Source organism: Acipenser ruthenus, chromosome 6 (assembly GCF_902713425.1).
Source record: "Acipenser ruthenus chromosome 6, fAciRut3.2 maternal haplotype, whole genome shotgun sequence".
NCBI classification, from domain to species: Eukaryota; Metazoa; Chordata; class Actinopteri; order Acipenseriformes; family Acipenseridae; genus Acipenser; species Acipenser ruthenus.
In genome coordinates, this window is record NC_081194.1 from 28,888,876 (window position 1) to 28,960,964 (window position 72,089).

General features: G+C 39.1%; 1 protein-coding gene across 1 annotated transcript; it reads left to right on the forward strand.

Annotated features, from left to right (window-relative positions):
- The first annotated feature begins 694 nt into the window (after nt 1–694).
- Nucleotides 695–58,231, forward strand: cenpf (centromere protein F). Its single transcript, XM_034017203.3, has 19 exons — nt 695–931; nt 1,562–1,771; nt 2,109–2,305; nt 3,284–3,399; nt 3,498–3,589; nt 5,856–6,138; nt 18,778–18,980; nt 19,131–19,256; nt 24,599–24,727; nt 28,295–28,417; nt 32,858–32,993; nt 33,829–37,550; nt 37,866–40,406; nt 45,279–45,431; nt 45,684–45,806; nt 46,437–46,587; nt 53,474–53,947; nt 54,224–54,402; nt 57,574–58,231. The coding sequence occupies exons 2-19, from the start codon at nt 1,610–1,612 to the stop codon at nt 57,814–57,816; spliced, it is 9,153 nt and encodes a 3,050-aa protein (XP_033873094.3). The 5' UTR covers nt 695–931; nt 1,562–1,609; the 3' UTR covers nt 57,817–58,231.
- Nucleotides 58,232–72,089: the final 13,858 nt, after the last annotated feature.

A 72,089-nucleotide genomic window follows, 5' to 3' on the forward strand; every position in this document is an offset into this window, starting at 1 on the left:
GGGAAGCATTTCTGTCCGTGCCTGGGTTAGAATTTTCTTGTGTTGTTGGACGGTCCCCTAACCTACTATTTTACAAGTTATTTGGAAATGATTAGTTCAGCTATTATTAAAAAAAAAACAAAAAAAAAAAAAACATATATTCACCACTATTCTACTGTATATGATTAGAACTATTTGAAATGTTGGCTATAGTAACAGATGACTAAGTTAAAACATTGTTGCATATATAGAAGACGTGTTACCATACTCAAATGTACAAGATTATTGTAAATTCATATGCAATAATAATCTCTCTTTTCTGAATATATGCCCTACATCTTCCCCACATACTCTATGTCTTTTAAAATTATTAACTTGCTGTCGCAGCCTAGTCTTTCGGTATTTTCTGTGGTACAAGAAGGGGAGCGAACGTGCCTGGTACGATTAATTACAAAACTCAAGACAGACCATATATTAATCCAGGGTTTTGAAAGCTGTTCAGTCACAAAGCACCTAAATAAAGCGCTGTTAGTTTGGGTTTTGTAACAAAACACGAAAATTCAGCGGCACATCTCTGCTGTTCTTAACCTCTTTACTGCACTGTGAATCAGCAGCAGACTGGCAGTTTTGGAACATCCGCTTTACAACAGGCCAATGAGAGACTTACTTCCTTTAAAATAGCCAAACAAATCACTTATGGGCGGTACCTTATTTGAATATGGTTCCAACAAGCAATCAGGAGTCAGCTCTCAGTTACAGTTGGAGTCAGAATTGTTTTGGTCCAATTAGAGGTTCTGGTTCATTCTTACTGGGGTGTAAACTGTCGGTTTGAGGCTGGCAGCAGTGACCAGCGGGGAAATTTGAATTTATTGTCGGCGAGAAGTTCAAATACATGGTGCTGAGGGAGTAATTTCCATTGTAAACATCTGTTAATAACTCGTATAACGCCTAGGTAAGCAAATATATGTTATTAATTGCCATGATATTAGGATTATTTACTGCTTGGTCAATGGTTGGTAATTGCTTGTTTTCTAATTTCATTGTCTAAATGTTTATGCGCCACTTCGTTCACGATTGAGATGCATGCCTTTGTTTCGCTTACGTTTATTTTTTTAATTAAAAAATGAAAGTTTTTGTACCTTTTTCAGAGTTTTTTGGTGGTGTTCTTAAATTGAGTACTTTATTTTCACGAAATTTGTAAGCAAACTCACCATACCGCGCTGGATTGAAGAACTCGTTATGTATGAATATCCCGCCGTTTTTAGCAGGGTATTACAATTGCAGTTCTCTTAGTTCTAAATTAAACAAACAATGTTATTTAGTTATTGTAGTTTAAAAGTTCAGTTTTTTTAAATTTTATTTATGACAACGTCAATTATGCAGATTTCCTGTCACTGTAGGCAAGCTATGCGTACATAATTCATTATAACAATACACTGTGATCATTTTAATATATAATTTATAAATAATAACTGCAAAGTGATACATGTACTCCCTACCAGTCTGGGTGTGCATTTTGCATTTCTGTCCGTTAGCCTATGGCGTGAACTTACTGTCTCCATTTCATGACTTGATTTTTCAGGCTATGCTGATCTCTTCGGAGTAAAGATTTCTCATAAGCTTTTTTGAAATGAGTTGGGTGGTAGACGAGTGGAAGGATGGGCTTCCCACCAGAGCCCTCCAAAAAATCCAGGAAATGGAGAGCCAACTAGACAAACTGAAAAAGGAAAGACAACAAAGACAGTTTCAGCTGGAATCCATGGAAGCCGCTTTCCAAAAGCAAAAACAAAAGGTAAGAAGGGGTGGCTACGGGCTACTATTGATTTAACCTTACTGAGATGTACTTGCATTTATGGTTCCAATACAAATTAAATAAAGTAATCCATTCATGTTAACCAAGTGTTAAACATTAGAAATAATGTTAATAGTTTTTCATTGTCCATGTTGTTTTAGCCGCAATATACACTCATATAGACTTAAAAACATGTTGCTGCATTTGAAATTCTGTAGGACTTGTAGTGGTTTATTTTCTGATTGGTTAAGATCATTATAAAGTTAATTTAACAGAATCTGTTAAATCCATATACAGCATCTTCTAACAGCTGAATTTGTCTTTAATCTGCTTTTAGGTGGAAAATGAGAAGAATGAGGTGACAGCAATAAAAAGAGAGAACCAGTGTCTAGTGGAATCCTGTAATAATCTTGAAAAGTCCAGACAAAAGATCACCCATGATCTGCAAGTGAAGGAGCAGCAGGTCAATAACTTGAAGGGGGAAATCTCTTCCAGCAAGAAACTAGTTGAAAAACTGGAGCATGAACTGAAAAGGTGAATCATTATGTAATATATATATTATCAATACTGTACAACCTGTTACAATCACTAAGGCTGTGTTAGTGCTTTCTGGCATCACAGAAATGCAATACGACTTTTTTTTAGCATGGGCCACAGTGTAAATATAGTTACTATCCATGTAATATATACTGGTATGTTTAACAGCTTCAGGGTTGCTACAGCATCATTGAATTGAAAACATCCCAGCTGTTTTTGACTTTGGAACTCTGGTAAACCTAAACTACATGGACAGTATGAGCTCTGATAGAAATTCAGTCAGACATCAAAATCCAAGCTGAACTGGATAAAACTCAATTTTTTAGTAAAATCTATTTATTTTCTCCAATTATATTAATGGCTAAACTAGGGCAATAGTTTTGCTTAACTGAACACTGCACTATTCTGCTACTGTAGGCATTAAACACATTTATTAATTAAATTAGCAAAGTGCTCCGAAGCTTTCTTCCACAGCAATATGTAAGAATTTAAAACATACTATTAGAAACCGGAGCAATTCATCAATAGTATCTATTAATACATCATCTTTCTAGATACCAAGATATGCCTTGCAGAATATTGTAAACATCAGGTTCACAGACCATAAAAACAAAAGAAAGCACTTGCAAATTGCATTGTGAATACAAACTGTCTTGAAGAAAAAATGGAAAAGGACAACAAAAAAACATTAGCTCGCTTCCAAACGGACTCCATCCCTTTTTGAGAAGTATGAACAGCAAGCAAATTGATAAAAGAACCAGACCGAGTCCATTTAAAATGGACATTTAAGTTGTTCCATTAAAGTATACCTTAATGTCCATCATATTGTATGTTCTATCTAAACCTCCTGAAGGCACCATGGTATGCAATATGAATTACTGTGTAACTCATGGTCAAGAACTTTAGTAATCAATAATATTTGTGGAACGAAAGCATAACAATCTACTTGAAATGTGAATCTGTTTTGTTTCTCAGGTGCAAGTTAGATCTTGAAAGAAATCCGGAAACAAGTGCATTGGTAGATTTGCAGCAATGTGGATCTCCACAAAAAAGCTTTGTTGCTCCTGTCACACCATGTCCAAGACTAAATGGTAAATGTAATTTATTTTCAGATACCTATTCCTTTCATTTGTTACTCCGAATATCCCCAGAATAATTATGACATAATGTTATGTTTTTTTTTTAAAAGATTCAAAACTAGAGGTCTTTCAAGAAAAATATAATAAAGAAGTTGAAGAAAGAAAAAGATTGGAAGCAGAACTGAAGATTCTGCAAGTTAAAGTAAGTGCAATAAGTGTTTTTCTTTGTTACGGTAATAAATACATTTCAAACAACACTGAGAAAGCTTGTGATTTCAGTTTAGCATTTCATATTGTTTGCTAAAAGTAATACAATTATACATTAAAAATGTGAAAAAAAAAAGTTTTCATAATTACAAATTCAAATTCCCACATAAACACCCCACTTCTAATTTTTATTTCACACATCTTTTGGACAGGTTCAGAACTCAAGTCAAACAAGTATCAATTAGGAAGAAATGTTTTAAGTGGCATAAATAACTGTTTTAATTAGCCTAACAGCATTTGATAATTTACCGATTTCAACACATTGTTTATTCCTTGCATATTTTTTAGGCTTGCTGACAAATGTTCTTCTAACTCTGCATGAAGATAAATAAGCAATAAAAACTTGTATTTGCAACTCTGCTTGGTATGAAAACAGTACAAATTATGTCCTTAACAGCCAAAACTTCTTGCAGTGTATGGGCTTTGCTGAATGTCATTCTAAAATGCTTGCATTGATTGTTCATTTATTCTTATTCATTTGAGTTTCCAGGCTTGCAGTACATACTAATTTTAAATTATATATATATATATATATATATATATATATATATATATATATATATATATATATATATATATATATATACAGTACAGTACTGTGCAGAAGTTTTAGGCAGGTGTGAAAAAATGCTGTAAAGTAAGAATGCTTTCAAAAATAGACATGTTAATAGTTTATATTTAAAAATTAACAAAATGCAAAGTGAGTGAACAGAAGAAAAATCTACATCAAATCAATATTTGGTGTGACCACCCTTTGCCTTCAAAACAGCATCAATTCTTCTAGGTACACTTGCACACAGTTTTTGAAGGAACTCAGCAGGTAGGTTGGCCCAAACATCTTGGAGAACTAACCACAGTTCTTCTGTGGATTTAGGCAGCCTCAGTTGCTTCTCTCTCTTCATGTAATCCCAGACAGACTCGATGATGTTGAGATCAGGGCTCTGTGGGGGCCATACCATCACTTCCAGGACTCCTTGTTCTTCTTTACGCTGAAGATAGTTCTTAATGACTTTCGCTGTATGTTTGGGGTCGTTGTCATGCTGCAGAATAAAATTGGGCCCAATCAGATGCCTCCCTGATGGTATTGCATGATGGATAAGTATCTGCCTGTACTTCTCAGCCTTGAGGAGACCATTAATTCAGACCAAATCCCCAACTCCATTTGCAGAAATGCAGCCCCAAACTTGCAAGGAACCTCCACCATGCTTCACTGTTGACTGCAGACATTCATTCGTGTACCGCTCTCCAGCCCTTCGGCGAACAAACTGCCTTCTGCTACAGCCAAATGTTTCAAATTTTGACTCATCAGTCCAGAGCACCTGCTGCCATTTTTCTGCACCTCAGTTCCTGTGTTATCGTGCATAGTTGAGCCGCTTGGCCTTGTTTCCACGTCGGAGGTATGGCTTTTTGGCCGCAAGTCTTCCATGAAGGCCACTTCTGACCAGACTTCTCCGGACAGTAGATGGGTGTACCAGGGTCCCACTGTTTTCTGCCAATTCTGAGCTGATGGCACTGCTGGACATTTTCCGATTGCGAAGGGAAGTAAGCATGATGTGTCTTTCATCTGCTGCAGTAAGTTTCCTTGGCCGACCACTGCGTCTACGGTCCTCAACGTTGCTAGTTTCTTTGTGCTTCTTCAAAAGAGCTTGGACAGCACATCTGGAAACCCCTGTCTGCCTTGAAATTTCTGCCTGGGAGAGACCTTGCTGATGCAGTATAAATACCTTGTGTCTTGTTGCTGTGCTCAGTCTTGCCATGGTGTATGACTTTTGACAGTAAACTGTCTTCAGCAACCTCACCTTGTTAGCTGAGTTTGGCTGTTCCTCACCCAGTTTTATTCCTCCTACACAGCTGTTTCTGTTTCAGTTAATGATTGTGTTTTAACCTACATATTGAATTGATGATCACAAACACCTGTTTGGTATAATTGTTTAATCATACACCTGACTATATGCCTACAAAATCCCTGACTTTGTGCAAGTGTACCTAGAAGAATTGATGCTGTTTTGAAGGCAAAGGGTGATCACACCAAATATGGATTTGATTTAGATTTTCTTCTGTTCACTCACTTTGCATTTAGTTAATTGATAAATATAAACTATTAACATGTCTATTTTTGAAAGCATTCTTACTTTACAGCATTTTTTCACACCTGCCTAAAACTTTTGCACAGTACTGTATTTTTTTTTTCTTTTTTACAGATAATAAACCAATCGTCAGTGAATCGCAAAGATATCGCAAGGCATCAGGCTGCGTCTTCTGTTTTTCCATGGCAACAGGAACAAACACCAAGTCGACAGTCACACAGCTCTCTGGAAACACCCTTGAAAAGCGGTTCCGGTACCTCAGGTTTTTTATGGGAACAAGAAGTAACCCCCTACAAATGTGATCTGAGATCTGCAAAGAAAGTGTCTGGCAATATCACTTTCAATGACAGTGCAAACTTTCAACAGGATGACAATCTAAAAGGAGTAATAAATCAAGGTATTTGCTATATTCAGATAATTCATTCTTAGGAAATTTGTAGAAAAACAGAAGAACAAATGTTATCTATCCCACACTGACAGCTAATTTATTACAAGAATACAACATACTTGTACCAAGGAAGTTGGATAACATGTAGATTAGGGATGCAATGGTTATGATTTTCCCAAACTGAACCAGCACAGGCATTTACATCAGCACTAAGCCTACAACATTTTCGTGAGCTTGTTGCACACTTTGCTGCATGTATAAGGTTCATATTAACATCCCTTAATTTTAATATGGTAACAAAAATCAAAAGTTATGACAAGACTTACCTTACCCTTAGTAGGGATAACTGTGGTTTCATACTTGGTCTCAGTGTCCAGGTGTCTAAAACTATTTATTGACGAAAGGTGCTGGAGCATGTACTAGTAGCAGGGGTGTGCAATTTTTGAAAAAAACTTGTTGTCCAAGAGACAACGTGTTTAGAAAAATCTATGTGTCCTCTCCCTGTCGCACAGAACACACACAAAAAAGTAGAACATAACTTTTTGGATTTTGGTTTTATTTAACAGTGAACACAATCAATCAATTAGTGGTTATCGGGGGCGGATCTAGCCTTGTAGCTTTGACAGGTTCACTAAATTCTTCAAGATACACAAAAGGTTCCCTGTGACCTCACCTCAACAAATATATAACATACTTTAAGTAAATTTAAGTAACATGCTAAGTACTACTAACAAGCAATACTTGTTAGTTATTCAAATGTAACAAATGCTTCTTCCTGTTTTTTTCTCACACTTTCTCTAGCTGAATCCAGCTCCTGATGTACAGGTGTTTTAGTTTGTTGCATCACACATACGAAATCATTGCCTACTATTACTGCTGCTTTGTGGAATTCTGATCTTTCTTGACATTTTCAGTTTTGTAACTGGTGAAGCCTAGATTTTTTTTAAAGGTTTTGTGTATAACCTGTCAAGTTTGTCTGCATTTTGTACTGTTTTTTTTTTACCAAAATACGCGCAATATATACAGTATGCTCTATCAAATTCTGCAAAGACAAAATGTTTTTTCTTTTGTTTTTCTATTGTATACTTATTTTTTTTAAACCGTGTACAACATTTTACAGCTATTTTTCCTCATCTAACATCTTGTCCCATGATGGCTAACTGGAACACTGCTGCAGCAGGGTGATCCTGGTTTCATACCCTGATGGCTTTTGGGAGGGCAACATTCTTGCACTACTCACTGAAAAATAAATAAATACATAAATGAATTAGTACATAAACACATTGCTATGAGACTGACAAATATGTTTTTAGTGATAAAAATGAAATGCTTATATATGAGATTATCTGTAAAATATTTTATTTTTAAATAAAATAGACTGTCAATCATTTTTAAATAGTTTAAAAAATCGGTGGATTGTCCATATCCAATAAATAACTAATATTGATTCTGTTGAAATTTAGTAAAATTAAAAATGTTTAAATCTAAAAAATATAGGATAAATAGCAAACTAGCAACACTAAAATCAAAAGAAAAAAAAATGCCAGGTTTGTCTTGAAATGCTTCTAAACAGTAAACTTAACGGTGTTTTTTTATTATTATTATTATTTTATATATAAACATCAACAAGTACACGCTTGACCATGGGCATTTAAATGCTCGATCCATTCGGAAAGCAGTGTCACTTATTTGCTAATTTGCAAAAAATTTAAATAAAACAGTATTACGTTTACAAGAGTAGTCTGTGCCTTGACAGAGGCTCTCAGACAGCCATTTGTGGGATTCTTTGTAACCAATAGAAGATCAGCTTCTTCCACAGCTGGCCAATCAGAAGTGATAGGGATGGTTCATAAAGACTTCGGAATTCAGGATTCAGAAACTTTGGCTCTCTAAATATACCCGTCATGTCTTTATAGCAAAAGAACAAACATAGGAAAAATAAATAAAAACTACTTGTCCGATGGGCAAAGTATAACGGCAAAACCTGTTGTCCCACGTAGGGGTGGGCAACACCAAAATTGTGCTCCACAATACCGATACTAATTTTAGTATCACGATACTCGATACTGCCACGATACCACCAGAAAAGAAACGATAAGCAGTTCCTGGTGTTTTAAATACTAATACTCACATTAATCGTTTGCACCATATTCCATTAAAACAAATAAAACGTTTTAATTTTTTTAAAAGAAATATTCGAAAGGTTTGCGCACTGCATAGAGGTTTATGCGTGAATGCGCAATATGTGCATGTTCGAAACTTTTTGCGTGGCACAATCCGTTCTGCCCTGTGCACAAATATAATATATTCAAAGCGCAATATGGGGGGAGTGATCGACAAATTGCGTGATCGTGCCATTTTCGAAAGTATGCGCCAAGAACAAAAAACAGTTTTGCAAGGCACAAAATAGAGTCCTGCATCGGGTAGGGTACACGCGGTTGACCCGCAAAAGCGGGACAGGGTTCGGGTCGGAATGTCAACATTTTTGTGGTTTGCGGCCCAAAAAATAATAATTTTCGGGTCTGAATTTGAATAACCAAAAACGTTTTCTGTCCTTTCAGCGTACTCGTCTGTAACCCTTTCCTAAAGAACGTATTAGAAGGTAAATGTACTGGTATTTCCTGCACTAAAGCAGGTGGCGATCCGGGAGGAGTCAGCTGTCTAGAGTGTTCTCGCTTGTTTGATATGTCACAAGATCTTTTTATCATGTATACTTGGTGATATTAAAAATGTTTGAACGATGTGAAACAAAAGATAGAGCAGGGTTTATATCATGTAGTTGGATACTAGTTCGAGAGGTAAATCAGAAGTGTGCAATTATTTTGGAATCATAGTGAATGAAAATAACGAACATGTGACTGGATTCGTTGCTTGTAAAGCGTGTAATTGTTTTGTAAACGACTGCCACAAAACTGGTACATCTCTGCGAAAGCACAGGTGTAGCTCCCTTTCAACTGGTTGCACAAAGGGAATAGACAGGTATTTTATAGTAAAGTAAGTAGAGATTGTAACATATTAACTATGTTAAAATATATGCAGACCACGAGAGAAAGCTACCACGCTGTATAGACTATTGTGTAAACTCAATCTGTGGAGAATGGTAGAGATATATGTGTGTGAATATGAGAGTCAGTTGACGCAGGCAGTAGGTAAAGGACAAACACTTGCGGATTTGTGTCGGGTTGCAGGTCTTATTAAAGCGGGTTGGGTCGCGGGTAAGAAGACGGTGTTGCAGCAGGTTGTGGGTTCGGGTCGGAAGCGGGTTGTAAAGATCGGACCCGCGCAGGACTCTAGCACAAAATAACGCTTTTAAAAAGCAAGCCTTAACTCCGCGCACACCACTCAAGCACTCAAGCACTGAACGCAGATGCTTTCCAAGGTATAACAATGGAAAACACCCAGCGGTTATTCAAGACTCCGTCCACATCTGCATTAGGCTACAGTACGGTATGTAACATAGACTGAGCCGGCAGATACAATACTAAACAAATACCTGTATAATTTAATCAACAACAACGACGATAATAGACCCATATACAGTAGAATAAATGTGTGTATTTCCTTATGCGTAAATCATTTTAAATAAGAGCAATTGCAGTAACGTAAATGTAATTGTAAGAGCAAAGTTGGATACGAGCAAATAGTAGGTGCAGTAAAGTCTTTAATTATGGATGGACAACACTTGTAGGTCACCACTGGCACAGTTTCCAGGAGATCACGGCTAATAGGCTACTGAGAAAGAAAAACGAAAAGAAAACGTAATAGAAAGCAAGAAAGTAAAAAAAAGATTCATTAAACAGGTAAAATGTACTCATATATTTGAGACACTCGTCAAAATGAAGAACGCAAATACAGATGCATCGATAGCTGGCCTCTCTTCCCAGCTTCCTGGTAGGTAAATCTGTTTGAATTCCGTATAATCTGTGATGGCCCTTTAACTATTTAGCTTATTAGCCATGCTAATGCCTATGATAATGATAAACGTTAGATTCAAATGTATGCATGTGGACATATTTTATATGCTTAAGATCAAAATTATTTGAATTGCTCTAAAGGCCTAATTTGAATGAAGATGGCAAAGTCTGCGAGAAGCGCATAAGGCTTTGCAATGCGTGGAATGGTTCCATAAAATGCACATAGCTAAATGCCTACCGTCAGCAACGTTAGTTTTGGCGAAGTACTGTGTGGGGCTAGTTTACGTTGCAGTGCCCACAGGGCTCAACCTGTGAAATAACCCTGTAGTTGCATTCACCAAAGGCTCCCTTTCCTTTTCAAACCCCGACCCTGTTAATTCTACAAGGTTATTTATTTCTCATTAATATCAGAGGCATACTTTTAAATGCTTGATCTGCATTCCATGCCATTGCCTGTGGGGGGGTGTGGGGGGGGACGACACTTTCAACAGGAGTATGAGTAAGGGATACACGTGCAGATTGGATCCACAGATTTCCATCATCGGGGCTACTAAATGGATGAGTGTTTTTGGCATTGTGGATTTGTTTTACAGTCCACACTTTTGTAAATATGTTTATGTATAATGTGGACAGCCAGGACAAGAGATTACAGTGTAAAGAGACGGGGCGTGTTTGTATGCAGCATAATTGAGCTACTGAAAAAAAAGACTCCTTGTTGACACTTATCCTAGCAAGCTGTTACAATATATGAATATTTAACTTTATTTAAGTAATGTTTTGAATGCATGCTGTAAGCTATTGTTTAATTTCTCCATTTAGTAGCTTCTTTCTGGATGTACATGCTGCTGTTCGGGGTGCCATTGCTACCGATGTGTGTTGAGGTTTGAATCTGCATTCATGTGCAGGTTACATTCATGTGGAGATTATGAGAAATAAGGATACACTGTACACCTATAATAGCTGCTTGGCGAGTAATGTTAATGGTTGCGGTATTGTATTCCAATTCTGTGCATTCTCGATTAGCTCTCTTTTGTGCATTTGTGATTCCGATTTCGCCCAACTGCTTTGTGCCGTGTTTGAAAATATCAATCTTTGTGTGAGGCACAAATTGTGTGCAGGGAATGCGTGTTGCTTCTAATATCAGGGCCATTGTGTATGCAACACACACAGTTATAACATAGCATGCTAAAAAAAGTCAACATTCCTTTTTTTTTTTTTTTTTTTTTTTTAAAAGAAATTTAGTCGCCAGTTATTTTTTGTATTTTTTCTCCCAATTTAGAATATCCAATGTTTAGACTCAGCTCATCGCTACCACCCCCATGCTGACTCGAAGCGTGTGCCATCATTTTTTTTAAAAGAAATTTAGTCGCCAGTTATTTTTTGTATTTTCTCCCAATTTAGAATATCCAATGTTTAGACTCAGCTCATCGCTACCACCCCCGTGCTGACTCGAAGCGTGTGCCATCAGCCGACTTCTTCTTTTCACACTGCAGACTCACCATGCAGCCACTTCAGTGCTACAGCGTCGGAGGACCATGCATTGACCAAAACGTAACAACAATTGAGAAAGTAAACTGCACAATTTAACTTTAGGTGAACTATCAAATCATTTCATTGCAAAATAATTGTCCGCACATTCAAGAAGACAGAAATAATACATTTACAAAAAGTTATCAAATAAGCTCCAGTTGTTTCATTAGTGGCAGTTTTTTGCAAGAAACACAGGCATATCCACATTTTCTTGTTTACGCTTGCTGCATCTGGGACTGCAGATGATTCCTGATATGCTAAACACACATTTTGAAGCACAACTCGAAGCTGCAATGCACAGGTATTTTCTGGCAAACTCGGAGAACAAGGGTAAAGTTCCTGGATTTTTCTTCCACCAAGCTAGAGGATCATCTTGAGCATCTATGTCTTCCATTCCGCCATAAAGCATGAGCTTACTTTTCAGTCTTTCCTCCTGAAGAGGGTGTAGCATGTATGCCAGCTGATGCAGTTGTCTCACCTTTTTTCTGCATCTTTATGGTGGATAGCAGCTCTTTCAAGTCGTCTTTTCTTGTTGACTGGCTCGTCTGTACTTTCATCAGGCTTGTCTGTCGCCATAGGTTGATTTGAGTCACTCGTGTGATTTGTAACCTGCTGCAAAAGCTCTTCCTTGGCCTCTTCTTGATTTGAAACAAGTGTCCTTAAAACGTGGGTCAAAATAAGTTGCACGATTGAGAATGCTTTGCAAGGTCCTGTCTTCATACCGCTGTTTTAAATCACTAGCTACTTTTTTCTTAATTTCAGTGGCCAGGTTTCTGTCATCCACAAGAACACTGCAGACAGCTTGCTGTTCTTCCAAGAAACACTGCACTATATCACAAGTTGAATGGATGAGTTTGTGTAGTGGAAGACCTGGGTTTGTTTGTTTCTTCGCCAACTGCCTTGTCATCTTGGAAGACCTTGTGAATGCTGAGACAGTTTTGTGCATTCTGGATAAAGTTGCTGACACTCGATCAATGTGTATTGCTTTGTTGATGGCCAGATCTAAATTATGTTCAAAGCATGGCATCCAAGAGTTAGAGGCAAAAGCCTTATGGTTGTTTGAGGCATTGCCAGTAGTTGTAGCTGACATTTTATTGATATCCAAATTCCAGTTTAAATATAATTAAAACTTTTTTTTTAAAATAAATATTTCCCTAAAACGTCACAGAATTTTAGATCAACATGTGTTTTTTTTTTTATATAGGCTATAAGCTGTACATTGTAAGCAAACAATATATTTGTAACGTGCCTGGGTTTTTTGGATGTACCGTAACTGGTTTTGTTATTGTACTAGTAGGATATTATTGTTTCTTTTTCTTCTTCTTGCAAAACAGTCCATGCGATTACAGTATTTGTTGCTACGTTACAGGTTTGCCGGTTTGTGCAGTGTTTGTCGTGCGGCTGCTAGGGATGTACCGTAAGTGTTTGTTATAAGACAATGTGTTCCTGTGCTGCAGGTAATTTATTAAAATATAAGTGCTCCGAGTTAAACTACAGAAAACCAGTTAGTGTTTTAACATATACATCTTTGTCCTTGCTGTTGCTCTGTTGTTGTTTCATAAAATGTGTCCGTTTGCCTCACAAAATGCTTTGTGTTATTCCCAGATCCCGCTAACGGTACATTTAATCTAAATAACATTATATTATTCACTAGTATTATTTATCCCAATAGAACCACTAGAAATATTGCTTTAGTTTTTATAGTTATTTAAATAAAGACAAACACTTAATAATTTTACAAACCTGCCGTTTTGCTTCTGCAAACAGGTTCGGGATGTAGATCAGACAAATGTTTAAACAAATTGGATGTATTGCCTCCTTTTGCCTGAATTTCTTTGACATCTTCTGCATTTTGGCTTTCCGTTGTCAATTGCCTGGCCCTCTTAATTGCACAAAAACCCAAAATAATCCCAAATCAAACTGGTTGCGTTACTTTTTTTCACAAGTACAGGAACATTTTGCTTGTTCGACTGCGCCATGATTGATGCTTCAATTTTTCAAACCGTGCGCAATGAATCATGGCAGTATCGTCTCCAGGTAGTACTGTCTGTCACGGTTGTACCGTGGCTCCCGGGGGTCCCAATATAAGAATCGCTACATGCACCGCTGGTACCGGTGTCCTGGGGAAATAAGTAGACCGGGGAAAAAGTGGATCGCCATCTAGAATTTAAAGGGGAGGTTCCATTGTTTCTAAGGTTTACGACGCCTACTAGTACTCAAGCCCAGGGAATAAGTTGACTGGATATATTAACTTAAAATAAATCATTTAAAATTAACTTTGTAAGTGTCATTTATATGCCTGTTTGTTTAACAACAATTGAACAGTTGCAACGTTATAGCAACTCGAGATGTTTTTGTTACATATTTGTAAGCAGTACTGTAAGGATAGGCATGCGAGCGATTATCAAAAAGTTAAAGCACGATTTTCAGTCATGGACAAAATTAAGCTCCGTCCTGCGGTTACTAACTTAGGCCACGATGCACAGCAATCACTGATGCACTTGTATTATTATTATTATTATTTATTATGCGCTTTGTTCTTTCATTTATTTTTACAGACAGTACTTCTTTTCCTATTCAGACAAAAAAAAAGTGAAACATGTTTACAAATTTAGCTATCATGTTTGTCTTTTTTTTTTTTAACTAGGATGTTAATGTTTTGTCTTTAATTGTGATAGTTAACGCTAGGCCTACTGACAAAATAATAATAGACCTTGCAGTACTACAATAATATTGTATGATTGTATGTCATTAGAATATATTACTAAAACATTTTAATTTTGATTAAAGATTGACAACATTTTGACGTGTAAAACCTTTTAATATACAGTAAATAAATCTTTGCAATCACACATCAACTATATCTGATTAACAACGGCATTTTTACAGGCAGAAAAAAGCTGACAAGCGTTTAACACTAGGCCTAGTATAAAGTGAGACGTAAGTTACAGTATAACTGAAAACTTTGCATCGCACTTATATTTTACAGACCAAAAATAAATAAAGTGATGAGTGAACACATTACTTTACAATCTGTAAAATAAAATGACCAGATAGAAAGTGTTGATTGATGTAGTTAACCTCCCCTTTAATCAAACTGCTGCCAAGCCTTCCTTTTTCCTTACTGCGCTTTTTCCCCGGTCTACTAATTCCCTATGACACCGGTACTATCACCCATACTTAGTCCCGGGCGTAAGGCGATACGAATTCCACACCCCTGTAGCAGGGTGTGGCAGGATGGCTTACAGTGGTGAGGTGTGGTGACGTCACGGACCAGGAAGTAACTGAACCAAAACAATGGACGGGCGGGTGAAACTGAACGCAACAGCGTTCAGCTGAATTTATTAACGAACAAAACAACAAAAACAGAAGGGCACGAGGGCCAAACGAATCAGACAGACAAACAAGTAAGTGTCGTGCTGGCTAACCCAGCACGTTTTAGCAATTGTTATTTTAAATTACAGGTTTTTAAATTATAAATAATAAGAAATACGCCACGCCGCAAACAAAAATACAAATAATAATAAATAGGTGCCGGACACTCTGCCACACAGGGATATACAAACACTACAAACTTTTTGTTCTAAAAATAAATAAATAAATGCACCCTAAGAAGTGAAAAGCTGAATATCTGCAGCTGCTTTTAAATTAGATGCTTCTGTGAGCAGGTCGGTATATTTTTTATTAAGGAAGCTGCATTTATTGTGCACATAAAATTACTGTTGCTGGACTCTGTCGGTATGTTGATTTGAATTCAGGTGTAAGGGCCTTATCCATAGAGTTGTTTGGGACAATCACCACAGTTGCACAGGGTGGGGATTAAATTTTGCATGCAGTTTGCCAATAAGATATGCACTACAAAGGATAAAGCTATGTGTTATAATGTCTAGGGCAGTGGTGGCCACAATACACAGTACTGAGATCCATTCCATTCCACCAGCAATAAAGTGAACACGAGTACAATAAACTAAAACCCTTTTAATCAATTGGGATTATCTGGCTTTAAGTCAGTGGTAACCAATATGTTAAGGTAGCAATGGAAAAAAAAAACAGAATGCAAACATCATCTTTTTTTTTTGCGAGGAAAAGAAAGTTCTCAAAGCTGCTGTGTATTTTGTGACATTTCTGACCAATAGAAATCACCCCATAAAAGTAACAATGAACATTTCAATTTATTAAAATTAAAGAAATATCTTAGTCAAGAATATAAATGTGTCCCGTTTTTGTTTTCTGCAAAAAACTAAACACGGCGGCTAAGGTTTAGTGTGAACTTTTGCATGCTTTGGACCATTTTTCCAGCTCAGGCTCAAAAGATGTTAAAGCACAACAAAGCTGAGCCTCGAATTTGATCAGAAAGCTTTCCGCACTTTCTCGACTGCAGGTCAGTCAGTGCTAAAAACGTAGTCTCCCGCAGGCATATGGAACCAAAAATAACGGCAAATTCCAGCTCCGCCCTTTAATGTTCATATTCGCTTGGCGACAGCTTCGCCTTCTGAAACTGGGATATTTTCATCCAAATCGCTTGACCGCGTTCTTTATTTCTTGGAGTTTTGCTTCAGATTATGCCATAGTCAACTTGCTTTAATACTACAATAGAATCAACCCGCGCCATCTACAGAATGTCATGTATACATTATTTTCTTTTTATTTATTTTTTTGGCTTGATTCGCTTCCCTCATAAGGGGTGCGTCTCCCCTGTTGAGAACCACTGGGTAAATTTGATGGATTAGCTACTACAACACTTCATATGTGCTGCTCATGTATAGTGTACTTTGAGTTGTGATCACACATTTTTGAAGATTCTGATCAATGTGAATTAAAGATTGCTAAATGACAAGCTTGGTTTCTTCTCACCCAAACTAAGCTGTATTAACTGTCAAAGTTGTTAAAATAGTGGAAAGCACTAGTGGAGGCTTTGAGTAAATTGTTGATGCTCATAACATCGATATATATTGTAACTCCTGAATGTGTCTAAGACTTGCACAGCAGTGTATTTATATATTTTCTTTTTATTTGTTCAGCCTCCAGACAGGTAACTTTTTCAGTTTGTTTTTGGCATTTGGTTTGAATTTCTTATCCAGCAGATGACTACCAACTATGCTTACACCCTGCGTTTTTTTAAAACAATGGTGCAACTTAAGCAGTAAACCCTTAAAGGCATAGGCAGCCCTTAGGTCTGCCACAGCGTTTATGCGGTTAAAAATCTTATGAATGTAATAAGTGCAGAAAAGTAATGCAAGTGCAAAAATCTACAGTACAGGTAGGCTACATTATTGCAAATTGTTTCCAGAGAAGAACTCTGTAATATATGCATCTGGAAGGTCTTTTTTGCAAGTATGGACAGCGAACTTTGTCAGCGTTTTCTAAAAAATCCATAGTATGGAGCAGTGTTAAAAGCGCAGCGCCCACATACGTAGCCATTCATAAAACAAAATTCCCCGGTCATCCAGACGGTTCTGTTTACACAGTAAACCACAGGCAGGTGGTAAACTCCTGAAACAATGTAGGGTTTTCAGTTTGTCAATCACATTTTTCACTGCCGTCCATAGTACAGCAAAGCAGGGCTGAAATTCTTTCCTTTTCTCTTTCCAGCCATGCTTGCTTGCTGTTGCAGTCAGTGCTGTTTTTCAAACTGTAAACCCGACACTTTGTACAGGAATTTAATAGCCAAGGTACAGTACAGGGGTAATATTCAGTAACGAGATGCAAACAGCTAATTGATCGATCTGTCAAGCTTTTACTACAGTAAAGTGCTGACTTTTGTATTGAAATCTATGTGAATGGCACGGTAACGAGGTTAAATCACAGGGAATGGCAAATGCTGTTTGTACAATATAAACGGCTACCTGAAATAACGGTGCTTTTTTGGAGAGATTAATTAACGCAGGATCAAAGTAGTTTTGGGTGGCTTTGGACCTGAAAACAGACTGTCATAGGTGGCCAAACCGTGACTCCCTAGCAGTTCAAGTGCGACTCCCGCTGAAATGCTGGGTGACGCACACTTTGCGGCTCGAATGAACTGAAGAAAGAAAAATAAACAAACTAAGAGAAACAGTAAAAATAAACACAAGTTTAATATTTGTGTTCTCTGTATTCATGCTTGTGTATAGTACACTTCCTAATTACAGTCCCAAGTACTGTATTTTTATGCATTCTGTTTTCACCTTTCTGGTCAGTTTGAGATTAAACTTCATTTTCCCTTCAACAGCTGACCCTGCTTTAGTACAAAACCCACTACATTACTGTTTATTATGGTAACGTTTTAAATTACTGTGCTTATTCCTTTGGCTGAAGAGATATTATCAGCCCGTCCTCTAACTAGGGAATCTGCTGCACGATTAAACTACTGGTGATAAACAATGTTGTGGCTGCTATATAAAATGTAAGAGATGAAAAAAATCTGTTCTTTGATGCAAAATTGCATTTAGGCACTCTACGATTTGACTGACGAAAGATAACAGGTTTATTGGAGTTAACAGAAAACTTTGTTCAGCTTATGGTTGCCTTTTCACTTACTTTTTTGTTTTAATTATTGAGCTTTTTGCTGCATTACAGCCCTTCATTAGTTATTTTCTTTGTTAAGTTTTCAGTTGCACGTCTGCAACACACAAACCTTAATGTGTATTTTTATTTGTTTTTCACTGTTCTAAATATCTTGATGCAACTGTTCATTTTAAGCAGTGTTTTTTTTTTTTTTTTTTTTTATACAATAATACTCGCCCAGGTCTGGTCACCATCACAACTGTTGCATGAAAGAGGTTACCATATTCTGCTGGTGTTAATATACAGCACCTCTCTACACTAAGCATTTGTATATCAGCTGACAAGGTTTCAGCTTATATCCCATCATGCCTTTCTTCTTAGGCATACATGAACCCCAATGTCTCTGACGAGCACCTCGGTTCATATTTTTACAATATCCCAACAGAAGGGCTCTGCTTTATTTTTTGTGCATATGTATAGCTATTATGTACTATATTTCGCTTTACAGTATGTGTCTTGAACCATTTTGGTATGCAGCTCGTAGGGTCAGGAAGTTTGGCCATCCCTGCTATATGTACTGACTTTATTAAAGTCCATATTTTCTGAAGGACTCGGTGGTTCCCAAACTGGGACGCGGCTGTAAAGTTATTGCAACACTTACTATTACAATACATTTACAATTGGTGACTTAAAAAAATCATATAATGTGTTTTGTCTTTAGATCTGAAAACAAAAGTATCTGAATTGGAGCTTCGCCTTCAGGCACAAGAAAAGGACATGAAAAATCACATGAATAAACTTTCTGAAATGCAACGACTGTATGAGAAAGCAAAGTTGGAACTTGAAGAGAAAGATAAGAACCTGAGTAAATGCAGAGATGAATTGACCAGGGTCACTGGGCAGTTTGACCAAACTACTACCAAGGTAAAGGATTTATATTGTTATTTTCTCATATACAAAAGTAGGCTGGAATCCAGTTGTAACACTACTATAATGTTGGTCTTTATCTGTCTGTAAACAACCCACATTCGTGCCTTAAATGTGAAATAATATGACATGGATGTGTCTTTCTAGTGTACACTGGTTGAACAGAAGCTGAAACAGGTAACCGAAGAGCTTAGCTGTCAAAGACATAATGCAGAAAATTCACGGCTTGCATTGGAACAGAAATGGAAGGACCAGGAAAATGGTTACCAGAAGGTTTGTACAAAATGTATTGGAAACCTTTTACAAAAACAGCATGTGAAACTGATATAAAAGTTATTTGATCATCACTAGTAAAGAAGCGACATTAACGAATACCAGAAAATATGGGCGGGCTAGTATATCGTGGTTAAGGTACATTACGGAATTGACACAGTCCTAATTAGTCTGCACCTGCGATTATCAGTGGGGCAGTTTCCATAGAAAAAGAAATGTCTCACCTTTCTCTATTTTGGTAGTACTTTAGGGTTGTGTGTGTTTCCATGTAGTTTTCTTTTAGCCTGAGAAATTCTCCTTCCAAATGCAAATAACCTAATTTAATATTAAAATACGACAGGGAAATACTTCAAATATTTCTGTCAGAGTTCCAATTTGCGCAATTATTGATATCGTACAACTTTCAACAAACGGAGTTTCCACGAACTTTAGGTTGTATTCAAGCACCGCAACCCAGCCTGCCTCATTTGGCAACCAACAAAACAAACCAAGATAGCGTTACACAAATAATAATAATAAAAATAAATAAATAAATAAATAAAAACATTCCATAAGAAAGCACTGTGTACTATCATTGTACTATTTGTTAAACATTTTTTTTGACTGCTTAAATATTTATTACAAACGGGTTCACATAACTGGTACGCAGGTATGCATGCGGACTAATAAAGAAAAATGCAGACTTCGATATTGCGTACTGTCAGTACATTTAACAGGAAAGCATTTTAAATAAAGGCAGGGAGGGTGCTCACGGTTGGAAGGTGAGCTATACCTGCATAATGAGTGGATTTTTCCAGGAGAGGGGGGGTCTGTGGGTTTTTGTTAATAAAAAAACACTTTTTGAACTCGTTTCACAAAGTAAAAACGTGGCAAAAATAAGAATACAGTAACGTACCTGTTTCTTAAACTAAAATGTTTTTATTTTGCAGGTATTCGACACATAACTTTGTTTTGACTGCTCCATCTTTACACTTCTCCCTTTTCTATTTTGACGCCAGCTGCTGTACTCCGTGTACGAACACCGGAAATCGACAGCTTGAGACTAGTTTGATAGATGAGTATTCAGTCGACTAATCATGCCTAAAGAGCACATGTTTTATTGGATATTTACTTTTAAAGTAAAAAATGCCGGACACATTTTATCAATTTGTATTATACGTTAACTGTTATGTAAAAACGGTACGCATTTATTTGTCAGTTAACCGTTTTAACCTATTACATCCCAAATATATAATATATGTATATGTGTATATATATATATGTGTGTGTGTGTGTGTATATATATATATATATATATATATATATATATATATATAATATATACACACATACATATATATATATATATATACACACATACACACACACAGTCAAAACCGCTTAATGTCACATTAAAGGGACTGAGCATAAATGGTGACAATAAGCGGAGTTGACGACATCAGAAGTTAACCAATACTTAGTAAAGTGAAATGCATTATGCTTCCGTAATTAAAGAAAACCCCAAACAGTTTTCGTTCAGTGTACCATGTGCAAAATTCTAGAAACTACCAAATGCGCTTTTTGGCATTAATACTGTATGCTGCAGGCTATACTTATTTTATTAGTTCCAATCCATATACCATATTAAACCAAAATCATGAAAATGCTGTTCATATATAAATGCACTTGCCTTATCGATATAAACGAAATTAACATTTTTAAATAGTAAAGCATGTGTAAAAGTTGGTTATTTTATCACTGCACTGTTCAATGCATTTAATACATTTGAAATAATAAAATAAAAAATAAGTTTAAGTACACCTACTTACAAACAGCATGCACAATCCAAAACAGTCCAACCTTGATATCACCGTAGTATTTAAATTAAACAAAAAAACTATTTTAACAGTACAGTAGTCTATATCCTTGAAGTTACAGGAACAAACTGGTTCTGGAGAAAGCTGAGAATTAAACAGCTATTTGTCCATTGTCCATAGAATCCTGTGTGTACATGTCCAGCAAATCCATGGGAAGAACTTTATTAAATTTTTTTTTTAAACAAACTCACGGCGTCATATTTCCCAAAGAGTAACAGTTACGCGATGTAGCCGCATCATGTGACCGCAACTCCACAAGGCTTTCAAGAATAAGGTTGACCGAATGTGCCAGAATAGTTTGTTATAGATGGCAGTTGAAAGTGATATTAAGTGGGGGCGAAATTAATGGTATGCCTGTTAAATTTGATTGACATTTAACCGGAGTGTGACAATAACAGAAGTGATATAATCAGGAGTGTGTTTCTAATGCCTTACATTATATTCGGGCCGGGGCATTTCAATTTGATGATAATAAGCAGAGTGTGACATTAGCAGAAGTGACATTAAGCGGATTCGAGTGTGTGTGTGTGTGTGTGCAAGTTTGCTGCTTGCAACATTTGCAAGGCCAATCTCCCAGTAGAGGATACAGTAAGCATGGCAGGTGCTCTTACTGTTTGAGACTGCGGATTCTGTGAGTTCTGCGCGTCCTTCTCTAAGCATACGCTACAGAAACAGGTGTCTCACAGCTCCGTGAAACGGTCCACGTCTATACCACCAGGACAGGGTTCTCCAGCATCATCCCTTAAGGGGATGGCTGCATCCTCCTCTGAGGTCGCTGTGCCAAGGGAGAGCAGGAAAGTTGAACAAGTGGCACGGTCTTCCTCTGCCTCTCCCTCCCCTCCTGTTTCTCCTGGATTTTCTTTTTGAGGTGCACTCATTGGGGTCACCTGGCTACAGCTCTGTCGGTCTTTGAGGACTTTAAGTAGCATCCATGAGGCAGGGAAACTCGGCTTGGCTGTTCCCTCCAGTAGATGTGGCCATCGCTTCTTTGGTGCAGGCATCCAAGTTAGCGCTCCTTAATAAAGATGCTACCTGCCCAAATAAACCGTGTCCGGTCTCAGAGGTGATCCTTAAGTGGACTTACTCAGCTGGCGCGTTCGTCGCATGGCTGGGTAATTATAGCAGCATTTTGGTTGCTTACCAAAGCTGTTTGCTTAGGTCTCTCTCCCAGAACTACAAACCCACAGCACAACAGATGAGCTGTGGCTTGTTAATAAGAACCTGCTCCGTATCTCTAAGCTGAACAGACAGGCGGTGGGCAGGAATCTTGCCACTCTGGTAGCCGCGAGATGACAGCTGTAGCTCTCCCAGGCACGAGTGGCTGACGGAAATAAAGCATCGCTGTTGGATGCCCCCATTACACCTGGGCATACTTTTGGACCCGTGGTAGATGAGATGCTACAATGCTCTCAATGTGCAAGACAGTCCACAAAGGAGCTGGTGTGCCTGCTTCCCAACCGGCCACCCCCAATACACAAACCAGCTCCAAACTGGTGACCAAGGCCCCAGCAGCTTCAGAGAACGGCATATCCGGCTGCTACAGCCAGAGGGGGTTTTCATAACCGGCCCACGGCTGCGCATTGGGGGAACTTTAACAAGTTCCGCTGTCAGGCGCACAGGCAAAAGCCTCAGTTTAAGCCTCAAGCCAAGCAACAGCTCTAGCAATTTGCTGCCACAGGGAGTCACCTGGAGTATTAGTGTCAAAGCACCACAGTCAACTGGGTGCGCCCTACTGTACAGACCGGCTATTCTGTGCAATTCAAACACAGTCCCCTTCCCTCTTGGGGAGTGACTACTACTCCAAAGCGGTCGGCTGACGGCACACGCTTCGGAGGACAGCGTATGCTTGTCTTTGTCGCTCCCGAGTCAGAGCGGGGGTGGGAGCTAAACAAAAATAATTGGACAATATTAAATTGGGGAGAAAACAACTACAAAAAAACTAATTGGCGACTACTAAATTAAAAAAAAAAATTGAGACAGGAAAAAGTAAACAAACCAGATTATGCATGTGCACGCCTATATAGTGATATCTATGGAATGCCATATGGGTCAAAAAAGAGTTGTGTTGCTTTAGAGCGAGTGAGAATCTCATGGGACAGAAAAAAGGCAAGCATGTCAAACAGTGCCAAACTTGCTGGAAATATTGTGTAGTGATTTTTATATAGATTGTATATGTTATATTTTTTTGTTGCGACTTTCTGTTATTTGTAATGTAATAAAAAAAGAACGAAAGCGGTGCGTTTTTTCCCCTTCATTTTACAAAGCCATTTACACGTTTTTGTTTTATTTAAGTGTTTAAATTTCAGTTTTCATTTGCTTGTTTATCTACAAAAAGTCACAAGGAAACCTCATGTTATTACTTTATGAAAATGTCTGGCCACTATTTACTGTGAAGAAACGGCAATGGCAAGGAATGGGAAAAAAAAGGGAAAAAATAAATTAAAATGCGGTTTCAGCTTTATGTACTGTTATTTCGGGAATAAACAAAACAACATTTAACTAACTTGATCCGCTATTTGGCATCGTTGATTTTGTAGTTAACTCACTGGGTAAATAAGGCCTAGGCAACGTTATCTTTTACTCCTGCAATATTTTTCTACTTTAACATTACATATTGTAACATCTTGCTGTAAAATACAGGCGCACACACACCTCTACTACTATGCTGTCTCTGCCTGTATTCTGAGCAATATAATGGCTTTTATTACTTTTTAAAACGATTGAATATCCGAACGAATATTTAAATTAAGCGAATATCCGAACATGAAAATCCTGTGTTCGTCCCAGCACATATTATACCTTAATTTTGGTGCGTACCAAGCCATTTCTTTTGTAACTCATGTGCAAACCTAATGTTAAAGGTTATGTGAACCTCTGATTTATAAACCTATTATACACATACATCTATAATCAGCAGTGCAATCAAAATTAGGGAACATCATCCAAGTCGCTGTCGAGCTCCACCTCCTCCAATAGTTCAAACAGTTGGGATGTCAAGGATCAGGGGTGCAAATTTGGAGCTAGATTCTAGTGCCAGGTTACCTCATATAGCACGAGCGACATTAAATTCTGGCACCAATAGACATGTTTAATATATTGTAGTTGTTATTACTATTTGTTTTATTCTTTGGCAACCATAGATGGTTGTTTTTCATTGGGTCTGGATTACTGATATGACCCACCCACACTCAACCACGTACACAGGATCGAATGTTCGTGTAATGTGAGATGTTGGGATGCTCCCCCAGGAACAGGTTTTTTTTGGCTTACAGAACACTCTGAGGGACATTATAAAGTACTTCAGAAACCATACAAGCTTTCTGCTCTCCCCCCCCCCCCCCCCCAACACTACTGTTTATCTTTTTATATGGCTTCATTATTAAATGTACCTTTTTTATGTAAAAAAAAATTACAATATAGTGCATGTAGTGATTTACTACAACAAAATGTTGCATAATTAATGCTTGTTTACAAACTCTTTAACAGGAACTTGCACATCAACAGAATTCTCTACAGGATCTGGATAAACAACTAAACCAGATGAAAATGAAAATGAGCCAGGAGTTGCAGCAAGCCAAGAATGAATTCAATGCTCTGCAATCGGAAATTGACAAAGTATGAGTGAAACTAAAGTTTTTACAATCTTTATACAAAAACTTAAATGCATAATCTTCTTGCTCATAAAATATATATTAAAGGAATACATCCTAAATATATATATATCTATATCTATATATATATATATATATATATATATATATATATGTATATGTATGTATGTGTATATACAGTGCCTTGCGAAAGTATTCGACCCCCTTGAACTTTGCGACCTTTTGCCACATTTCAGGCTTCAAACATAAAGATATGAAACTGTAATTTTTTGTGAAGAATCAACAACAAGTGGGACACAATCATGAAGTGGAACGAAATTTATTGGATATTTCAAACTTTTTTAACAAATAAAAAACTGAAAAATTGGGCGTGCAAAATTATTCAGCCCCCTTAAGTTAATACTTTGTAGCGCCACCTTTTGCTGCGATTACAGCTGTAAGTCGCTTGGGGTATGTCTCTATCAGTTTTGCACATCGAGAGACTGAAATTTTTGCCCATTCCTCCTTGCAAAACAGCTCGAGCTCAGTGAGGTTGGATGGAGAGCATTTGTGAACAGCAGTTTTCAGTTCTTTCCACAGATTCTCGATTGGATTCAGGTCTGGACTTTGACTTGGCCATTCTAACACCTGGATATGTTTATTTGTGAACCATTCCATTGTAGATTTTGCTTTATGTTTTGGATCATTGTCTTGTTGGAAGACAAATCTCCGTCCCAGTCTCAGGTCTTTTGCAGACTCCATCAGGTTTTCTTCCAGAATGGTCCTGTATTTGGCTCCATCCATCTTCCCATCAATTTTAACCATCTTCCCTGTCCCTGCTGAAGAAAAGCAGGCCCAAACCATGATGCTGCCACCACCATGTTTGACAGTGGGGATGGTGTGTTCAGGGTGATGAGCTGTGTTGCTTTTACGCCAAACATAACGTTTTGCATTGTTGCCAAAAAGTTCGATTTTGGTTTCATCTGACCAGAGCACCTTCTTCCACATGTTTGGTGTGTCTCCCAGGTGGCTTGTGGCAAACTGTAAACGACACTTTTTATGGATATCTTTAAGAAATGGCTTTCTTCTTGCCACTCTTCCATAAAGGCCAGATTTGTGCAGTATACGACTGATTGTTGTCCTATGGACAGAGTCTCCCACCTCAGCTGTAGATCTCTGCAGTTCATCCAGAGTGATCATGGGCCTCTTGGCTGCATCTCTTCTCCTTGTATGAGCTGAAAGTTTAGAGGGACGGCCAGGTCTTGGTAGATTTGCAGTGGTCTGATACTCCTTCCATTTCAATATTATCGCTTGCACAGTGCTCCTTGGGATGTTTAAAGCTTGGGAAATCTTTTTGTATCCAAATCCGGCTTTAAACTTCTCCACAACAGTATCTCGGACCTGCCTGGTGTGTTCCTTTTTCTTCATGATGCTCTCTGCGCTTTAAACGGACCTCTGAGACTATCACAGTGCAGGTGCATTTATACGGAGACTTGATTACACACAGGTGGATTCTATTTATCATCATTAGTCATTTAGGTCAACATTGGATCATTCAGAGATCCTCACTGAACTTCTGGAGAGAGTTTGCTGCACTGAAAGTAAAGGGGCTGAATAATTTTGCACGCCCAATTTTTCAGTTTTTTATTTGTTAAAAAAGTTTGAAATATCCAATAAATTTCGTTCCACTTCATGATTGTGTCCCACTTGTTGTTGATTCTTCACAAAAAATTACAGTTTCATATCTTTATGTTTGAAGCCTGAAATGTGGCAAAAGGTCGCAAAGTTCAAGGGGGTCGAATACTTTCGCAAGGCACTGTATATATATATATATATATATATATATATATACACACACACACACATGTAAGTGGTTTACAATACATGAGGTGGCAGCAGATTTACAAGGTAACTAAAATATATACTGATGCACAATGAAAACACAAGACTCTTAAGTTTTACATCAATAGCTCCTTGAGCACATACATAATGTTATTTACATTTTAAATAGTGAGATAGGTTTGTTGATTGTTTGAGTAGTATTGTTCCTTGGGATAACAAAATACTGAGCTCAAGTCATGTGATTCCAAAAAAATGCCAGGTGCTCAGTGTTTGTTATTTGAGTTGAGTTAAATTGCCAAAATGAGTTGATTAAGAATCTGTATAAATAGCCATTTGAGTTTTAAAGATCGCCTGGTTGCTCTCGGCATGATTGAAGGCAGTCTGTCTGAGAGAAGTTGTCCGGAGAATGAGATGTTCTGCTTCAACAATCAGCAGACTAGTCCAGAGAACCAGGAAACAGGCTCTGAGGGACAGACCACGTCCTGGAAGACAGAGGGTCACCACAGGCCCAGGACCGTTGCATCCGATTGATCCATCTGCGTTAATCGTTTTCAGACTGCAGTGGCTACAGCACAAGAAATTCCAGGAAGAAGTAACACGCCTATCAGCAGAATGACTGTAGCTCAGAGGCCGTTCAGGGTTAACATGTTGACAGCTGAGAGACGAAATCGCCATCTTCTGTGGGCCAGAGAACACCTGAGGTAGCAGCAGAGAGAGTGGTGGAGTGATTTATTTACCGATGAATGCCGTTTTGCCCTTGACAGACCTGACGGAAGACAACGTGTGTGGAGACATCGTGGTGAGCGTTATGCTGACTGTTGCATTGTTCAAGCCAACCGGTGGGGCGGTGGAAGTGTGCTGATGTGGAGAGAAATCTCCTTTAACACAACAACGCCTTTGGTGCAGATTCAGGGCAACGTTACTGCTCAGCGATACATTGACAAAGTCCTTGAGGCAACAGTTTTTCCGTTCTTGCAAGCCAGTCCGGAAGTGTTGAATTTCCAGCAGGACAATGTAAGACCACACAGTGCTAGGATTACAATTGCACAACTTCAAGAAAACAATGTCAAGGTCTTGCCATGGCCAGCTTTTTCTCCTGACCTGAGTCAAACAGAACCAAATCGCCAGGAGACAACCGCAACCAGCCAACCTTTGCCAGCTGGCTGCAGCTGTACAGGAGGAGTGGCGGAACATCCCACAGCAATCTATCCAGGGGCTGATCAGGTCTGTGCGTCAACGCTGCCAGTATTGTGTTAATGCTCAGGGAGGTCATACCCGATACTAACTGTAATGTTTTCATTCTGACAGTGTGTCACATTTCATACTGAAAACGTATGATTCTTTGATCTGTATTTTTGTTCACGTTTGCTTTGATTTTGTTTATCTATGTTTTAAAATATTTGATTAAATCCATTAGACCTGAGTGTTGCGTTTCTTTTGTGCATCAGTATATATGAAAAATATGTATATGCTGTCCTTTTTCATTTTAACATGTTTATTAATGCTAAGGTGATCCACGAACATTAAGAATAGGTAATGATATTTACATACATTAATTATAGGCAGTCTTGAGAGATTAGATTGCTCTTATGCAAACATGTACATTAAACTTGTATACCAACTACAAACTATTAGCAAACATTCAGTTCTAGAACTTTACTTCAAAATATTAATTGTGGAAAAATATAACAGGGGCCGCAAACTGCTGAATCCTTTGTAATACAGTATTTTTCTTCCTTTTTTATTACAGGTAACTGCACAGAGACACCGTTTAGAAAAAGACGTTGATGATATGAAACAGAAATTGTGCAGGTCAGAGCAGACGCTGCAAGCCAGCCAGACAAAGGAAAATGATTGGAGAAAAAGGTTTGAGGTAGGTTAAAGGTAAAAAGTTACAGGGATGGAAATAGACGGTATTGCATCTCAATTCGAGGTAGAACACATGATAAAACTGCGATGCACATTTATTTGTGGCTTGCTAATAGAGACGGAATTCCATCAAAATGGCCTCTCCCAAGTCCATGCCTATGATTTGTGTAGAAATGCCAAAAAAATCTTGGGGGGGGGGGGGTGGGGAGTGGAAAACTGTTTTCGCACAAACTTAATGACTTGTGACCTTTTAGTATATTTTTCTCCTATTGAACTGTAACTTGATTGAGACCATAGGCACCTAACCCATAGAGCACAGGGGAAGCAAACTATATATTTTGCCACTCTACTTTTTTTGCTCCGTGTAAACACATGATTATTCTAAGTTTTACCCACCATAGTCAGTATTGTGGAGTAGTGGTTAGGGCTCTGGACTCTTGACCGGAGGGTCGTGGGTTCAATCCCAGGTGGGGGACACTGCTGCTGTACCCTTAAGCAAGGTACTTTACCTAGATTGCTCCAGTAAAAACCCAACTGTATAAATGGGTAATTGTATAAAAAAATAATGTAATATCTTGTAACAATTGTAAGTCGCCCTGGATAAGGGCATCTGCTAAGAAATAAATAATAATAATAATAATAATAATAATAATAATAATAATAGTCCACTCTGCACTATTTACAACGGCTGATGTTAGCAGCGGTGTGACTGCAACAGAAGATGCTGGGCAGTTTGGATACTATAAAAAATGATTAATTAAATATAGGCTAGGTAATTGTTAGTTTAGTTTGTTTTATTCGCTATTAATTAAATTATATTCAGACGGTTATTTATGTATCTTTTTAAATAAGGACATTAGTAGGTTTGTGTTGCTGCGGGGCCATGAACGGGTTTAAGTTCAACAACAACTCTAAATAAAAAGTTACTGCTATTAAGCACCGGTAATCTGAAGCAGTGGTATTGCAAAATAACAATACCGTTTTTACTTTAGAATTATTATTATTTTTTTTCCATTAAAAACTTGTCGTTCTTTATTAATAAATTTTCAGCTTTCATATTGAAGGTTGTTGTGTACTACTCATTCAAGCAAACCAAGTAGGAATTTACTTAAGAAGTTTTTCAAGTCAAGTAAGCTTATTTGTGTATAAATAATGACAACAGTTTACTTTAAAGGCACGCATCTGAATCGTAAGGTAATTAAACTGTTTGCTTATACTGTCAGCCCTGGTTAAAGATATAAATAATGTACCCGATCCGAAGCAAGTGAAAAACTTGCCTGAATATTAAAGTAAAAAATATAAATATTTTAAAACTAATGTATTTTTTTACAGTTGGTTATTAGTTATCGACATAGTAAATTATGTCAAACTCAAAACTATATGAACGCTGTATTTATAATATCTGATTGAGTTAAGCAGAGATTGTATATGGTTTTTGCAGCTGAGGTTTTATAAAATTAATATGTGAATTGGGCATACATGTAAAAGGTTTGATCAGTAACATTTCAAAAGCTGTTTAACCAGCCTCATGTCAGATTTATTGGGGGGGGGGGGTAGGGGAGTTTGTCAAAATGATCATTGGCCACAGGCAGGACAGGTAAAGTGTTTCTCGTTTGATAGACGTCACGTACACACTCGCAAACGAACTACCCTTTCAAAAATGTACGTAGACAATCGGTGACGTTCTGGACCAGAATCTTGTTAGAATTAAAGTCTTGTTATATTATTTTACTATTCCATCATCCACCTAAAAACTGAAATATTTCTATACTCAGCTGTGCACAAACATTGCGGTTGTTCATTTTCTAGCCAGTCCTGAAGTAATTTAATTTAATTAATTAAAGAAATTGTTAATTGCTACACAATATATTTTGAGTTACAGAATTGCTATACAAATGAAGAAAGTTTATTTCCTTCCCTGAGTTGTAAATATTGAATTTGGGCCAAAGGAACAAAAGATGGAATAGTGCTTTACTTAACCCATGCAACAAACTGAAGTTCTGTGTTTCACAGAGCAGATACCTTAGAACAGTGGTACTCAATTCCATTCTCTGGCGGGCCAGATAAGGCAATGTCCAAACCTTGGGGGGCCACAGGCAGCTCAAGATGTGCGTAGTGGTGGGGGGTTGTTTAAATGGTCGTGAAAATCTGACTATCCAATCGCACTTTACATACAGTAACAAAACGTTGCAACACTGCACTTGCACCAACCAACTAATACATCTCAGAAATAACTACTTAATATGATACCATGTTTGATCGCCATTAATAATAAAAATATTAAGCAAATATCATTTCCTGACAAGTATTCAAACGACATCTTGCAAACAAATAATTATACAAATCTCACTGTAATATTATTAAAACAGCATGTTATTAATTTTAATTTTACTAAAACTAGAACATGTTCTCACAATTACTGCGCAGCAAGCATTCAAGTTAAGTAACAAAAGCACTTATGTTGTATAAGCATCTTACTAAGCGCCTGATTAAAAGTGTAGCACAGTGTCTAAATATGCATGTTCTAACTCCAATGTGCTTAAATGTAAATGAAAAGTTTCTAAATTAAATACATGGCATGACAGTAAACAGAGGGAAAATAAACTTCAGTGCATATCCACCGTGCCATCTTTGAGAGGCGTGCCGCAGGTGCATTTCTTACTGTTGCCAAACAGGTTTTTTTAAGCCTAAATAAAAGATCTTTGACAGGCTAGGTTTCTTCGGCCAATTTCCTGTGACTGAGCACTTACTGGTGGCCGCATTGCTAATTTTCCTAACAATACTTAGTTTATCATATGCAAAATATAGACATATGCACTTAAGTTTTTTCATCTATTTCTATAATAAAACCAAACTGTTTCTCATTTTAAAACATACAGCAGCCCCGCTCAACTTCCCAAGACTTTCTACAATAAACTGGAGACAAACATCTGGTGTTTTGGAAGATTTAAAATATATATATATAGTATTGCTCTGACAACAGGTCAAACATAACAGGTAATCAATCATATAACTTGATACAATACCTAAGCTAAAGTACATTACTAACATATTTAAGTTAAATTAATACAAAAATGACTTTCACTTTCCTGTTCCAATCACATGCTGCACAATTCCCAGCTAAATCTTACAAAATTAAAGCAATTTCCAGTACTATTTATCCTAAAATAATATGTAAAACTACTATTCCAGAATACTTTGCTCCACTGAATTAACTATAAAGCAGAGGATGTCAAACTTAAAATTATACACTTTTCACGTGTGTATTTCAGGCAGAAACAGTACATAAGTAGACATCGCTTTTTTCTTTTTTATCCCTGCCATTGTAGTTTCTTCGCAATAAACAAAGTGGCAAATGACACATTTTCATGAAGTAATAGCATTACTGGGGTTTACTTTTTTTTTTAAGCTCTGCATGCAAGTGAAAACTGTCAAATTTAACTTAAATAAGCACTTCAAAAATATATGTGGAAAAGGGGGCGTTGTACAAAGAAAAAAAAAAACACAATTTTGGTTTTCGTTTATTACTGTCCTCATAACAGAAAATAGGATCACAGCAAAACAAAACGTTGATCACTATACGTAGCATTTAGCTTGCTAGTTTGGCAAGTGTCTGGAAAGTGTGAAGCACTTTCGAGTGATATGCATTACCTGCAGCTGTATCCCTCGATTCTGACTCGCTTGCCAAATCTGAAGCATCACTTTAGACACAGATGTAGAGTTTTTGCTTCAAATTAATGTGCAGCAATGTTTGTAAGAATATTCAGATAGTTACACCGCACTGAAGAAAATGTTACTACCGCTGTTTTCATATGGCATGAAGCCTTCTCTCATTACTCAACCAATGAGGCACTAAAAGCAAATGGGCGGAGATTTGTGACGCATGCCAAAATGATAGCTTATGAGAATTAAAGTTTGGCCAATCAGCTGACTTGTTCCTGTATTAGGCTGCCAAAAAAACGCTTGTTAGGGGAATCAAATACTGTACCCTGTAGATTAGGGCGACTATAATCTTGCGTATCAGCAATTTCAGCTTTTGTAATGAAGGACAGCTGACACTTGACGGGCCAAAAGAAAGGCTCTCGTGGGCCGCCTATTGAACGCTGCCCTAGAACCACCTTGCCCTTTGGGAGCTTACAGGGTACTGCAGATCAGTCTCCATGACCATTCAGTCACCAGTGCTCATTCCATATAGGACCCCAACAGTTACTATATATAAAAAATAAATAATCCTGACCTTGTATGAAATGGATCCGTGAATAAAGGCTCTGTATCCAGTCTACTGAGCCACCAAGTTCTGCATGCAATTGGACCACTCCACTATAAATATGTTGTATTATGTTTGGGTTAAAATGTCACATGGGTATACACCGAACTGAGATCTCTATCCGAGAGTTAATTGTGCCAGTGTCAATAATGTGTTTCTATTTTATTTTTCTACTAGGAAATGCAGAAAGAGAAAAACTGCTTAACCAGCCAGTTTGATCACAGTATAATGAGACTGAATCAACTGGAAGAAGATTTAAAAACTGCCAAACAAAATCTTCTGCAAAGTCATAGCTTGTCAGAAGACCTAAAAAGTAGGTTTTATTTCAAAGTGGCATGACATTTATTTATATTTATATATATATCATTTCTGTTATATATATATATATATATATATATATATATAATCATTTCTGTTATATATTACTAAAATAAATTGGTCACATGAAAACTGTACTTCACAAGTGGTTTTAGTAAATTAACAATGTACAGTACTTAGCATATGGAAAGGGGTACATTTTGCTTGTTTTGCTCATGATGCACTAATACACAGAAAGTCTGACCTATATTTTTTGTCAGTTTTATTTTTACTGTTCAGTGCAAGACAGGTGTATGCCACATTAATTTAATTTGTTGCTCAGAATTTATTGATGTGGGTAATACTTGTACAACCATGCAAGAACAGACAGGTCTAGAACAAATATATATTAAGCCAGGCCTGCAAAGCAGATAAGAAAGTAAATGCTTCCTGATGCAAAATAACCCCCTTTTAATTTAGCACAATTTTGTAAATCTGCAAGTGTCTAAAAAAATGAATTTGGGTTATATTTAAAGAGCCCTTCTAGGAAATAAAATTATTACACATAACAAAAAAATGAACTGCAGAGCAAGACAAGCAACGTATGCATATAAAAATAGGAAGGTGTAGTAGTAAACCAGCAATAATATATCATCCATAACTATAAAACACTTAAGTATTTTTTAAAGCAATAGTATGTATTTTTATGTTTCTCTTCTTACTCTGCTGACTCACTTAACTTCTTCAATTTCCATGACCTTGTAAACTGAATTTACTGGATTAATTGTAGGAATTATAGGTACTTCACTACATTTTTTTTTTAAATTTAATTATGGATTTGTGTTTTGCAGATAAAAACTTTGCTCAAGCTGAAGAATTAAATTGTTTAAGAATAAAGCTGGAAAGACAGGACCAAGCTTTAGCATTAGATTTGGAAAACATGAGGAAAACAGTGTCTGAATTGGAAAAGATAAGAGATTTAGCTCAAACTCAACTCAAGAAACAAGAACGTGATCTGGAACAAATGAAAACTAGTCAGACGTTTATGGAGAAAGAACGACAGGATTTACAGAATGCCATTCTTGTAAAACAGAAAGAATGTGAAGACCTGAAGAGAGAGAATGATTTACTCTCTCAGTGGAAAAATGAAAATGAAAATCTAATAAATAATGTAGAGAATGAAAAATGTAATATGTTAAATACAATCAGTGAGATGGCAAAAAGTATTGAGGCTCTTCAGAATAACAGTGAAAAGCTGAAGAATCTGGAAAGTGAAAAAGAAAATATGTCAAAACTGATTGACACATTCAAGGATGAACTGCATGAAAAATCTTCAGCATTAGAACAAAAGAACAAAGCCTACGAGGAATTGCAAAGGAGAGAAGAACAGGTTGACCAGAAGCATAGAAAAGAATTAGAAAATGCTTCACTACAGATCTCTCCACTCCTTGCTCAGGTAGCAGACTTGGAAATTAAGTTAGAACTTGTGAACAGCAAGGCTTTGAATCTGGAGCAGTCCCACAATGAACTGTTGGCGGACTATGAAAGTGTGAGTAATCTAGCAAAGTCTAAAGATTCCTTGATTGAACTCAAGGATGCAGAAATGTTGGACCTTCAGAACACCCTTTCTCAAATCGTACTTCTTCATGAGCATAAGCTTACCAAGCTTAATGAAGAAAGGTGTGATTTGATTAAAGAACATGAAAAATGTCTTTTTGAAAAGACAGATGAAACCGAAAAGGCAAAGTTGGACTTGGAAAAGAATCAACTAGATGCATCATTCTTAAAAGATCAAGTTACTTCATTGGAGTCTTCCTTAAAAATGCAGAAACATCTAAATCATGAATTGCAGAACAGATTTGATGAGCTTCAAAAAGTTAAAGGTGAGCTGGAGTTGAAGTTATCTGAGGCTGAAAACAGTCGAGAAGAACTGCTTGAAGAAATTCAACAGCAGGCCAGTCAGGTCAAATCTGCAGTTTTAGTTCAACAGAAATATGATGTCTTATTGTTAACTGTAGAGGAAAAAGAGAACGTCTTGCAGAATTTGACAAATGAGCTTGAGAGCAAAGTGGCAGATTTGTTGTTGTTCAAAGCTGATAAAGAAGAGCTAAAGGCATCAGTAGAAGAAGAGAGGAATCAGTCAAGCAAATTAAGAAATGAAAAGGAAGAGCTGATGGCAAAACTGTTAACTCTAGAAAAAGCGATTGAAAATAATAAAAAGCTCCAGGACATGTGTGATATTTTGTGTCAAGAGAAAACAGAATTGTTGAGAGAGATTTCCAGTCTCTCTGAGTTAGTGAAGGTAAAAGAAAAAGCTGTTGATGAAATGGTAAAACACAACACTGATTTAGAAGCTGCAGCACAATGGTGTGCTCAACTTAAAAGTTCACTAGCAGACCTTCAAGAAAAATATGCTGCTGTGATAGAGAATAATGTAAACTTAGAAAAACAGCTGAATGAAAAATCAAGGAACATCCTATGTAAGGAGCAAGAAATGGAGGCACTTGAAGGGAAGTGTGCAGGATATATTTCCAAAATAAAGGACTGTGAAGAAAAGAAAAGTCTTTTAATGCAAGAGTTGGAGCAGTTACAGGCTTGCCTGGAAAACAAGGACACTGAAGCAGCAGATCAAAAGGAGAAACTAAATCAAACAGAAAATGACATGGTACAATTAAAAAAGGATCTTGTATTCACAAGCGAAGAGCAAAGTAAATTGCAAGACTCATACAGAATAATATGCCTAGAAAAGGAATGCTTGCAGAAACAGGTTACTGATCAACAAAATGAAATACAGTCTCTGAGAGGTGGCATATGTGGTGCTGTTGAGAAATGCATAGAGGAAGCCAATCTTAAGACACAAATACTTGAAAATAAGTTGCATGCTGCAGAAGCTGAACATCTTAAAAATGTTAACACGTTAAAAGAAAAGGAAAATAATCTAAGCAAGATTAACATGCAGTTGGAAATGCTTCAAATGGATCTTGAGGACAAGGAGGATTGTCTGAACAATTATAGTACACAAATAAAACAACTGCATGATTGTATGAGTATTCTGGAGAAGAAACTTGAGGAAAGTGAATATCAAAATGCTTCTCTGCAGAAAGAATTACATTCAGCAAAAAAAGAGAAGGATGCTGAAGTCTCACAAACTAAAGAGCTTCTACAATCTTTGGAGGATGCTCATAAACATAATCAAAGCATGAAAGAAAAATATACTGCTGCTCTTGAAGAAATTGAATTGTGCAGGTCTTCCTTGCAAGGGGAGTTTGAGAAGTACATAGAGCTTGAGAAAAAGTATGGTGAATTACAAGCTGAGAAGTCAAATTTGGAGGCTGAAGTTAGTAAATCAAAAACTCAGAACTTAACTGTTATTGGAGAGAACAATATTTTGATGAATAATCTCGAGAATCTAGAAAGTGAGAGAACACAATGCCAGAATGAAAGAGTTGCCATTCACCAAAAATGGTTAAATCTGAAAGAAGAAAACCAGTCCTTGAAATCACAACTTGCTGACCAAGAAAATGGTCTTCTACACACATTGCAGTGCACTGCCGAACAACATACTCCATGCTGCAAGGAACAGAAATTGCTAAATAAAGAACTTGAAAATCACCATCTGGAACAAAACAAAAAGTTTGCTTTGCTTCAGAATGAACATGGAATATTACAAGAACAGTACAGTAATGTACTGTTGAAAGTAACTGAGCAGCAGTGCCTTATTGAAAAACTCCAAGTGGTGGAGGCTACACTTTTGATGAAACTAGAAAGAGAACAAAATGTTTCTGAACAAAAGTGTTTGGAAGATTCGTTTGTCAGTATCAGTTTACAGAATGATGAAGTTCAGGTTATAGTAAAACACGCTAACACAGAGAATGACAAAGCCATTGCAGAAAATGTAGGTTCTGATCTCTTAAACAACAGTGCTTTGGTTGATGAATTAACTACAGAAGTGGCTCTTGCACAACATAAACTGAATGAGATGGAGTCAAAATTATCTACAACAAATGTTGAAAAGGAAGTTCTTCAAGGCGAATTAAGTGTTCTTGAGACATCTCTTCAAAGTGTTCAGTTTCATCTTGTTGACCAAATGACACAGTTGCAATTAAAAACAGTGGTTCCAGAACCACAGCCGAATGAAGAGCTTAATAACCAGGACTTTGACTCTATATGTAAAGACCAAAGTGAATTATTTACTGTAAAGGATGAACTACAGAGAAAAACAGCAGAATTCAAGATGCTCTCTCAGACCTATGATGATTCAATACAAAATCTGAAAGTACAAGTAGAAAACCAGAGATATGCAGCCAACAGAAGAATTGAGGAACTGAATGAATTATTGTCCAGAGCAAGAAATGAACTAGAACAGCTACAGCAGAAACACTTAAGAGAAATTAAGGAGTGGGAACAAAAACTGACTAATAAGAATTTGGAAATGGAGACCAAGCTGGCTGAAGAAAAACTGCATACCGAGTTCCTGTCGTCCGAATTGGACACCACAAGGCTGCAAATGCAGTGCTTAGACTTGAGCTCCCGTTCATTGCTGTGTGCTGATAATGAAGAAAATGTTTTACAGGTAAGTAACCCTGCCCCTTTTATACTGTACAACTGGATTTCTTTAAATATTGGTCTCTTGCTTCAGCAAAGTAGGCTGACGTGTTTTGTTGTTTGTTTAAATTAATCAGTTTACTTTTTTTAAGATTGGTGATAATCGTGGTCTATTAAACTAGCCAATTTTTATTTTCCTTTTTTAAACTGTGGGTTGGTTTCACTGACCTAATATTGGAGTTCAAAGTGGTACCTTTGCAGTCCATGATTTGGGGTATGTTAAATCAGCCAATAACGTAGTAAATATTATATAAGCAATGTATTTTTTTATTTTTTAAAACAGGCCTTCCATGGTAAAGAGTGTGAGCCTGTTCATGCTGATAGTTCAATTGAAAGCTCCAAGAAAAATGAACCCATGCCTACAGAGTTACAAAAGCAAAACCTAAGTGCACATTATGAGGATTTTGAAGAGCAGAATGATAATGCGGCTAATGAGACCATTGAAGGGCTACTGTGTGGTGTGGAAATTCTGAAATTAGATGCAGATACATCTGTAGTTCAAGAGGGTCTGCTAGAGAGTCAAACAGTCTCTGAAAATCTTCATATTGATATGCTCCAACAGTCTAATGAATACATGCAGCTTGCCAAAGACTCAGAAGAAAACAAGAAAAGAGCCAGCAATTTGTGTAATGAAATTGAAAGTCTGTATTTACAGATAGATGTTTACAAAACAGAAATTGCTTCTAAGACTAATGTTTGTATTGAGATGCAAAGTAAGGTGCAAGAGATTGAAGAGGAAAAATTGTGTTTAAAAGAAAAATTACAAATAGCTAATCTTAAGAACCAAAAGCTGGATGACCGTGTAAGAGAGCTGGAAGAAGAGGTGAACAATTTGACTTCAAAATTACAGACGGAAAAGATTCAGTTTTCAGATGTGTCAGACATGTTAGAAAGTCTAGAAATGTCAAAAGGTGGTTGGGATGAAAGGTTTCTTGAACTTGAAAATGAACTTAAAAGAATCAGATCTGAGAAGGCGAATTTGGAAAAACACATCCTGTCTATGGAAGTAGATATTGAGGACATACAGGATAAGAAACAAAAACTGGAGAAGGAACTTGATTTAAGCCAGAAAGCAAGCACTAATCTAGAAAAACAACTGAATGTGGCTACCAATGAAAGTAACCAACTGAACCAAGAGTTATTCATGTGCACTGAAGAAAAGGAGGACATTGATCAAACATTACAAAGGTTGAAGGAAAGATTCAAAGAACTTGAAAAGGATCACGTTTACTCTAAAGAGCTTATAAAGGTTCTTGAAGCAGAAGTGAAAAATCTAACTAGTCGTGTTCAAACTGCAACATCTGAACTGGAAAAAGTGCAGAAGGAGAAAGAAAATCACCTGCGACAACTAAAGGACCTGGAACAGAACATTGTAGTGGTAACTGAGGAAAAAGGAGAGTTACTGAGACAGTTAACTGAAGTTCTTGAGGAAAAAATGACTTTGTCTAAAGAGTTTGAAGCTCTAGAGAGCAAGTTAAGAGCAATAGAAGGGGGTAATTCAAGACTGTCCCAATCCCTAGAGTCCTCCCTTATTGAGAAAGGTGAAATAGCATCAAGGCTAAATTCTACCCAAGAAGAAGTCACACAGATGCGTAGTGGCATTGAGAAACTGGGAATAAGAATTGAAGCCGATGAGAAAAAGAGACGTCACATGGCTGAACAACTAAAAGTAAGTCAGAGAAAAGTTGAAAATCTTCAGGACAAAATTAGTAAACTCCAACAGGAGTTGGAGATGTCTGAAGGCAATTTTGAAGATGCAGTCCTTCGGGCAGAGGCAGCTGAGGCAGAGAGGGAAGTTCTACAAACTGAAAAGAAGGATTTGTCAGACAGAATAGAGAAACTGTGCCTGGAAGCTAATACATTTAGATCTGAAAAAGTGGAACTTGAAAAGCAATTGCTTAATTTAAAAGAACAATTGATAAAAACTGAGAGTTTTAAAGCCACATCTGATACTGAACTGATTCAGGCAAGCCAGAGAAAAATTGATTCTCTTCAGGATAAAATTGAAAAGCTTGAAAGGGAGTTAGAGATGTCAGAAGGAAGTATAGAAGATGCTATCCTCCAAGCAGAGGTTGCTAAGGCAGAGAGGGAAGTCTCAGAAACTGAAAAGGAGGAGTTGTCAAACAAAATTGAGATAATGGCTCTGGAAGTCAAAATTCTTACTTCTGCAAAAGAAGAATTTGAAAAGGAATTCAACAAGAAAAAAGAAGAGTTAACACAAATGGAGATCTCCTATAAAACTATGTCTGAGACATTGAAAAGGCATGTACAGGAAAATAAAGAACTGATGCTAAATCATGAAAATAGTGTTAAAGCTCAGGAAATGCAAGTGAATGAATATATCAAAGAACTGCAGTTTTACAAAAATGAGGTAGAATCCTTACAATCAAATGAGGGGGATTTGGTTGCTCAGTTGTCTTGCATTGAAAATAAAAATAAACAGGCATCCCAGCAACTTGCAGAAGCGGAAAAGATTCATACAGAACTACGGGCAACAAACGTAAGCCTTAGAGCAGAACTTGAGGCACTGCAGCTTAAAGCAAATGAGGAAACCCACAACCTGCAGCAGATAGTTGTTGAAATGCATGCACTGAAGCAGATAGTTGAAGAAAAGTTGCCCAGCTTAGAAGCTGAAAAGGAGAGCTTGGAAAAAGAAAAAAGAGATATGCAAACCAATGCATCTGAATCTGAGCAGAGAATGCAAGTTATGGGAGCCAAGACTGAGGTGATGCAGATCACAATTGATGCTTTGGAACATTCTGTTCAACAGTTAGAAAATGAGTTGATGTCCTCAAGATTACAAAGTTCTGGACTCTCTGAGCAGGTATGTTAATACAGTTGCTGTGTTTATTTTAAAAAGTAGCAGTGTCTAAACAAGGTAAAATAAAACACCTAAACCATACATAACATTTTCAGAGCAAAAACACCGTATTTACATTGAAAATTCAACTTTTTTTTATTTCTTTCAAACAGAGCACATATGCATAAACATGAAAAACTGTAATAAAATAAACTTTACACAACAAACTTCGGTGTAAACAGGTGTAGAAAGCTGTATGCACATACAAAATTATAAAACTAGTTTATAAAAATAGCATAAAACAAAAATATAACTTATGCAACGTAAGCGCTTTGAGTGAAACAGCGTTCAAAGGCCATTTATGTTTTATAATTTTATGTTCAGAGTTCTTTTACAGATCTAAGTACAATCTACACAGAAAACATGCTTTTCAACTGTACCAGTGCATTTGCCACAGACTTGCCTTTTCACAAAGGGCACAGACATAAAAAGTTGTTTTTATTGCTTAGCAACCTGGCATTGTCTTTTATTCCATGTGCCAGTGGGCGCAGCACTGGCTGAAGGTTGAGGAGCATTTGCCAGCCGGCTTTTGTGTCTCTTACCAAAATGTTTCTGCCGTAGCTCCAGGACTAGCTGCAAAATGATGTCCTTCCGAGTGATTGTGTTGCCAGTGCACTCCTTGTACAAAACTAAAGCGTTGATGGCTGCCAGGTCCAAAACATTATAAAAAAAACAGACACAGGCCACCTGCGGGTACCACCTTTGACAGAATACAGCCGTGCCATTTGATCCAGTATATCCACACCGTACTTCGTTGCAATGTAAAATGCAGCCGTCTCTGGCTTTCGTTTAGCATCAGTCCCGATGGTCACTGATCTGCGCAGAGAGCTTAGAATACGCACATTTTTTAAATTTTTTTGCACCGTCACACTCAGGGTGACAAAGTCGTTCTGCCTGAAAAATGTAGTGTAAATAATAATAATATATGATGTGTAGAATGACTTTCATCAGTGTTTCAAGCACTCAACAGGCTTATAATACGTTATTTCACAATGACTTTGATTTTATTACAATATGCCGACAATATTTCAATATGCCGCATAAACTGCAAGTAGCGGTTGAAGAAGCAAGTGCAAATACCAATACTAACAACCAGTGACAACAAATACATACTACAAAGAGAAACACATATATGCAGGGACTGAGCTAAATGCTCACCAACACAGATGCCCAGTATTCACAGCCACAAAACTACACAAAAAAAATATATAACATTACCTGCTTAACCCTTTGCAGTCCATTTATTCTGCGGCTGTCAGGCTGGTCATGTCCAGTTAATTGTGAACAGAATAAAATTTCAGACCATGTGCTATTACACTGCTTTAGTAACAAAGCAGTGTAAGTCCAAAGGGTACCCTATACAAAGACAACAGTACCAACATTTTGCTTGATTATATTACCTTTACAATAATTAGACAGGTACAAAACGTTTTTACAAATCAATTACACACTACTAACAAACAAAAAAAAATGAACTAAATACTATTTTTCATCAATGTTATAACTATTTATATCAGGCGAGGTTTGCAAACAAAAAAGCATTTACACTGACAGAAATTATCTGTATGTGTCCATGGTATGGTATCTTTCAAAACAGTCACCTGGGTGTAACCCTGGCTGTCTTGAGCAGGTTTTGCAGAACCATACCATCTCTCTCCTCCCCCCTTTTGTCTTTCTGTCACTGCACACTGCCACAGTCTTTGGTGCTCTTTGATTCATTTTTGGCAATGAAATGTGGCTTTCCATTCAGTATTTCTTCTCTGTCTGTTGATGATGGAACACCACCTTTTCTTGAGCCAGGGTTGCGAACATTTCCCACCAGTTGTACCAGTAAGACTTTCCTGAAGGTTTTATGGCGAGCAGGTAGCTGTCCTGATTCCACCTTCATCAAATTGAACAGGACAGCACTGTTAACAATTGCTACTTCCAGCAACCAAAAGAACATCTTCCTCCACCACTTCAGAGACTTTCTTGTGAAAGCATAGCTGGCACAGTAGTGATCCGTCCGGTCCACTGCACCCATCTTGCTGGTGTAATCGCAGATAACCAAAGGCTGATGGTGCGCTGTACCTTCTCACAGTCACTGCAATGGAAGGTGTTCAACATGAGTACTAGCCTTTTGTCCTTCCATCCTAGCACCATGACCTTGTTGTCCTTGCTGAATTGTTTCAGTTTGAGGCCTTGCTTCACTGGTACTGGCAATCCTCTTCTATTGGCCATTACTGTTCCAGTAAGGTGGATTTTTATTTTTAGCAGTTCCATGGCCAGGTCGTAACCTGTGTAAAATCTGTCTGTAAACAAATGAAAGCCATGTCCATTTGTTGTCTGCAGCAATGTTTCAAACAGGTGAAGAACAGTTCTTGATGAAAACGGCATGTCAGGTCTCAGCAGAGAGTCTGTTGTTGGGCTGCCAAAGTAAGGAACAATAGCAGAGACATAACCAGTTTCACAGTCTGCTAAAACAAACATATGCATCCCCCACTTGGTAGGCTTCTGCGGATTGTAGCACTTGAAGATAATCCTTCCTTTGAAGCCAACGGTGCTCTCATCAATGCAAATGTCTCTACCTGGGATAAATAGCTCACGGCATTTTGTGTCTATGTAGCTGACCACATTCTGACCTTTTGTCCTCTGCTAACAAAAGCAGCCTGGGTGGGGGGAGGGCAAAGGTGCAGCATCCAAAAGATCTGCAAGAAACGTGATCTTTTGAATACATCTTTGAAAAACGGCATTCTGTCGGCCCATTCCTCTGGAAATATTCTTTTATGTCCGTTTTTACATTGCCCCATATTTAGCAGAACACCAAAAAATGCCTTAATCTCTGGTAATGTAACAGGTTTCTAGGAGTTCCAAATAGAATTATGACACAGCGGTCCTGTTAGATTTACACTAGCATGTGTGACGAGCTGGCTTTAGTGGTTATGTCAGACCAGAAAGGAGTACACAGACAGACGGTAGTTGGTGGTGAATCTGAGACGCTGTTGTGCTCAGTGAGTTTATTGTAAAATAAAAGGTTTAAACAGAAAACAGGACACGGCACTTGCGGCCAAAATAAACAGACAAACAAAACGAACAGACAATAACAAACAGGGACGAACACTAAACAAACACGTACTGTGCTGGTCCTCCAGCACAACGTAGCAATTGATTATTTTGATTCTTTTTACCTCCTCTCTCTCCCGTTCCTTCGCCCTGAACACACAACCCCGAGTGAGTGAAACATGCATCTATATATACTGTTGTGCCGGGATTCAATTACTAATTAATTATTCACTTGAATCCCAGCACGTGAACTAATTCTGTGCAACCCCGTGCTCACATATTATTAAATACTTTAAATGCACGTAAAGTGAAGTGCAATCCCCGTGCCTAAATACAATTACACATTTTAAACACTCGTGCTAATTACCCACATTATATCCTGTGTACCAACTACAATACACCAACATTAACACACGCAACATACAACATAAAACACAAGAATTACTTGTGTCCTCTTTAGTGGCTTCCTTGGCCCTGCTTCTGACTGCGAAGGTTGGATATGTCAGTCTGGTAGTTTGTTGTCATCTGACGTAAACACGCATCAGAATGGTCAGTGGTCAGACGGCTTCTACCTGGACTTGGTATAGTTTTCAATTGTGAAAACACCTGTTCACAGCAGTAAGTAGAACCAAAGGCTGACAGCAAGGCAAAAGCTACTTTTTTCATGCAGGTGTACTTCGAAGGAAGGGAAGACCAACATTCTGTGATCTTGAGTTGCCAGCCACTTTCCTTTTCAAGCACACCTCACAGTGATTTGAACTTTGATACCTAGATGCCTGATCTTTGGAAGTCAATCTGTTCCAATTCAAATCCCTCAATGTTCATCCACTGAAAATACAGAAGTTGTATGTCGCTTTCCTTTGTGTTGTCATTTCATCTATTCGACTTTGAACAGTCCTGACTGACAATGGCGTTTCTTCAATACGAGCAATGACGTCTTTCTTGTTCGCAAAGTCGTGAAACAGTTTCTCATCGCAGTTTACGAAGGCTTCCTTTATGTAGTCTCCATCCCTGAAACACTTGCCTTTCCGAGCTATAGCTAGAGGTGCAACGTAACGTCCCCGTGTAAGAGCATTTTTAGTTACAAACTTAGAAAAGCTGTCTGTCTGTTTTTCAAAAGAATCAACAGCTTTTCTAATGCACTCATGTTTGTCTGCATCGTCTACTCCAGAAAATTTGGCTTCATGCTTGGATGTGAAATGGCGCTGGACACTGGAAGTACAAGATACCATGCTTTCACTGCACAGGCTACAAACAACACAATCCCCTTTCTGCACAAATCCACGTTGGCTGAGACTTTCAAATATCTAATTTTATTTTTTTACTTTCCATAATTAAGAATAGCTAGGCCTCCTAACACCGTACTTTACCGTTCGTGTATGACCAATGATATTTCATATCAAATGTCTTACGTCCATTACCATGACTATGGGGCATGTCACCACATAACTGGCTTAGGTTGAGGTGGGTGGAACATATATATATATATATATATATATATATATATATATATATATATATATATATATTTTAATGAGATGACTCCACACACACACACACACACACACAAAAAGTTGAGTCTGTTAGCATTTCTGAAAAGGGCTGGCGTGCCAAGCGTGCCAGGGGTTGCCGACCCCAGACCTAAACTAAATAGGTATACCAAACCAAAACTTCTAATTCTCCTGGTCTATTTCATTTTATATACATTTTGCTTATTCAGTAAGTAGTACTTTTATGTTTTTCAAAAATGTTATTAAAAAATAATGATGTTCTGTATTTCTTTACTTGATTTAGGTGAATGGGCTAAGTGAAAGCAACAGGAAGCTACAAACTGAAATGAATACTGTCATTAAGAAGTCGGAGAAGATGCAGGAGAAGTTTGAGTTGGAAATACATATGCTGACTGCACATCTGCAGACATCTCAACAAAACGTGGACAGCTACAAGGTAGTTTTAATGAAATGTTATGATTCATTTGCCAAGTTTTATACAATATCTAAAATAAGACATTATAGATTATATATTAAGTGCAGTAAATCTCACAAATAAAATGAATGGTGATAGATAAGGTACACTATGTTAGTTTTTTTAGCCACATTAAAGGAAAACATTAACTGATTCCACCCACTTATATTTAATGTAGGGTCAATTACAGCAATTCTTTAAATTTGTTGGTGGTGGGGGGTGGTTCTGTTCTAGTTATCTCTAGAGACATCCACATCTGAGAAAGAGGAGCTGAAGAGCAACATGGTGTTACAGGAACAAAAAATGAAGGATGTGGAAGGAGAGTATAAACAGAGACTTCAAGAGATGGAAGCCAAGGTATGTTTCAATTATAGAAATGGGTGTTGGATTAAAGGGGAGTTTATGGCAGATGCTCGACGGAAGGCAGTTTTATCAACAAATCAAGTCACTTTGGGTATTTTACTGTTGCTTACTGATCATGTCCTAAATATCTGTATCAAAAAAGTCAAACTGAAGTTTACAGCAATTGAATACAGTTGTAATGTTGGTATTTTCAGACACATGTAAAAACTAAACTTAGCAAGCGTAATATAGTGTGCAAAGTTATACAAGTCCAAAGCAATAAGAAATATTGATCTTGCAGGTATTTGGTCAAATTGAAACCTGGAAAAATAGAATGACATTTAAAACCTAAAAACTGAGATATGTTGATGGCAACTTCAAGATGATCTTAAGTGGGCTACAGTGTGTGCTATTGCAAGCGTATCACTAGTTTGAAAGGGTTGGATGAGTGTGGGAGGGTGGTCCCTGTGGTGCAGGTTTGGTGTATGCTTGTAGGACAATATTGGGAAGTTTGTATTGCCACATTTCTGTTCAGTGGTACTTCATTCTCCAGCTTAGCACTTCCTGAGCACCACATTTCATGAAAATAGAAATAACATATGCAGAAACATTGATTTGTGTTTGAAATACTTTACATTTCTGTAGGTTGATGTTCAGGAGTCCAACATTGCCTGGTTAAAAAAAGAGAAGGATTCTGCGCTAAGCAAAATGCAGCTGTGGATGAAATCCTGTAAACAGCTCGAGATGGATAAAGAAGCATTGCAGAAAGAAATTGAACAGAAAGATTGTCTTAAAGGTGGGGTGCAATGACTTTTAATTTTTTTCAGAATTCACTTGTATAGTACTTTTGGTAGGTCAACAAAAGTATTTGTGTAGTTTTAATGTATGGGGTTTAACACTAAGTGTATAAAAAAAACAACTTTGAATTTGACACCTCTATGAAAAGTCCAGCTCACTCAAAGCTGCGGCTAATTTATTCGTGACGTCACACCAGGACAAACTCGCCATCCCGCCCACTGCTTTCCTGCATTACCGCTCACCAAAACTCAACGCACCCAGGGGAGAGATACCATGGTAAATAGGTGTGTAACATATGGTTGCTCCAACACAGCTGTGCCATTGGTATCTCTCCATGAGTTTCCTGAAGAGCCGGTACGATGCCGGCAATGGGTGAAGTTCGTGAGGAGGACCAGGGATTGGGATGCTAAGCCCAACAGCAGCTGCATCTGCAGCACCCACTTTACCAAAGCTTTATTAATTTAATGTTCAAGATGGGTGCTGTTAAAAAAAGTTAAATTAAATAGGGATGCAGCACCATCCATTTATCGGGATGGTACATGCAGGACAGCAGCATCTTCTAGTAAAAAAGTAAAATCACTGGGACTCTAGTGGCTGCCAGGAAAAGAGAGGTGCAGAAGGTAAGGGCATGATCCTTACTGTTTGTTGAAAATATGTCTGAAGTGACGTGATTATATAGCCAACAACCTCCCATGTACTTTATTAATAACTAATGTGATAAAATGATCACGTTATGTCACATTCTCGTATACATTCTGAAATCTCTCGATTTCGTCGGTACACTGCTGCGTAAGATCTTCTTAAACTTCAACTTTATTTATTTATTATTATTGTTTGGTTGATCCCCGGAGCCAGCATCGCAGCCGTTGTGTGTGCTGATGCGCCAGGGAGGCAAAATAAGCTGATCCCTGGAGCCAGCATTACACTTCAGCCATTAACACCAGTCAGAAGGATATCTACATCATCATATGGAAGGAAACGTAAATGGATGGAGACGCATATGGATCACATTAGTTTACTGTAAAGCTACGTCTTAGTTGGTGCTTATCTTGGCGAGAGCCGAGTTCAAATCAGCATGAAGTTTTAACATCTACTCTCGTGTAATGGAAATCATGAAGATCTGGATACGTCCAGTGACTGCTGTGAATAGTGCAGCTGGCAACAAGGGAAAGACCTTGTGACAGCCTGGAGAGACAGCTGACAGGAGGAAAGAGACCCCATTGGGGCTGGTAAGGGTTAGCTACCCTTGTCGGCAGTATCCAGCTCTGTGTTTACAGGATGCTGGAGACACCCGCCCAAGGCTTCTAAGAAATTAAAGAGAAAAATACCCCTAGAGTCTGCGAGAGCGGGGGCGGAAGATGACTCAACGTTGGACAACACGGTTAACGACTTAGGAACGGAAACGGATATGAGTATGGAGAGTACTTCACAAAAGACTAGTTCAAGATCTGCAGTTAACAAAGACATGGAACTCCAGGTTTGTGTCTGCGGCTGGAGCAAGGCGACAACGGTCAGGGGTTTGAAGATTCATCAAGGGAGAATGAAATGCTTGAGGGAGAAGGGACAAGGGCCTCGCATTGATCAGTACTTCTTACGAAGTCAGTCAAGTCAGTCGAATGAAATCCAGCGACAGGAAGCAAACCACAGTTCGCAGGATATCAGCACCCCTGTCATAGATGTGAGGAGGACTTGCATGGACACAGTTAGTGATGAACATAATGATCCTTGTGAACCCGGTCAGACAAACCAGCATAAGAGAGAAAAGAACCTCAACGGGCACAAGCCTGGAGTTAAATGGCCAAGAGCTTGTGAGAAAACTGCATGGGACACAGTAAACACAGATCTCTGCGTTGCATTGGAAAGATTAAGTGGAACAGTTGAAAAGAAGCTGGATAAATTTGGGGACATCATCTACGCATATGGAAGTGAGAGGTTTGGAGTTGAAAAAAGGAAGGAAAAAGTACAAACTATTCCTGGAAAGTCTAGACGGCAGCAGGAGATTTGAACGCTTAGTTAGAGAAAGGAGACAGCTGAGGAACCAATGGAGAAGAGCAGAACAAAGTCAGAAGGAGGGACTCAATCTCTTACAAAGGGTCATAAAAGATAAGCTTGCAACATTGCGCAGAGCTGAGCGCCTACGGAAACGCTACAAAAAGAAGGAGCGTGCGAGAGCTAACTTTTATAAAGACCCATTCAAATTTGTAAAGAAGTTATTCACCAGTGAGAAGAATGGCACACTAAAAGCATCTAAGGTTGAGCTGGAGAGATATTTGGAGGAAACACATACAGATTCAAAAAGGCAGGAGCCTATGTCAATTCCGTCAGACATCCCACCTATCAATCCACCAGAATACCAAATGGAGGACTGTGCACCTAAGTGGAAAGAAATAGAGCAAGCTGTGAAAAAAGCAAGGGCTTCATCATCTCCAGGGCCTAATGGAGTTCCGTACAGAGTGTACAAGAGTGCTTCAGGAGTTCTACGAATTCTGTGGAAATTGATGAAAGTGGCATGGGAAAAACAGGTTGTACCAAGAGCATGGCGCCGAGCAGGTGGAGTCTTTATACCTAAAGAAAAAGATTCTACAAGCATCAGTCAGTTTCGTCCCATTTCCCTATTAAACGTAGAAGGCAAGATTTTCTTCAGCATTATTGCTCAGAGATTGTCAGCTTACCTATTAAAGAACTGCTTCATTGACACTTCAATACAAAAAGCGGGCATTCCAGGTTTCCCAGGTTGCTTAGAACACATCAATGTGATCTGGCAACAAATTCAATCAGCTAAAAAGGAGAGGAAGGAGCTCCATGTGACATTCCTGGATTTGGCTAATGCATATGGTTCAGTGCCACATGAACTACTTTGGGCAGCATTTGATTTTTTCAGTGTACCGATGACAATAACAAATTTAGTGAAAGCCTATTTTGGAGATTTGCAATTCAGTTTTTCAACTTCAGAATTCAGCACTACATGGCAATGCCTAGAGGTTGGAATAATGGCAGGATGCACCATTTCTCCGCTGGCTTTTACCATGGCAATGGAAGTAATCATTAGGGCATCAAAATGGGTAGTAGGAGGAGAGCGCTTGGCTTCTGGAATGCGACTACCACCAATTCGAGCATACATGGATGACATGACAACCATGACTACAACAGTAGCCTGCACTAATCGATTATTGGGCAAATTAACCAATAACATTGAATGGGCACGAATGCAATTCAAGCCCACTAAATCAAGGAGCATCTCTATAATTAAAGGCAAAGTAGTAGATAAAACATTCTTCATTAATGGTGAGGCAATACCAACAGTGTCTGAGAAGCCAGTGAAGAGTCTTGGGAGATGGTACGACGGGGATCTAAAGGACACAGTTCGTGTGGGAGAAGTTAGACAACAAGCAGTGGAAGGGTTGAAGAGCATAGACAGCTGCGCTCTACCAGGTAGACTAAGGCTCTGGTGCTTTCAGTTTGGTCTGCTGCCGAGGTTGCTGTGGCCACTGACTGTGTACGAGGTTTCTTTGACAACAGTAGAGAAGCTGGAAGCTTTAATCAGTTCATACATCAGGAAATGGTTGGGAGTTCCACGCTGCCTCAGCAGAGTGGGACTTTATGGTAAAGGAATACTGCAGCTACCAGTCTCTGCTCTAACCGAGGAGTTTAAGTGCGCCAAGGTCAGATTGGAAATGACATTAGTAGAGTCACGCGATAAATGCGTAAGGGAGGCAGCACCTGTGTTGAAAACTGGAAGAAAGTGGGCGGCAAAGAAAGCTGTGGAAGATGCAAAGGCTGCCCTTCGAATTGGTGATATCATGGGGCAAGTTCAGCATGGAAGAGGGGGTCTTGGTTTCAGTTCAACTCCTCCTACATGGCACAAGGCGGCCCCAGCTCAAAGAAGGAAGCTGGTAGTCAACGAGGTGCAAAAGCAGGAGGAGAGGATGAGGTGTATAAAGGCCATTTCCCAGGCCAAACAGGGAGAATGGATGAGATGGGAGAGTGTGGAACAACGCAAGATTGGCTGGCAAGACCTATGGTCAATGGAACAGAGCAGGATCAGTTTCCTCATCAGGTCAACATATGATGTTCTCCCATCACCACAGAACCTAAACCTCTGGGTAGGAGAGGATCCCTCATGTCCTTTGTGTTCATCACCTGCAACATTAAGGCACATTTTGACAGGATGTAAGGTGGCTCTTAGCCAAGGACGGTTTACTTGGCGTCATGACCAGGTGCTGCGATGTTTGGCCTTAGCATTGGAAGACAAGCCACCTGTTCCATCAAAACATTACACACAAAAGACAACATTCCTCCGCCCAGGAGAGCAACCACCAAGAAAAGGTGTTAAAACCAATCCTCGCCCAGGACAACTGGAAGCTGCTAGAGACTGGAAAATGCTGGCAGATGTTGGTCAACGGCTTATTTTTCCACCTGAGATTGCCACCACTAACCTTCGACCAGATATTGTCTTGTGGTCTGGATCAGCACGCCTTGTTCACCTGGTAGAGTTAACAGTGCCATGGGAGGATGCTGTAGATGAGGCGTATGAGAGGAAGAAACTGCGGTATGCTCAACTAGCCACTGAAGCGGAACAGCGAGGATGGAGAGTTCGGGTTTACCCAGTGGAAGTGGGTTGTCGAGGATTTGTGGCACACTCTACAACCCGGTTTCTCAGAGACGTCGGATTCAGTGGCCAAGAGTTGCGTCGCACAGTGAAGAACTTATCTGAAGCAGCAGAGAGGAGCAGCAACTGGCTGTGGTTGAGACGGAAAGATTCTGGCTGGGGACAGGTAAGTAAGCTGGGCTGAGTTGAGTGGGGGACGGAGGGGGGTGATGCTGGGACGCCAGAATCACCGTCGAGCCCTCTTGAGGTGTCGTGGGCTAGTCGACGAAACACTGAGGATGGAAGGTGCCCACTTGAAAACCCCAGAGATGTACCCTACTTAGCTCAATCCAGACGGTTGTCATGCTGATGCGCTGGGGAGGCCGCACTTTGGTTGATCCCCGGAGCCAGCATCGCAGCCGTTGTGTGTGCTGATGCGCCAGGGAGGCAAAATAAGCTGATCCCTGGAGCCAGCATTACACTTCAGCCATTAACACCAGTCAGAAGGATATCTACATCATCATATGGAAGGAAACGTAAATGGATGGAGACGCATATGGATCACATTAGTTTACTGTAAAGCTACGTCTTAGTTGGTGCTTATCTTGGCGAGAGCCGAGTTCAAATCAGCATGAAGTTTTAACATCTACTCTCGTGTAATGGAAATCATTCCCCATCCGACCTGTGAAAATGTCTTAGGCTACTTTTATGATGTTGACGTAGGCTATATCAGATTCTAATAGGCCACAAGTTAAGAATAAAGTATTATTTACTGTATACGTAAGAATTATTGTATTGATTTGTTCGGAGAAAGTTGTGCAGTAAGTCCAAAAAAGGAGACCTCTGGTTCTTGTGTTTTCATAAGTTGACAGGTATTACTGTACTTGTTTTGCATGTTAAATTGCGGCTGATCTGTTGCCATGGAGATCCAACGCACTCTGTCTATTACTCCACTTTCTTTACCTGATGCGGAAATGCAAGCGTGGCTTCTTTTAATAAGCCTACAGTGAAGAAACGAGAGACTGGCTATTTTGTAGGGAGTTCCTGAGCTGGGATAATGCACCTTTTTGTTTGTTCTTTGTCTGGAAACAAAGACGGTAGAGTCTGTATTCTTTTTTGTTTATTTGTTTCTGTCTAAAGAGTGTCAGCCGACAGACATACAAATTAAACTTGGGTGTACTAACCATTCAGAAGCGTTCATTTCTTTGCGTGGGGCACACACGTCTTCCACCTCCACATCCATCTCTCTGGCCGGGTCATCTCTGGGCATGGTTAGTGGCTCAAAAATGTATGTTCTCATCAGACCTGTGTATATATTCTCCTGCTCTCCTGTATCTGATGTTGGACGCATGCACGCTCCTCCGAGTAGAGGTCTCAAAGGTTTCTGAAAATGGTCTAACCACAAATGTGCCTTTTTTTCCACTTTATAAGTAACGAAAGTGAATTAAACTTTCAGAACATGTATAGAAAGTTTAACTGCACTCAACAATGACTTTTTTATGTCATTGCACCCCACCTTTTAATAAACTAAAGAAAAATGAAAGTTGTGGTATGTATTTCTACTTTGTTTGGACCTATTGTAATAGAAAAGACATCCATTTGAACTAGCTTATACAACAATAATAATAGTTTTCTCCTTTGTGCAAACTTGCAGAGCCATTTGTGTGATGGAGAATGTTGAGTAAATCAAAATGTTGAAACTACATACCGTAAAACTTGAAATAATCTCCAATACGCTCCAGGTCTGCTGGCAAATATTGTAAATAAACGCTGGGTCTCTATTAAACGCTGTGTCTCAAATAATCGTATGTCTCCAATACGCACCGGGTCTGCTGGCAAATATTGTAAATAAAGCCGGGTCTGTCATTGCCATTGAAGCTGAGGAAGACGAGGAGGAGCTTGAGCGTAATGAACTCGCAGATTGACAAAGGGTATCTTAAGTCTTCAATAACTGGGAGAGTTAACAATCACTGCTTCACAATTAAAGCATATTTAGAAGACACCTGCACTATATGAGAATTGGTGCTGTCAACATAGTAACTAGTTCGATGATGATTCCTATCCCTTTTAATCAGATATTACTATAGAAAGGGATTTTTTAAATTTTTTTATATCCTCTTGCAGCCAAGTATGGCAAAATTACATGTGTCCCATTCCAAATGATTCAGCAGCAGTTGTAGATAGATGTGCCTAAAGTTAATTGAGAAACAATCTTAATATTTAACCAATTCAGTAAATAAGTAATAGTTGCTGTGAAAACTGTCCATTTTTTAACTATCCAATTATTTTGTCACAGGTTCTGACTCTAATGTAGAACTACAATCAAAGTTAGAAGAGCTAACAGAGGCCCTGGAGGAAAAGACTAAAGAAGCTGATGACAGCATGGAAAAGTATTGTAGCATGATGATTAACCTTCACAAACTGGAAGAAACCAATGAGATGCTAAAGAACAGAGTTGCTTTGCTATGCAGTCAGGTTTTGCCACCCAAACAAGAAGAACCAGCAAGTGCAGCTCAGCCCAAAAATGATCCTAAACTAGTGGATAATGTAAAGCCATTGGAGAAAATATCCTCGCCAAGGGTACAATCTCGGTTATCCACTAAGAGGCAGAGGGCATCAGAGAATGGGGAAAATGAGAACCAGTTTAAATCGGATGGCATAAAGGGTGATAAAAAGAGAATCAAAGGATCTGTCACTCCCACTGTTGCCCATCGCTCAACTACTGATGTAGAATTCCAGCCTGAGGGACTTCCAGATGTGGTAAAGAAAGGTGAATGTTAAATTCAAGTTGATCATGTTGAGGAATATAACAATTAGGTTTTATAGGTTTAGTGGCATAAGGTAGTAAATGTATTAGTATTATTATTATTATTATTATTATTATTATTATTATTATTATTATTAATAATACACTTTTAGGTTTGTTTTAGAGGAAATCTGTCTGTCATTGTTAAAAAACTGCACTGTGTAGCCTACCTTGGAACTCACAATGAAGTTACTTTAACATAAAGATTTTTCCTTCATGTGGATTTTCTTGCTTTTTTAGGGTTTGCTGATATCCCAACAGGAGAAATGAGTCCTTTTATAATTCGTAGAACTGTACTGCGGTCCAGCCCACGTCTTGCTGCAAGGAGATCACCTGCTATCCAGTCTGCACTCAAAGGATGCTTAGAAAGCCCAGCTCAAAACTCTAAATCTTCAGCAGGGGGCAGCAAACAGCAAAAGGTATGGGTGAATATGTTTGTCTAAAACTGATAAAGCCTCCAGTTTTAAAAATACAAAGTGTTTTATAGTGGGGAAATTAGCTGTAAAAGGTTACTGTGCATCATTTTGACCAATTTCGAGGCTATAGACTATGGAGTATGTTTTCAGTGGAAACTTTTTCTGTTTTTGCTCAGGGTTTGTTGATTTGTTGTTTTTTTGGGTCATTTAAACCAAATAATACAAAAGTGAATCTGTTTTTGTTTTGGGGACATTTCTATGGTCACACATCCAGAATGGGACAAAAATTACCAAGGCTTGTTAATTAGCCATCATTTTTATAATGTATGAGTCTTGATAAAGTCATCACATTCTGAGTTTGGAACTCTGGAGCCATCTGCTGATTTCTGGCATGTAATGACCCTTATGTATTTATTTGTTGTTTTAATACAAAAATTCAGACACATTCCAGAAAATTATAATGATTTTGAGCCAAACAACTCGCAATATTGACAAGAAAATAATTACTGTACTGTAGTTACTTGTTGTGCAGTGGCAACAATTACACATTTACGTTTATCCTTATTTTACTTGGTGCTTTTCAATCAAAGAACACAATAAATTCACCCTTTTTATTTTTTTTTGCTTGTCTGGCAATTGCCAGTTTATAAAAAAAAGAGTAATAATGGTCCGGTTGGTTTACATGTTATAAAATAGACATGCATTAACAAAATGCCGTGAAAACATAACATAAAGAAAAAAATTTAAATGAAGCAATAAGCTCAATAATTAAGCTAAAAAGGAAGTGTAATGGTTACCGTTTTTTTTTTTCTGAACTCCAATAAACCTACATTATCTTTCCCCAGTCAAATCGTAGAGTGCCTAAATAAGCACGGTAATTCACCATGTAGAACATAAAAAAGGGCAACCAGATATAGTCAACTAAAGACAACACATTATTCAAATTCTTTGTTGTATTATACAGTACTGTGCAAAAGTTTTAGGCAGGTGTGAAAAAATGCTGTAAAGTAAGAATGCTTTCAAAAATAGATATGTTAACAGATTATATTTATCAATTAACTAAATGCAAAGTGAGTGAACAGAAGAAAAATCTACATCAAATCCATATTTGGTGTGACCACCCTTTGCCTTCAAAACAGCATCAATTCTTCTAGGTACACTTGCACAAAGTCAGGGATTTTGTAGGCATATAGTCAGGTGTATGATTAAACAATTATACCAAACAGGTGCTAATGATCATCAATTCAATATGTAGGTTGAAACACAATCATTAACTGAAACAAACAGCTGTGTAGGAGGAATAAAACTGGGTGAGGAACAGCCAAACTCAGCTAACAAGGTGAGGTTGCTGAAGACAGTTTACTGTCAATAGTCATACACCATGGCAAGACTGAGCACAGCAACAAGACACAAGGTATTTATACTGCATCAGCAAGGTCTCTCCCAGGCAGAAATTTCAAGGCAGACAGGGGTTTCCAGATGTGCTGTCCAAGCTCTTTTGAAGAAGCACAAAGAAACGGGCAACGTTGAGGACCGTAGACGCAGTGGTCGGCCAAGGAAACTTACTGCAGCAGATGAAAGACACATCATGCTTACTTCCCTTTGCAATCGGAAGATGTCCAGCAGTGCCATCAGCTCAGAATTGGCAGAAAACAGTGGGACCCTGGTACACTCATCTACTGTCTGGAGAAGTCTGGTCAGAAGTGGCCTTCTGGAAGACTTTTGGCCAAAAAGCCATACCTCCGACGTGGAAACAAGGCCAAGCGACTCAATTATGCACGAAAACACAGGAACTGAGGTGCAGAAAAATGGCAGCAGGTGCTCTGGACTGATGAGTCAAAATTTGAAATATTTGGCTGTAGCAGAAGGCAGTTTGTTCGCCGAAGGGCAGGAGAGCGGTACACGAATGAGTGTCTGCAGGCAACAGTGAAGCATGGTGGAGGTTCCTTGCAAGTTTGGGGCTGCATTTCTGCAAATGGAGTTGGGGATTTGGTCTGAATTAATGGTCTCCTCAATGCTGAGAAGTACAGGCAGATACTTATCCATCATGCAATACCATCAGGGAGGCATCTGATTGGCCCCAAATTTATTCTGCAGCATGACAACGACCCCAAACATACAGCGAAAGTCATTAAGAACTTCAGCGTAAAGAACAAGAAGGAGTCCTGGAAGTGATGGTATGGCCCCCACAGAGCCCTGATCTCAACATCATCGAGTCTGTCTGGGATTACATGAAGAGAGAGAAGGATTACATGAAGAGAGAGAGAATTTAGTTCTCCAAGATGTTTGGGCCAACCTACCTGCCGAGTTCCTTCAAAAACTGTGCAAGTGTACCTAGAAGAATTGATGCTGGTTTGAAGGCAAAGGGTGGTCACACCAAATATTGATTTCATGTAGATTTTTCTTCTGTTCACTCACTTTGCATTTTGTTAATTGATAAATATAAACTATTAACATGTCTATTTTTGAAAGCATTCTTACTTTACAGCATTTTTTCAAACCTGCCTAAAACTTTTGCACAGTACTGTATATTTAAGGTAAGGCAAGTTTATTTTTCTGTTAAAAGTGCTCCTGGCTATAATGTTTTGCTGCCCGGCTGTACAGAATTCCTGGGGAGAACCCTGCATTCTGAATTGTGCAATTGTTGAACAGCAAATAAATGTCTAAAAGTCCACACAAGCTATTTCCTTGAATGAAAATTTTCGCTTATCAAAAAAGCTGAACGTTTACCAAAAATCAACAGAGGGGTAAGGATTTAGAGCTAAATGAAAAATTCTAAATTGCAAGACAAACAGTTTGACATTCTGAAAAGAATAGGTGGCTACATAAAAGCAACACAGAAAATCAGAATGCTAGTAGAAAGTGCATGCAGGTACAGTATGAACAAGAGACCGTCTTTGTGAGACTGGTCTAAACAGGCTTGTTAGGACATTTTATTATCTTTATTTTACTGTGTATGTACAGTAATAAATATCTATCCTGTCTGTATCTAGCTATATCTTTTTTTTTTTTTTTTTTTTTTAAGCATTCAAATAGTTTTGTCATTTTACCTAATCCGGCACAATTTTCCAGTCTCAAGCGTCACTGGATCGTACAGGATTTTCTGTATTTTGCTGTATCTATTGTAATTAGCTGTGTGATTTGATTAACTTTTCTTTCTCCTGTTTACATCAGGTAAATGAGACACCAGATTGCTCCGTAGAGTCGCATCCTGATCCAGCTGCATCTGTTCCTGGGACGCTACTGTCTTCCAGAACTAACAGTCCAAAGGAGTTTGGTTTTGAGAGTCCTGTGAGAAATATAGAAACTAGAAAAGGCAAACGTTCCCTAAGTACAAAGAAATCGCCTGAACAAAGAGAGAAACGCAGACAAATTATGGCTGCTTCAAAGCAAGATGAAAACTGTCAAGTACAGTAATAACTGAATCATTTATATCATGTTATTAAAAAAAAAAAAAAGGTTTTAGTTTGGGGGAGGGGTGGTTAAAGTGTGGTTTTCCCCCAGGAAATTAACAAATACCATTTTATTTGTTTAAATCACATTGTACAGAAGATGACTGTAAATAAGTTTTCTACATACAAAATACTTCCTAGTGTGGCACTAGAAAAGCACTACCTACACATTTTGAAGTTGATGATTTTAGGCTCCCTTTTATGATAAATGTTAAATGGCTTGTAGTGCTTTTGAGGGAAAATAACTATTTTGTTAATGTTCTATTTAGAACAATTTAACCACTGTTAATGTTATAATATACCAATGATGCATTGCTTTTATAATAGTTTTTTTGTAATAGAAAACATTGATGGTCAAATAAACCATAAAAAGATGTCTATTTTGACTTGTTGCTTGTTGATTTTATATTTATTTATTTTACTAAAGGCAAATTGAGTTCTAGTAGTGTATCAAAATTATTAATTGTTTGTCAGTAACTAAACACACTCAACTGGTAAAGGCAAGACCTACTTGATTGTTGATCATGTAAGGTGCCCAAGTCTGTCTTTTGGTGACCTGAACTTTATAAAAATAAATTTCAATGATGTAATAAATAGAATAAAGATTATCGGCACAGTGAAAGGAAGGGATGGCGAGTATCTGTAACACACAAAATGGTAATATATGCAGCAATACTATAACAATTTTACTAGTTTATTTTAGTTTTTCTCAAGTTATGAATCAAGTGTAAAAAGGCGGTATGTGATCAAAATACTGATGCTGGAAAAAATACAAACATTAGTAAATCATATTTGTACGTTAAAATTCAAACTCATTTGGATAAAAAATATTTTTACAGTCCAGTTTTTACATAAGCTGTACAGAAAAGATTTAGCAGCTTTAGCCTTTACTAAAATGTTAATCCTACCCTTTTTAAGCCTTGTTTTATGACTATACATTTTTATTGTTTTAAAATGTTTCACAAATGTCGTTTTATTACAGATACACATTAACAAAACAACTGAAATAGATGTTTCCCTATCAAGTATGAAATGTAACCATTACGTCATGAATATTTATCCTTTTAATACCGTCTAGCCTGAATGGATATATCAAAGCTGCACCCAGTGTTTGTGACGTAGTCGTGCCCGCCCCCGAGGGTATAATCAACCACACACAAATATCGTCATCATTTTTCCTTTCACCGTCAGGAGAGAGTTCTACAAACAGATAAGTGACACAAAGTGTTATATCTGACTTTGCTTCTGTTTTAGCACTTATTGCGATTGTTTTCACGTGTTTTAGTAAAATTTGTGCACTCAGTCGTGGGTCGTTTAGTCCCTCAGCGGCCTTGTGCCCCACACGAAGCCAGCAGCTCCACTGCCCATTTCCCAGAATCGAACACCTTAAGTCAGCTGCTGGTGTTCTCTTAAGCTGCTAGCTTCAGTTGAAGCGTAAAATAAAAAAAGTAGTTTTTTGTTCTAAAAAATATATTAAAATAACGGTAATTGTTTGGTTACTGGTTTGCATGAGAAAAAATTGTTCTCTCTGTTGTACTTTCTGTCTTTTTCCACAGAAATACTAACAAGGCTGCTGGCTGCCCTGCGTTAGAGTGAGACGCTCGCGCTGGGTCAATCTGCTTGCAGTTTTTCCCACAGTGTCTCGTTGCCACATTAAGATCTGCCTGCAGAATTACTTTGAGGACTGTTAGGGCTCTAGCAGTAGGCTTTCCTCGGGTTTTCAGCTGTTGGTTAGCCAAAAGACTTTATAGGTGGGCATCTCTATTTCACTGTGGTAACTGTTGGTCCCAGAACTGCTTCTGTATCTGTCGGTACTTTGTACGAATGAGGTTACCCTACCGATTCATTAATAGTTGCTGGGCTCAGCTCTGCTTCGGGTCTGACTGCTCGCAGTCCTTCCCGCTGTGATTCGTTGCCGCTCTGCTATCTGCTTGCAGTGCCATTGCGAAGGCTGTCATGGCTTGACAACAGGCTTCCTCCAGTCTTAGGGTTGTGTTGTGTTAAGCCAGAAGCTATTCTGGTGGGCATCCCTGCATATTGCTTCCTCAGTAAGTGTAGGACACTGATCTACCACCGTTCATAAGTGAACAAGGTTAATGTAACGGTAGTGTACTGTGCTCTGCACCGTACTTTGTACCATGCACCATACCATACCGTTGCACCGTACCGTACCAGGGGTACTGTGCATTGTACACTGCACCGTACTGTGTGTACCGTGCATTTGGGTACTATTCTGTACTGTTTACACCTGTACCATGCATACGTTACTGTTGTACCGTGCTCAGTGTACCGTAATGTTTGATACGTACCATGTTTACCATGCATTGCCCACCGTAACGTACCATGCTCTGCACCATACCGTTTGCACCATACCATGCATACTTGTCCGTTGCATTGTACCATACCAATTGCACAGTACCATGTGTACCTTGCACCATGACGTAACAGGTGTATTTACCACTGTTGACGCATTGTCGATTGCATAGCAACATTGCTGCATACGTTGTTCAACAGTTTCCCTTGGGTATTAGTAAAATATGATATACTGCTATAGCAATTACAGCTGACGGTCGTTTGCATTGCACATTACTGCGATTACATCAATTTTGAGGATGATCCCACTCCTTGGGTGCACCGTCACCTCCTTTCACTGCAGGCGGTACATCTTCCCAGGGTGTTGAATTGGGCAGTGGACCGCTTCACCGCTTTTGCATGCCTTAATGTGGTGTTTGAAGCACTTATGAAGCCCTCCTTTGAGCCCCTGCATTCAGCGGAGCTGAAATATTTATCAATGAAAGTGTCTTTCTTGCTCAGTATTACATCTGCTAAGCGGGTGAGTGAGATGCAAGCTTTTTCAGTTGCAAAAGCCTGCTTAATTTTTGCAGAAGCCAAGGCAAAAGTCACACTTTGCACTAATACTGCTTTTTTTGCTTGGCTGAGCCTTGTAGCTTTGTAGCTTTTCACTTAGTCTGCAATTTTCCTTGCGACAGCTTTGGTATGTCTACCCATGACATAATGGTTACATTTCATACTTGAAAGGGAACGTTAGGTTAATATCATAACCCTGGTTCCCTGAAATAGAAATGTAACCATTAACCTTCAAGGTAGCTGCATCTTATTGCGCAGCCATGAGGGAAAAATGATGACGTTTTGATGACTGCGTCACAGGCACTACGTGCAGCTTTGGAATATCTATTCAGGTTAGACAGGATCATAGGATTAATAACCATGAGATACTGGTTACATTTCTATTTCAAGGAACCAGAGTTATGATAATAACCTAACGTTTTGTCTTTGACCTTTTAAAATGCTGATTACTACTTGTTCTCTTTTAACATGGATGTAAAAAAAATAGACTGCACGCACAGATCTCAATATCATTTTTCCTTTTATCTGCTTATCCGTTTGTGTAATTACACTGTTAATGCGATTTAAATTTACATGATTATAGTAATTGCTATTTACACGTATTTTACACTCAGTCACGGTTTTTGTTAAGTCCCTCAGCAGCCTTGTGCTCTGTGCGAAGCTGGCGGCTCCGTCACCCCTTCCCTGAGATCGAATAACCTTAATTCGGCTACTTGTGTTCTCTCAGGCTGCTACCTTCATTGAAGTTGAAAATAAAAATGTTGTTTTTTATCACAAAAATGATATATGATTAACGATAATCGAGTGTTTACTGTTTTGTGTGAAAAAAATGTTTCTCTGTGTGTATTTCTGTTTCTTTTCACAGAAATATTTGCACCCCTCAGTGTCTCGTTGCCACATTAATTCTGCTTGCTCCCATGGTAACTGTGGGTCCAGACCTGCTCCCGTTCCTGCCGGTGTACTGTACATTGAACAAGGTTACCATTCCAATTCACTAGCAGTTGCTGAGCTCAGTTCTGCTTCGGGCCTGGCTGTCCGCAGCCCCTCCCCTAGTGTTTCATTACCACCCTGGTCTCTGCGTGCAGTGCCATGTGTGCTGTGAGAGACTAATCAATAACTACAGGATGTTTTGATTGCTGTTATTGCTGCTAAAGGTGGTGTAACCAGTTATTGAGTCTAAGGGGGCGATTACTTTTTCACACGGGGGCATTGGGTGTTGCATAACTTTCTTTAATAAATAAATTAAATATGTATCAATTTTTTGTGTTATTTGTTCACTTGGGGTCCCTTTTATCTAATATTAGGTTTTGGTTGAAGATCTGATAACATTCAGTGTCAAAAATATGCAAAAATGCAGAAAATCAGACGGGGCAAATACTTTTTCACAGCACTGTATATTGCTTCTGCAGTAACTGTGGGTCACAGACCTGCCCCGTTCCCGACCCGGTATACATACCGAACAGTGAACGAGGTTACTGCACCGGGGTACCTGAATTGTACCGTGCCAAGTGAACCGTATCGAATGTACCACCACAGAGTATAACACTTACTGAACCGTGCCTTGTAAGGTACTGTACAGTACAGGCATTTTGCGGTCTGCTCAGGTCATCACCGTTCAGACTCAGTTCAAAGGTGGTATTATGGTACAAAACAGTGATACCATCCCTGGTCCAGGACTAGCACAACAATTTTGAGTCCCTGTGCCTAGGGAGAGCCACACACTCGGGAATAGAGAAGCTCTGGGCAGCAGTTTCCCACAGGCACGCGTACCTGATGGGGACAAAGTTTGCTCCGTTCTGTTTGGTTCCAGCCCGCGCTCGACCGGTGTTCCCATCCCAGTCTGGTACCAAGCAGGCCTTGTTGACAGTCTTGTTACTGTCTTTAGCAGCTGGGTTATAGGCCATTACCGTGTGACCCATTACAGTGCAACCCCACCACCGCGTGATCCAGTACAGCGCAAGCCCACCATCGCGTGATCCAGTACAGCGCAAGCCCACCATCGCGTGACCCCATCACCGCGGGACACCTTTACAGCGACAGACCACCACCGTGAGCCCCATTACAGCGCATCACCGCGCACAACTTTGTAGCTATACTTGCTGCCTGCCTGAGATGGATTCAGGGTCTTGTGAAGTAGCTGCATGGTTTGTTTAAAGTTATTGTTGTTATTTATTTTATTTTCTTTACACATTACCTTAACAATTTGCTCTTCTTCAGTAAAGACGTATTTTCCATGCAGAGTTTCGATAAAGGTCACTTCAGAAGCAATTCATGTTCAAAGCACTTTTTATTATTATTATTTGGCATACGGTACCAAAATAAATAAATAGTCAAAACAAAGTGAAACGACATTCTGCTTCCCTCTCTAACAAAAAGAGTTCCAGTGTCACACTAATATCCGCTCGGTTGGAAAATAAATCTTAAAAACAAATACATTATTATTAATAATAATAATAATAAAAATAATACTGGCTTCTTTTCAAATAAACATGGTTCCTCTTTTTTGTGCTACTTTATGATATGCTATGGTAAATTAAGATTAGGCATTGAACAAACGAAAAACGAAAACAATGTTAAAAATATATACTGTATATCTATTTAACTGCTAACTTTAGCCCTACCATAGAAATTTTGACAGTTGGTTATGCAGGATTTCTTCTTTTTTTTTTTTTTTTTACGCCTGTAGAGCATGCTCATAGGAAGATTGCCTCTTGTTCGGCAGGAGGATGAAGGCAGTTGGGATGACATTGCATTGACCAAGTCCGTGTATGGTGTATAACTGCATGAACAGCAGAGTTTATAAGTCCCATCTGCGTACCAGTGAGGAGAGTGGGCCATGTATTCTAGGTTTTCAGCAGTGGAATACATCAGGATGCGGTCATCTCCCGGGCCACTGTCAAACTGGAGGAAAGGCTGCCCATTTGCTGTAGTGGTATATTGGCGTGGGATAACAAGATTCTGCAAATTGTTGGGGACTGGCAGAGCTTGATGGTGCAGATTGTGTTGCCTTTGGATCATTTTTTTTATGCTCCCCACAGAGGGCAGTTGTCCCCGCACAGGGCTCCCACATGGCATCGTACTCTGTACACTTCCAATATGAAGTCATCAAAGTTTCCCTTTCTCTGCAATACATAAAGCCTTCATGTACCAACAGGCGATTACCACATGCACTCATTATGAATTTGGGCTCCATAGCAAGGGTATTTTAGATTGTTGCAGAAAATAACATTCAGCACATGTATAATTTGTCTACTGTATCCGAACACATCCGGGATTAGGGGCAGATGGGTGAAAGGATGTAACAGTGCACTAGTTCCATAGTTGCAGACTACAGGATGTTAAGGTACAGCATTTTTATGATATAACTAGATATAGAAAAGAATAAAAATAATAAAAGATCATTTTAAAATGTAAAAGGTCCCTCCAGTTCTACCTGTTTAAATGATTTTTTTATTTGTCTCCCCTGCCCCCCATACGGCATCCCTCCTTGTATTTCTTGATGTTTGTTTTACTGAAATTGTATTTTAAAGAAATTGTTAAATATTATTTTGTTGTCCTTGCTTCTCCACCACTACTTTTAAGCCTGGTCAACCCATACTGTTGTTTGCTGCTAAAATTGAATTGTCCCATGTTCTCTTTCAAACTAAAAGGGTGTTGTACTCGGAAAATTTACCATTATTGTAACTCCCTAAGCCACATGTTGCATGTTGCTAGTTTTTACCTCTTTTAAAAGATTTACGATTGTACACTCCGAGCTAATGCAGTGATTGATTTCTTAAGGCTATCGTTAAGAAATCAATCACTGCGTTTTATTGCTTAATAATAGGTCAGAAAATCCCCCTTTTTGTAATGTACCCCCCTTGCCACCTGCTACATTATTTAATTATTAAAGATTTTCTGAATTGGCTATGGAGCGAAATTGATCCTTTATCCAGGGCAACTTACAATTGTTACAAGATATCACATTATTTTTTACACATTATTTTTACATACAATTACCCATTCATACGGTTTTTACTGGAGCAATCTAGGTAAAGTACCTTGCTTAAGGGTACAGCAGCAGTGTCCCCCACCTGGGATTGAACCCACAAACCTCCGGTCAAGAGTCCAGAGCCCTAACCACTACTCCACACTGCATTGATTTGTTCAATGCCTAATCTTAATTTATGCGATGGTGGGGTTGCGCTGTACTAGGTCACGCGTTGGTGGGGTTGTGCTGTACTGGGTCACGCGATGGTGGGGTTGTGCTGTACTGGGTCACGCGATGGTGGGGTTGCCTTGTACTGGGTTACGCTGTACTGGGTCACGTGGTGATGGGGTTGCGCTGTATTGGGTCACACGGTGGTGGTGGGGTTGCGCTGTACTGGGTCACGCGGTGGTGGGGTTGCGCTGTACTGGGTCACGCGGTGGAGGGGTTGTGCTGTACTGGGTCACACGGTGGAGGGGTTGTGCTGTACTGGGTCACGCGGTGGTGCAGTTGCGCTGTACTGGGTCACATGGTGATGGGGTTGCGCTGTACTGGGTCACGCGGTGGTGGGGTTGCGCTGTACTGGGTCATGCGGTGAAGGGGTTGTGCTGTACTGGGCACGTGGTGATGGGGTTGCGCTGTATTGGGTCACACAGTGGTGGTGGGGTTGCGCTGTACTGGGTCACGCGGTGGAGGGGTTGTGCTGTACTGGGTCACGCGGTGGAGGGGTTGTGCTGTACTGGGTCACGCGGTGGAGGGGTTGTGCTGTACTGGGTCACGCGGTGGAGGGGTTGCGCTGTACTGGGTCACGCGGTGGTGGTGGGGTTGCGCTGTACTGGGTCACGCGGTGGTGGGGTTGCGGTGGAGGGGTTGTGCTGTACTGGGTCACACGGTGGAGGGGTTGTGCTGTACTGGGTCACGCGGTGGTGCAGTTGCGCTGTACTGGGTCACATGGTGATGGGGTTGCGCTGTACTGGGTCACGCGGTGGTGGGGTTGCGCTGTACTGGGTCATGCGGTGAAGGGGTTGTGCTGTACTGGGCACGTGGTGATGGGGTTGCGCTGTATTGGGTCACAGTGGTGGTGGGGTTGCGCTGTACTGGGTCACGCGGTGGAGGGGTTGTGCTGTACTGGGTCACGCGGTGGAGGGGTTGTGCTGTACTGGGTCACGCGGTGGAGGGGTTGCGCTGTACTGGGTCACGCGGTGGAGGGGTTGCGCTGTACTGGGTCACGCGGTGGTGCAGTTGCGCTGTACTGGGTCACGCGGTGGTGCAGTTGCGCTGTACTGGGTCACGTGGTGATGGGGTTGCGCTGTATTGGGTCACACAGTGGTGGTGGGGTTGCGCTGTACTGGGTCACGCGGTGGAGGGGTTGTGCTGTACTGGGTCACGCGGTGGTGCGGTTGCGCTGTATTGGGTCACGGTAATAGACACGCTGTAGGGTCTGGATACAAGCAGCTGAGGCAGCAACTGTACATTTTTAATTTTAGAGCCTCAGGCCAAGCCACAAGGTGAGCAGCGGCCCTATAGGTCTGCTGCCACAGGTCCAGGGCCCCTCTCAGGGAGCCATCTGGAGTATTGGTGTCAGTGCACCACAGACATCTGGGTGTTTACTACTTTTCAGACCGGCTGCTCGCTGCAGTTCAAGCACTGTCCCCCTCCCTTTCGGGGCGCGACTGCAGCATCAGTCAGGGACCCACAGGACACCACTGTGGTGTCTCAGGAGGTAGCAACTCTGCTGCAAGAATGGGCTATTCATATGGTACACCCGCTCCAATTGGAGGACGGGTTCTACTCCAAGCCAAAGCGGGATGGTGGCCTCAGACCAATCCTCGACCTCAGGCAGGTCAACCTGTTCTGAGCCGAAGGAGGTTCAAAATGTGATGATGCAACAGCTAAGTTGCAGTCATTCATGCCAGGCAATTGGTTCACCAAGTTGGACCTCAAAGATGCCTATTTCTGTATCCCCATAAAAACCAGCACACTTAAGTGCTTGTGGTTCGCCTTTAGGGAACAGCGTATGAGTTCAGGGTCTTGCCGTTTGGCCTCTCTCTAGCTCCCCATGCCTTTTTCGAAGTGCATAGAGGGTATTCTGGCCCCATTGAGATTTGCAGGCATCAGAGTACTCGATTACCTGGACGACTGGTTCATTGTGTTCAGTCTCCAGTACAGGCTGAGGCCCACACAGAACTCGCCACAGACCACCTTCATCGGTTGGGCCTGTAGGTGAATTGTGCAAAGAGCCAGCTCAGCTTTCGCAGACAGCCTCCTAATTGGGAGTGCACCTGGACTCCAGGTCCATGCTGTACACTCTGTCGGACGACAGGGTGCAGAGAATGGCTGCTTGTCTGAAGCTTTTCAGCACTCTCTCCAAGCCTGGTTCAACAGCAGGGTTTTTCAGCTTGCATTGAACCATGACTGTCTGGTGACAGTGTCTCATCACTGTCTGAAGGCGTTTTCTTGGTGGACATAGCCTGTCCACCTGCGCTTAGGTGTAGCGCTGTGCAGCATCACCAGAGGGAGGTCATCACCATGGACCTGTCCAGCCTCGACTGGGGCGCTGTGTGGAATGGCAGGGTAGTGTAAGGGATGTGGAATGCCCCGTGGCAGGGTCTCCATATCAATATTTTGGAGCTGCAGGCAGTTCCTAGCCTTGTAGAATTTTTACAGGCGGTTCAAGGGAGACGTGCTTGTCTGGACGGACAACGCTACTGTGGGCGGCCTCAGGTCTCCCAGTCTCCATCGAGTAGCCTGCAAGCTGTTGCTTGGGGGCACGATCACCTCCTCTCCCTGCGAGCAGTACACCTAACCGGGGTAATAAGCTAGGCGGCAGACCTACTCTCATTGTCCCTGCTGGTTCTCCAAAACAGGGGCCGGGGACCCACTGGCGATAGATGCCTTGGCACACCAGTGGCCGAGGCAGCTGCTGTATGCCTTCCCACCGTTCACCATTCTCCCGCTGTGTCTGAAGAAAATCAGAGAGGACCGGGCCAGGGTGCTATTAGTAGCTCCTTACAGGCCCAGGAAACTCTGGTTTCCAGTTCTTACGCAGCTCCTGAGCGGCCAGCCATGGAGGCTGCCCAAAAGTCACGACCTGCTCAGTCAGGAGCAGGGGACATTATGGCATCCCAACCCATTGAGCCTGTGGCTCTGGGTCTGTCTCCTGAACAGCAACATTTGAGCCGTACAAGGCTGTCCGACAAGGTTATTGACACCCTGCAAGTGAGGTGTTTTTAGACATGGTGCTTGCCTAAGGGCTTTGACCCCATGACCTTTCCCATAGCATATTCGTCAGAATAAAACAAGGTAGTCCCTTTCATTGGTAAACAGCAATTCTGCCCAGACTTTATTCAACAAGTTGTAAACAGTCGACAGGCACAACAGACAGCAACAATGGCTGATCTGACACTCACACAGTCTCCCAGTCGCTCTGTCATGCTCCCTTATTTTTGGCACCCCGGGCTCAATTTCATATGATAACCTCTTGAATTTCTATGTAAATAAATGCAACATAATCTGTAGGATATGTATACACATACATACACGTTTGCTCGTTTATAGGGTAAATCCACATTCTTCTCATTCTTTCTCTTCTTCAAAGCAATAACCATGCGGCAGCTTGCACCTGATCCATATTGCCTTCAGACTATATCCAAATTTAGCAGGACAGGGTGGTGATCGCAGTGTTTTCCATCCAAAGATCGAAGCTGTTTTGAATTTCTTTTCTCGCTGCGATTACGCTCAAGTATGAAAAGTAGTATTCAATTCCATAGGTTCAAAATCTTACCCTAGAAAATGCAGCGAATAAACACTATAATGTGAATAGTTTTAAAGTAAAAATAATAATAGAATTGTATTTTTTGTTTGAAATCCCAGGAAACTAGCAACGCTCCATTATTTAATATTATTGCATGGAATAAATTAGCGATAATACCTTGTGATATTTCTAGCTGCTAGATACACGACTTAGTTTATAGGAAAATTTTGAGCTCTGATGGGCTGAATAGCTTATTCCCGTCATAAAATGTCTTACGATATTGTAGCTTTGTAGTAGTTTTATTTATTTTTATGTTTATTTATTTATTTATTTTGGTAACAGAAAAAGCTAGGGAAACAGGGTTGGAGGTGTATCGCATTTTGATTTTACGAGGAGTAACACTGTCTTTGTAATATATTGTATTGCATACATATCTAGTAAACTCTAATTTGGTTTACATTACTAGTTTCTGTATTTTATTCATGCATTCTAGTCACACGCAATGACACCGCATTTATCCGTGAATTTCACACATCCGTGACCTATGTCTCCCCCCCTAAGCACACAGATAAATGGAGTTCCACTGTATTTGCAAACTGAGGGAATAACAAACTGCAAAGGAAACATGGCCTAACATAAGAGGATCCTTTTTTTCTCAACCAAAAGTAAAATATAATTACATTTAATTTCTGGTGGTTATTTTTCAGGAAGGTATGTGCATATAACCTATATAAAAATCTTTATTTATTTATTTATTTATTTTTATCAAAAAGCATACAGTGCACCTACCCTACCTCTCACTCGCATCCAGCACATGTGTGTGCAATTATTTTAAACCTGACATCTCGATATTTCGGGAAAACCTGTCTGTCTCCAGGCATGTTCCGTAGCCATAACGTGATGTGTAAACAGCCAGTGTATGCCCTTGACATCTTCAGTAGGGGACACGGCTCATTTGCATACCTCTGATAATTGGTAAGATCAAATCTCTCGGTAACAATCCGTGACGGTAAATCACATTAAAACCCATTACTGGCAAAATAACCAGGCAGTAGTTTTATAAATCGCGTGTTAAATACTGCTCGGAATTACTGCCATCTTTTATGCATATGGGCCTACATATACAGAAGTTTTCAAATATATAGATGTGTGGGAGGAAAGAGCGAGGTAGTGCAGTACAGATAACAAAATGGTGATATAAGCATATGGTACTCCCAATACCAAATTCATTTTATTAATGTTACTCAGTTTCACTTTATTAACCCTTTAAGATACAAGGGACATGTGTGTCCCACAAATAAAATGATGCTTACTTTCTGACAGGTTAGATCTGGTCATCCAAATTGTCATTTTCCTCATGATACTTGAGTCACTCTCAAATGTATTTTAGAAGACACCATTTGAACAACCGCTCAATTCCTTGTGTACCTTAAGGGGTTAATGTTACGCAATGTTAGGACTCAAATTAGCAAAACCACAAATAAAAAACTGAACCCCTTTCAAAAAGTAAAGTTTATTTTATGATTAGCAGATTGCAATATGTATAATATTTATCTAATGTGACGCTAGAACAAATACCCCACGGTATGCAAAGCACATGTGTGGTTCAGTGGTTAAAGAAATGGGCTTGTAACCAGGAGGTCCCCAGTTCAAATCCCACCTCAGCCACTTACTCATTGTGTGACCCTGAGCAAGTCACTTAACCTCTTTGTGCTCTGTCTTTCGGGTGAGACGTAGTTGTAAGTGACTCTGTAGTTGATGCATAGTTCACACACCCTAGTCTCTGTAAGTCGCCTTAGATAAAGGCGTCTGCTAAATAAACAAATAATAATGAGTATGCCAGCTGAGTCTACTAGAAAATCTGTGTTTTTCTGCGTTATTCCATAGCAAACGGATTCCTAGGATCTCTGCTCATCAGTATACATACATCTTGCTGTAGTAAATACATAAATAAATAGGGTCACCCCCCCCCCCCCCCCACTCCCTACATTTGATTATTACTTTATATGTCTTTTCATAATACAGATTTAGAATGATAAATGATAAATATAAAACAGCGTCTCAGCCTAATTTATACTAAACTTTGTCAATTTCAGCATTACACTAACGTAATGAAAGAAAAACACAGGATAAAACAAATACAGTTACTATTATTTTCAATGAATAGATAATATATTGTTAGGTTAAACATATGTCATAACCCTGGTTCCCTGAAATAGAAATGTCATCTATTACCGATTGGGATATACCTCTGTATACCACTGGCAGATGTGCTAAAAAGGGTAGACCGGGAGGTTGTCCTTAGAACTCTGGTCCCAAAGCCCAGGTTTTGAGGACCCATGACATATAAAAAGGTGTAGACTGAATAGCTGCCCTTAGCACTGTGGTACAAAAAACACAGAGTTTGGGGAATCTATGACATCTAGTGTGTAGAAACTACACACTATGACTAGGGCAGTCTCTACTGTGACCAGATCTAAAGCCCTATTGGAACTTTTCAAGTATTTAGTTATCACCAAGAAATATATTGAGTTGGCCAGCTACCACCTTCTCTAAAACCTTAGTGGCAAAAGGTAAATTGGATATAGGTCTAAAGTTGCTTAAAATAGTAGGATCTAAGTTAGGTTTTTTGAGTATGAGCTTAACCAGGGCAGTTTTAAAAGCAGCAGGAACTATTCCAGTTGACAAGGATTTATTTATATTTTCCAAAACAAAGGGACACAGATCATTAAAAATGTCTTTGAGGAATTTAGTGGGGATTGGATCTAAAATACAAGTGGAGGAGTTCATCTTCATCACTAATTTATTTGGATCTTGTAACATGGTAGGAGAAAATGATTCCATGACAGAACCAACTGGTCTATTGGGAACAAATTCAAGTTAGGGCCATTCTAAGAGATTTGATCCCCGATATTGATAATTTTATTGTGAAAATAATTAAGAAATCCTTCACATTTCACACACAGGTGTGGCTTCAATCAAAGGAGGTGCAGTAGAAGATGGGTTAATGGTTGAAAAAAGAACCCTAGAGTTATTTTCATTTGCATTAATAATAGTGGAAAAATATGCGCTTCTGGCTACCCTCAGAGCATTATTGAAATTCACCTGATGCTGTTTCCAAATTTCAAAATGGATACACAGTTTTATATTCCTCCATCTGCATTCCAATTTACGACCTTCCCTTTTCATCTGGCGTATGTCAGTTTGTTTAGAGGGGACAGTGCGAATTTTGACTGGGGCTACTATATCAAAGGTAGTTTTTAAGAGACTATTATAGCTGTCAACTAACTCATCAAATGACAATGGCTGAGAAGGAGTGAGTGGTGATAACCTTGATATATTAGAAAACTTGGATGTAGTTAAAGGGTTTACTGAACGAGTTTTATAAGAATGCACTTGTCTCTTATTTTGTAAGGGCAACTCAATATTAAAAAGAATTGCAAGATGATCGGAGGTAGCAAGATCTAATTTTGATAGACTATGAACACCTAAGCCCCGAGAGATGACCAAGTCTAAAGTATGGCCATGATTGTGCGTAGGCGGTACAACATGTTGGGTGTAGTCTAAAGAATCTAAAAGCCTTAACAACTTAACAGACTGTGAAGAAGATTAATCATCAATATGTATATTAAAATCCCCAACTAAAAGG

Bases quoted from the DNA above. Each gene is read 5' to 3' on its own strand.
- cenpf (XM_034017203.3), top strand. From the start codon at position 1,610: ATGAGTTGGGTGGTAGACGAGTGGAAGGATGGGCTTCCCACCAGAGCC. The intron at 6,139-18,777 runs GTATTTGCTATA...TTTTGTCTTTAG, and splicing joins AAAAGGAGTAATAAATCAAG to ATCTGAAAACAAAAGTATCT. The intron at 53,948-54,223 runs GTGAATGTTAAA...TTGCTTTTTTAG, and splicing joins TCCAGATGTGGTAAAGAAAG to GGTTTGCTGATATCCCAACA.